The sequence below is a fragment of the Chionomys nivalis genome, chromosome 14 (assembly GCF_950005125.1).
Source record: "Chionomys nivalis chromosome 14, mChiNiv1.1, whole genome shotgun sequence".
Taxonomy (NCBI): domain Eukaryota; kingdom Metazoa; phylum Chordata; class Mammalia; order Rodentia; family Cricetidae; genus Chionomys; species Chionomys nivalis.
Window position 1 is genome coordinate 13,219,176 of NC_080099.1, and position 55,473 is coordinate 13,274,648.

Sequence of the window (55,473 nt, forward strand, 5' to 3'; positions counted from 1 at the left end):
AGAAATGGTGCCTTATGGATACAAAGCGAACTTGAGCTTGTACTCCACTTACCTGCCAGGGCAGGAGCTCTGTGGTAGATGGCTTATCTGGCATGCCTAGAGCTCGGGATTCTGTCCCCAGACTTGGTGTTTCTTCCTCAGTAGGTACAGGGTGGGGCCCAGAAAATTTAATTTCTCTAACAAAGTATAGAACTCTCTGCTGTACTTGTTGAGGATGAACAGGGCTTCCCAGGTAGGGAAGGGGTAACAATACACCAAATGCTCTCTTGAGTTGAACACATGGAATTACATGTTTATTATAAATTACTAAACTAAAACCAATGCTTTACAGTGTAGTTTATGCCCCCTTTTCTCCTATTCATGGTACTCTTCAAGTCTCCAGTTTTCCCATAAGCAAACTACAACGATAGTTATGCCAACCTCATAGTGTACTAAGTCAGTGAACTAATTTTAATATGTAAATGAGATTTAAAAAGCAATGTGTAGCAAAAATTAATTGCCCAATGAAATAACAGTTAGTAATTACTATTTACTGAACATCACCTATGAGTCAGGTAGGGAGCCTAAGTGAGAATTTTGTGCCTGCATTTGTATTTCCGTGCAGGATTTACCCAATTCCTCCTGCCAATGCCCTTTGAGGATACGTAGGAAAGTGTAGCCACATCTACCTCCAAGACAATGAGGTACTCCAGGTGCCAGTTTTAAAAACTACATGGGAGAGAAAGCCTCTGAACTTAAATATTTAAACTCCCAAAGTGTGCTCTTTCCTTCTGTTGCAAACAAGCAAGCAATTAAAAAGAAAACCTCTCAACCAAAGCATTTGCCAGGAAAATTTGCACACGTACCCCAACGTTCAGACACATAGGAATCCAAATGACTCTTTCCTAGGACATGTATGATGGGATCTCCATCTACAATCTGCTTAGAGTTGAACCATGCTTCTTTCTGGTCCAGGGTAAACAGCATCTAGCTCCATTTACAAAGGATTCTCCTCCTTTGGAAAAAATCTTTCATTCTTTTAGGGACCATTCAGAAAGTGATTGAGCCATATGCAGCCTTAAGCCCTACTTCTAAATTTCTTATTTTAAAAAATAATATTCTATTTGTATGAATCAATTATAATAAGATTTTCTGGTTTAAGATCTAAAAAAAAAAACCCATTTCTAACAGTCACTGATCTAATGTACAAAAAAAATCTTGCTTCTATAACCATAATTATCATTCTTTCCATAGAATATATCATAACACTTACTAGATAAAATTGAGGTTATTAGAGTTATTCGTAGCAAGAATATAATGATCATAATAATAATCATACATTGTTCTGTGTGCCTCTGACCCACTGTGCCAGGCAGCAGACTTTTTAATTAATATTTTTAGAATTCTATACTGGCTTCAGGGGGGTATGTATGACACTGTTCCTAGATGTGCACGAATGTCTACTTACTCCAGACAGAGAGCTCACGACTGGCCTAAGTAAGGACCACGAAATCCAAACTTCTGCTTGGTTACTTTTCTATTACTGTGAAGAGACACCATAACCAAGGCAACTTATAAAAGAAAGCCTTTAATTGGAAATTGCTTACAGTTTCAGAGGTTTAGTACATTTTCATCATCGCAGGGACCATGGTACCACGCAGGCAGACATGAGGCTGGAGTTCTACATTTGAATCTAGGGGCAGCAGGTAGAGAGACTCGGTACTTGGAATGGGATTTTAAAATCTCAAAACCCACCCCCAGTGTCACACTTCCTCCAACAAGGCCACATCTCCTAATCCTTTCAAACAGTACTACTCCCCGGTAACCGTGCATTCAGATCTATGAGTCTGTTGGGACGTTTCTCACTCACGCCACCACTGTAAGGAAACTACCAAATCCAACTTGGTGAACCTATGAGTTTTATTAGGGTTACTTACAAGAGTATAAGTGAAGTGTTACTACAGACACAGAATGACTCAGACAGCTGAGTCACCAAAAGCCCAACCAGCAAAAATGACAGGTCATGAAAGTTGGAGACCTGAGGCATACCACAAAGCCCGCAGGTAGCCCAACAGGTTGGAGAGTATTTTTTTGTTTCAGGCAGTTCAGTTGGTCTGAGGCTCTTCTAAGCAGTCGAGTTTATTGGAGAGTTTTCTAGTCAGATGGCTTATCTGAGAGTTTCAGTAGTCTTTACTGCTTATATATACTTGGGGAGGAAGGGACCTAGTGTAGCTATTCTGCTTTAAAGATTTTCTGAGCCTTTTGAGTTGTTATTTCCTGGTTTTAATGAGCTTCCTTGCAGGATAGGATATTTTGCCTCTCTTTAGAACAGCGGTTCTCAACCTTTCTAATGCTAAGACCCTTTAATACATTTTAGGGTGATGCCCAACCCTAAAATTATTTTCATTGCTACTTCATAACTATACTTTTGCTATTGTAAAAATTGTAATACAAGTATTTTTGGAGCTAGAGATTTGTTAAAGGGGTCATGACCCACAGGTTGAGAACCACTGCTTTAGAACAGCATGTTTTGATAGAGCTTCTCTCTAATATGGAAGGTTGTATCTCAGAGGAAATTGCCGCACAACAGTGAGTTCAAGGCCAACCTGAGCATCCTTGTGAGATCCTTATCTTGAATGAAAAGTAAAAGAAGGACTAGGGATGTATGATTCCTTTAGCCTTTTAAATATTAATAGTCTAGTTCTCTCCAGACTGGATAATCTTCTGCCTTTTAAGCATTAACTAACAAGGGCTGGAGAGATGGCTCAGTAGGTAAAGGCACTTGCTGCAAAACCTAACTCCTTGAGTTCAATTCCCCATTGTGGAAGGTAAGAACTGACTCCCCCATGGGTTGCCTTCTGGCTTCCATATGCATGTGTGCCCATGCCTTCCAGATTCACAAATAAATGCAAATATTAAAAAGGTATATTGTTGTCTCTGCTATAACTACTATTGAATCAAAAATAGTACCATTTGAAGACAAAATTGCTTGATCCTAGCAATTCTGAACAGATTAGGAACTTGCTAATCAGTGAATTCAGAAGAGTACAGAATCTTCTAAAGCTTGTGTACTTGTTTCACTCTTGGTCCGTTGCAAAGCAATGACCACCTTACTATTTCAGGAGTTTTAGCCTTTGATGTAATTCTTGACTACAAAAAGCAGAAATGAGGATTTTAAGCATTAAGTCACCATTAATGATTACCCACATTTTGCAGAAACATCGGGCTTTTTCCTATGCTTTCTCAAAAGGAGCACAGCGAGTTGCCATGTTTGCTTTTCCCATATGCATGTGTGTGCGATAGGAGTAAAAGCACAGCTCCTCACACTCTCGGCACTCACGGATCAGCCTTCATCCTCGCCCATCATCTTAGGACACAGAGACAGATGCCATTCATGGAACCATAGGTAGCTGACACACATTTTTAAACCAGGCCTGAAGTATCCACTGGTGACTTTGTGTGTGCGTAGGGTGGGAGGAAGCAGGGGAGAACAACAGTAGGAAGAGGAGGAGCAGCACAAACACGAGCTCGTTTTTCTAATAACGACGCGTTTACTTTTCACTGGGAGAATCTACACATCAGTAATCGGGCAAATGGGTGCCTGTCTTCTTGACATTAGCAGATATTGCATTTAATGAGGACTCGGTTGACCTCAAGCAAACTAAATCCCACCCCTATAGCGCTTTGCAACCCTTCCACCTGGAATAATCCAAACAAAGGGCAGGCTTTCAAGGACAACAGAGCTTCACTGGTGAAGAATCCATGACACCTGCTCTTTTGCAGCGTCTTTCATCCAGCTTGCCACACCTTGAGCTTCTGGCAGGCAGGGTTATGCCAGGCCACACTTATTTATAGTTCCTCTTTACTGTGGTGGTGACTGCAACAGCCATACCTATTATTTGTCCGCAAGTGCCCCACCCTTCAGTGTTCAGGGCAGTGGAACTGCCTGCCTTTGAGGGGAACATACTTTTCTCTCGCTGGCTTCTCTTAAACTTTTCTTATACATTTCCATCATCTTTAAAATTCTTATCTTCTCTTTATGTACTCTTTTATCTTCTAAACATTACTATTTTTATCCCTTAAGCGTATAAAGATTCCATTATAGTGAATAATTTCTAGCGATTATAGCTTCTGAAACAAAAATATCGTCCAAAATTCCTAGCTGTGGGCGGGAACAGATTCAGGAAGGTGTGTGTGTGTTCCTTGCTGCTTTCCAGGATACTAAGAGTTTCAGCGCTTCCCCAAGAACACTGAATTCATGGTGACGGTGGTAGCACTAATGATTAGTAAATTCCCGGTAGGTCAGTAACTGGGCTAGCAGCCATGCAGGATGGCACAGAATTTTGCATTAAGACCTATATACGCCAATAAATACAGCTCAGAAAAATACAACACCAACAAAGCGCCAGCCAGAGCTCGCGTTTCTTGTGCTCCCTACTCGCCATTCTCCTGAATTGCTCATCTCTTCCCTCCTCCACGAGAACCCACATCATAATTTCCTCGTGTCTGGTGGACTAGGAGATTTGATACCCGCAGACCACGCGCCGCGCCTGCGCACAGCGTCTTCTCGCGTGAACGCCCTGCGGTGGCCGCCGACTCCCTGCCCATCCGGAGTGCCTGGCCGGTGGCCGGCATAAGCCACCCTTCGCGTCCTCATGGGACCGGGTACCACCCTGTTCTCCCGAAGCACATCCCTCCTCCCGCCGTCAGGGCCGCACAGGAACTGGTGCGCGCCACCTCACAACAGTTAACACCCAGGAACCCGGCGCAGGAAGGTGCCGCCCCGAGGAGCCGAGCTGGGGGGCGGGACTAGGCCGGAGCCCCGCCCCGCTCCAGATTCAGGCCTCCCATTGGCCTGTGTGCCTGTCCGTCCGCCCGGCACTGGCCCGCGCCTCTTTCTCCGCTACCTCTGCGCGTGTGGGGCGGTCCCCCCGGCAGACCAAGCCGGAGCTGGCGCCGGCTGCCGGGAGCTTACGGGAGGCCGGGAGGGGCGGCGCCAGGGTCGAGCATCACGAGCTGTAGCGCCGCGGCCTCTCTGCCTACAGCACCACCTGGCGCGGGCCAGGGTCCGGTAAGGCGTGGAGCGGGCGGCCTGGTGTGGGGCGGGGTGGGCGCGGGCCTTTCCGCGCCGGGAGCCGCGCGTGCGGCCCGCCTGGCGGGTGGGTAGCCGGGCGGAGGGAGGGGCGCCGCACTCTGTTGGGGTCCGGCTCGCTGGTGCCAGGACACCCCGCTTTCCTCCCAGGAATCCAGCTCTGTGGCTTCTGGATCTCGAGCATCCCGGTGTCTTTTCCTCCTGCGCTGGGGGAAAGACATACTTTGTGGTTCGAAACCCCTTTGGCAAGATTTCTTTCTCAACAGAGCTCGGGGAGGCACATGAGTTAGGCTGTGTGTGTGTTCCTCATTTTAAAAGAAAGAGTTGTTGCAAGCTAGAAAGTTCTAAGATTGGCGTGGTTCCGTCCATTCATCTGCAATGGCACCTGTGCACCGGGGTTGGCCGAGGACTCTGACGCTCTTCACAACCAACCCAAAGTGTGGTGTTGCATTTGTGGCTTTAGGTTCGACCTTATTTTGGAGGGTACTAATGAGCATTCTAGAAAATGTGTGTTGCTTGTGGTGATAAGCATGATCAAAATAACTGACCTCAACAGAAGTGCACCCCTAGTAACGTTGGATCCCTGGAATTATCCTCTTAAATGCTTGTGGCAGTCACTTTAAGCAGAGCAGTTAATAACGTTTTATTTCTGTTGGTGTCGGCATTGTTGGTAACAGTAGCAGCACTGTTGTTAGAAATGGGCTGGGCGCTGTTCTCTGAACACGTTACCCCCGAATAACCCTTTCAGGTTTGTGCTCTTATCTCCCAGTAAATACCTTGGAAGGTTAAGTAACTATTTCAAGACCTGAGTCTTTAAGTAAGCGAGGGAATGGATTCAAACTCAAGCTATAGTCATAGCTCTTCTTCACTTAACGGTGCGTACTCCTTAAGTGTTGTTTATGTTGTTAAGCGATTGCGAAGTAATGCAGAGTTTTATTTGTAGTTTCCAAATATTCTGGAAGTTAGAGAAGAAATTGTTGGTAGCATCCCCTGAATAAATTTAAAAAAATCAATATATCTTGTGTATAACCGCTGCAGTTAACTGGTTATACATCTGCTACACGGTTTCCAAAAATACAACAGTTTAACTTTCTGAATACTGGATTTTACTGAGTCAGCCTGGAGCATTGATTATAAGCTGAAACTGGCTCTTTGGGCGGCTATGAAAGCTTGGAAGTTAGCTGGCCAGGAATTCTGCCATGCTCGTCAGGCTGCTGGACCTTGCTTTAATTAGATCTTCATTCATTCTCCTCAAAAGTTGCTAATGAAGAAGCAACCGAGTCACATCCTTCTAAGGAGTTCAGTGTACTTATGAAAGTACATTTCAGAGTCATGAAGGGCTCACCATTTCAGGGTTGTTGTGCTTTTATTTGGTTGGCTGGTTTTTAGAAAGGGTCAACATAGCCCCAGCAGCTGTGGAATTCGGAATTCACCTGCCTTGACTCCAAATGCACATCTGAGCCTCCATACCCTGCTCATTTTGGAGGTGGTAGTCTTTAAATTAAAAGCTTCCATGATGTTATTATGCCTAATTTACATTTAATTCCATTTTAAAAATTCTTACCTATACTAAATTTTATATTGTGTTAAACAAATTATAACTCATTGAACTTGAAGCAAACTAGTTATATTTTGATACACACACACAAAACTCCACTAAGATTTGTTAATCTTAGGGAACAAAATGTGGGTTCAAAGTTATATTTGGTTTAATAAAATTTAATTATTTTATGGAACGTTAACTAGTTTATTTGGAGGTGATCATTTTGCTTATACAGCTGAAATTGAGCAGTGTTTACAAATTTCAAAGTGAAGAACATATTCTGTAGATATTGTAGAGTATTTTCTGTCGTCTGGATCTCTGTGCTGTTGTTCATAGCCTCCTTCTCGACCTAGAGAAGGAAGTATTTTAAATGTTAATTTCGATCATCCCCATAGCCTCTAAATTTAATCATTAAAAAGTGTTGCAGAAACTCCCTGGTGCTTAGAATGCAGGTTCTGACCATCAGCTTCTGGCTATGGTAGCCAGCAGCAGAAGTGCTGGATCAGGAGTGTTTGTACAGCCTGTAATAAGCATTTGGAGTCTAATTTAAATTTAAGCTGTCTTAATTTAAAGCTTGAGGGAGCGAAGAAAGCCCTCTGAGTAGTTCTTGTTGTGAGCTACGAGAACTGAAACTCAGCGAGGGTGTGACTTAACTATGAATTAGTTGAGCCAGCAAGTGAGGAAACAAGGGTTTAAGGCCAGGCAGTTGGACTGTATAGCTTGCTCTTAGGTCTCTCTTTTGTCTTGGAAAAACCTTCAAGTCAGGCAGTGAAGCCTGTGACGAGATTACTGTGTGTGCACATACGCCATCATATACACCATCATATACGCTATCATTCTGTAAGTTTGTCACTTGGGTTTGCCTTTCCTTTTGTGTGTGCTGTGCTTGTGTGCACTTAATGCAGAAGTCACAGATGTCCTCAGCTGCTCCGTCTTCTTCAGAGACAGGATCTCTCACTAAGCTTAGAGATGACCTTTGTCTAGACTGGCTGGCACCATTTGCCCATCTCAATCCCCCCACCCTCAGCTCTGTGGTTACACCCATGTAACTGGCTTTTTATGTGTGGGTGTTAGAGATTGAAACTCGGGTCCTCATGGTTGTGAAGCAAACACTGTACTCATTGAACCGTCTCCCCAGCCCTTGCTTTCCTGAGAAAAACGAGTGTTCTGGTGGAGTGGTTGGTTCCCAGATTAAACTTCATGAACAGTTTTTGTTTGTTTCGTTTGTTTTTTAAGTATATATGTAGAGAGTATTTGGGACCAGAGAGGAAACTGCCAACTTCTAAGTTAAGAACCTTTTTAAAACCTATTGCCAATGCTGCTGTTTGGAAGGCAGGAGGGCTGCTGTATGTAATCTTGAGGGCAGCCTGTTCTAATTAGTGACTTCAAGACCAGCCTTTGGAGCATAGCAAAATGGTATCTTTAAGACCACATCAGAAGTACCCTCCGAAGCCCACTGTCCCCGTCCTGTCCTAAAAGATAGGATTTAACTGCCAAAGAGGGAAGGTCATAATTAATAACATAAAAATAAATATACATTTACTATTAAGTATTATATTATTACACTGCCCAAGTCTCTCCTTAGGTGGCCACAGGCCAGTGAAAACCTGACTAACCCCTATGCCAATTCAAAGACCATTTGGGATCTCTTCCTAACAGATTCAAGTTCAGGTCTGTAACTGCCAAGAGGACTCATTACTACAAGTCATGACCTCTCCTCTCCTCTGAATAGAGTCGGTGGCGCTGGTCTCCATGGTGCTGTCTCCAGTGGATAACCTTTCCAGATGGTGACCACCTCATTTCTGTCCCCAGGGCATGATGCGACTTTACAGTTGAAGTTCCTGTTGGAAGTACTCTGGAAGCCCTGTTTGTAAACAACACCCAGAGAGTTCCACAGCCTCAGAGTTCAAGAACTCCTTTCTCTTGTTGCTTACTCTTGAAAGAGGACAGGGAGAGTGGCAGTGGCCATGCCAGCAGAGAACCAGGATTCATGAAACTTTGAAGTTTCCTGGAGCATGTCCCAGGATCTGTGAAACTCTGGAGTAGGGCCCACAGAGGAAAGCTGTGGACTTCAGGAACGGTAGAATATAGAGAGTACTGCATGGTGGGGGCTGGGGAGATGGTGCAGCAGTCAAGAGCACTTGTTCTTGCACAGATTGGGGTGTAGTTGCCAGTAGCCACATGGCGGCTCACAGCCATCTGTAACTCTGGTTCCACAGGATCTGACACCCTCGTTTGGCTTCCTTAGGCATGGTACACAGACGTGCATGCAGATAGAAACACCCACCTGAGAGACCCTCCCCTTCCTACACAGTGAGGTTAATGAAGTAGAAACAAACACAGAGGCAAGTTTGAAAGGGAAATCTTCATATGCAGGAATGAAGAAAGACTCTCCCTGCAGTGGCCTGGAGTTGAAGTGGGTAGGCTGCCCTGGGTAGGTCGCCCTGGGTAGGTGGGGAATTAAGGACAAGTGAAGTATTTATTGCTCTGCAGAAACTGGAAATTGATTTCCTAGGCCCCATTTACCCTCAGGAGTCAGAATTTTATGTACTGAGTGAGAAGTAGGAGAGCAATGACCTTCCTGTAGATGGGACTGGAAGTCTGTGCCCTGCCTAGGATGGAGGTAGGTTAAGCTAGTCACCCCACATCGTAAGTATGATCATAGACCTCTCTCACTTGAATCTGGGTTTGGAGATAGGTATCCATTTAGAATATGAACTAATTTAAGAGTTGGTTTTAGGCCATAAACCCTGGATCTCACTGAAGCAAACTCAGAGTGGGCTCCAAAAGTTGGCTTCTAGAGCACATAAAACATGTCAGGCCACTGTCAGAGATCTCTACTGTTTCCTCAGATAAAAATGACACCATGAAAGAAACCAAAATTTATACATGGGTACCAAAGACATTAGAGTGATTTGGAAGGTCTTGGAAAGGTCTTGGAAATATATAATGAAACCAGAATTTTAAATTATATGAACAGGTTCAGATAGAAATATAGACAAATAAAGTGGAAAACAATGCCAATCAGACATAGGTAAGTAGGGCTGGGGATGTGGTTTAGTTGGGAGAGTACTTGCCTAGTGTGCACAATGCCCTGGGTTTGCTGTCTAGCTCTGCAGGAGAACTAGCCAGGCAGTGGCACGTGCCTGCACTGTGGCGCATGCCTGCACCTTGGAGGCAGGAAGATGGGAAGCCCAAGGCCTGAGATACGAGGTTTGTCTCAAAAAGAGAAAGAAAGGGATCATTAAAGAGCTATGAGAATTTAGGATAGAGTTGTTTCATTAGTAGTTTTAGTTGGAAATATGGGATTTAGAGAGAAAAGAAATAACTACATTAAAAAACTGAAGGAAAAACACGAACAAAAGTTTCAAGGGCTATACTTTGAAACATGAAAGGAAGAGCAGAGCAAGAGCCCAAGGAGCAGCTGCTAAGCTGGGTGAAATACCGCATGCATGCCAGTTCCTGTCACTGAGCTTTCATGGCTTTTAACAAATTAAGAAGTTTAAGGTAGGTGGAACTGTAGGTGTGATTCAAGGAAAATCTGCTTAAGTCTAGAAATCCACCAATGAGAGCATAGTTAACGTTAGGGCTATGGAGATAGTCTAAGTAGCTGTAATCTTCTGCTTTACACAGGCATCTCAAGGAGCTAGGTGTGGGGGTTCATTCCTGTAGTCCCATGACTCAGGTGCTGAGGCAGGAAGATTTACTTGATTTGGGGCTATAGAGTGTATTCCTGCCTCCCACCCCCATGGGGAAAAGGATTACCAAACAAAACAAACTCCTATCCAGAAGACTTAATAGTGGGAGGGGGACCCAACAGGTCAAGAGACTGCCACAGGATGGGAGGAGGAAGGAGTGTGTGCATGTGTTATGGGAATGTATTCTATACATATTATATACATGTATAGGATGACAGAGTCTTTTTTTTTTAAAGACCAAAAGTAAGAAAAAAAATAGGCTCATAGTTACATTTTCTATGCATAGGAAATGTATTTGGTCTTCGTCCTGCTCTTTGCTGAGAGCTACAAGTTGCAGAGTTTCCTGCGTGATAGGAATGTCATTTGTTCTTGATAAGGCTTTTTGATCACGCTTTGCTAAGGAGGTAACTGGGTAAAGCTCCTGGAGAGCTGCAGGATGGGGCTGGGCACTGTAGGGACCAGAGGACTGGAGGCTTGGCCTCAGCCATGACCTCTGGGAAGGGTGGGACTGGACATTAAGCTCTATAAAGCCTCCCAAATTAGAGGAGTTCATGTGCTTCTAGGTTGCTAATCACGCGGAAGAGCAGGGGAGGCAGTGTACCCCGTTCCCTGCACTTTGCCCAGCATATCTCTCTATCTGCAGTTTATCTGCGGCCTTTCTATATCTTTTGCAATTGAACAGTAAATACAGTAAATCTTTCTCTGAGTACGGTGACCCATTCTAGCAAACTGTCACGCCCATGAGAAGCTGCTTGATGAGAAGTGTAGGTGACAATCTGTTACTCAGAGTTGGCAGCCAGAGCAAGGCCAGGCCGGTGAGTGTGGGTCCTTAACTGTCCGTGTAATGTCACAGGTGAGGGGTCAGGGCGTCCTTGGTGTCTGCTGTGCCGCTGTGTGGAGGAGTCCGGTATTCTGGTCGGGCGTTTGCTGTAACTCATAGGAGGGAGGCGCTGAGCTAGCAGAATTGGCGACTGAAATGTGGAAGGAGAGTAAAAAGCTTTCTCTTTACACATAAACAGTTTTGTTCCTTCCTTGATCTGTAGGCAGTAGATCACTAACTAGGTCCGGATATAAGTTCTATTACTTGTTTCTAGAGGAATGGGGAGCTGCATGGCCGGGGAAACAGAACCCTCACTAGTCCCTTAACATTGTGTCTTAAGTTTCCAACATGTAAATGGAAGTTAAATGTAAATCTGAAGAAATTAGGCTGTGTGATTTTTAGATCTCCTGGTTTTGTGATCACCAAAGTAAATTTGGGTATCTTTATGGATATTCAGGTTGTATATAAGTAAAACTTCAACGGCAAAAACTGCATGAAGTAAAAATTGAAAGCCAAATTCACTTCTGTCCTTTCGGCTCTCCAGATCTTCATGTATGTGTTTATTTATGAGGGCAAGTTTGTTTATTGTGTTATTTGTGTTTTATGTGTACAATCTTCACTAAACACAAAACATTGCTTCTGTTAAATATTTTTGCCATCTTTTCTCTTAAATCACAGCTGCATTTTAATTGCTGGCTAGAATTGGATCATAGATTTGAACAGGTTGCTGGTGAGGACTTTGTTAGTTTTCCCTTAGTCATCTTTTCCTTCTCACCATTTCCTACTTTTTTTGTCAGCTTTTCTTAAGGCACACACTTACCGCTTAAATTCCTGCTCTAAAATTTTTGGTTAGATTCATCTCTGTCTTGGCCCTTTTTGTACAGTGATTTTTATCCTCCTCAAGAGTAGAAAAGGTTTCATTCCTGTTCCTGTCACTGCGTTGTCCTTTGTGCTTTATTTTAAAGTTACTTGTGTCCATGGCTATCTAAGCTGAGTGGGACATCTGTGACATTGTTGCAAATCTTCAGCTCTGCATTACATCTAGCATCAGCCTCACCCTCCAGAAGTGGGTGTGTTGGTGGGGCTCCAAGCCTTAGGCAAATGCCTTTGAAACAGTGTATCCCATCTTTGTTCTGATGTCTGGTGGGTGACAGAAAACAGCTTCAGTAGATTTACTTGTAGACTGCAGTATTTCAGTGTCTATGACTGTGTGGTCAGCAATACTTGGAAAACTAGCCTTTTTGGGTCATGGCGGCACACACTTTTAATGCCAGCACTGGGAAGACCGAGGCAGGTGGATCTCTGTGAATTCGAGGCCAGCCTGGTCTACAGAACAAGTTCCAGGACAGGCTCCAAAACTACATAAAGAAACCCTGTCTCGAAAAACCAAAAAAAAAAAAAAAAAAAAAAAGAAAGAAAAGAAAACTAGCCTTATTTGAATTTGCTGATCTCTGGATTGAAATATTTGCAGAAAATAATTCAGAAATAGTGCTAACTTCAGGCCTATAGGGTGTGTGTGTGCAAGTGCAGCATGGGTAGGAGATTTTATGCCCTTCAGATGGCAGGGGTTCGTGGCCTCTGCCGCAGAGGCCAGCAGCATTGTTTCAGGTAAAGAACTAATGAATAAATAGTTTAGGCACTCTGAGCCACATGTGTTTCCTTTGTCTTCTGTGTTTTTCACATATGTGTTTTTGTAACCCTATAAAAAATTTGAAAACCACTCTTAGGTCAAGGACCACATACATAAAAAGCAACCATAGCCTGTTGCTTTTAGAAAAACACACCCATTTCTTTGATTGCTAACCTACACTGTCATAAAACAGTATTGCTTGCCCATAAAACAGAGACACTTTGAAACTAGTGTCTTGTTTGATGGTAAAATTTAAAGTGTGGTGCACAGTTTTCTTTTCTAGAGAATACCCATTGTTTCAGTGTTGTCTGCTGGGGGAAGCTGAGGGGAAACTAAAAACTGAGAGGAAGTAAATCTGAGAAGTCCATACTATCTCTGTAACTTCTGTGGAAGCTGGAACAAGCGCTTACTTAAAAGTCATATTTTATGGTTGCTCTTAGGAAGTTTTTAGTTGGTCAATGATAAGAATAGGACAGCTCCGCGGGCACAAAAAATCCAATTAGGTCAAATCAAACCAAATCAAAATGCCGATCGTTTCATTAAGAATGACGCTCTCCGGTGGCTGAGTGCATGGCTGGGAGACAGAACAGCAGGGAGCCCAAGCAGCCCAGGTATTTCTCCTTTGGGAGTTCACATAAATACCCTGTGGGAGTGGTCCTGACCCCCCCCTCCTCTGGGAGGGGTCAGGCCTGGCATGCTAGGATTTCGAGTCCAGAGCAAAGCAACTCCCAGGCCAGAGGCTGGGGCTTTGCTCCCAACTTAACAGTCAAGCTGTGCTCTTGCTTTATTGCTTAGTTAGCATCCTTTAGCTTTGAAATTCTACTTAGCAGAGCTTCTTCCCGCTTACCAGGAAGTTGAAAAAAGAAGTGGAGAAGCCAAAGACTGTCCATAACATCTGCAGGTAGACAACCAAAAGCTGCACATTTCAGCGTTCTAGGTAGCTATATAGTCGAGCTTTATATGGAATGCCATTGCAGTCTTCCGTGAGGTCTTTAATAAATTAAATGGTTGTTGCAGCATTTGCTGGCACACTTAAAACCACTGCATAGATTTCTTTTTAAAATAATTTCAAAAGATGCATTTTACACATATAGCATCCCCTTTCCAGGGCAACTTTGTACATGCGTTCAAAGTGGAATATCTTACCTCTGGATGATATATATTTGCTTTTTGGTTGCTGTGATCTAAACCTGACTCCCCGCCCCCAAAATGGCAGAGTTCATGATAGAAGTAAGAGCTCATAGCTGGGACCAAAGGGGTTAGAGGGACATGGTAGCTCTTTTTTCCCCTTTTCATTCAGTCCAGGACCCCAACCCATGCATGGTGTCACCCACATTCAGGGTAGGCATTTCCCACTAAACTGTTCTGGAAATGTGCTCACCGACACCCGAAGTGTGTCTCCTGGGTGATTCTAGTTCCAGTCTGGTGTAGCTCTGTTGCCAAGGTCAGGAAATGTAACATCAGTAGTGTATCTCTCTCCCTGTCAGCCTCCTCAGTTTAGCCTTTAAACTAAAGCATTTTCCCATGTGCAGTGAGAGTCCATGTCTGCCTTTGAAATAAATGAGGCGATGCTTTTGGTGCAGTGTGTTCTTATGAGTACTTTGTTTTTCCCAGGTGAGAGAAAAGATGTTTTCCCGGGTAAGAGCTGTTGTCACTCCTTGTACTTTGACATGTCGTCATTTGCACCTGAAGGAGAAAGGCAAGCCGCTCATGTTGAACCCACGAACAAACAAGGTCAGTGACATTAATGCCAATGCGATTTATCTTCCTGGTGGAGGTGTGCTGTTAGACCGATAAGGCATTAAAGTTTTGTCTGCTAGCTCTGTTGCTGTAGAACAAAGGTCTTTTGGGGAGAGTTGCTTTTTCTGTACCAGACCTTCTCATTCAGCTGGGTTTTGTTTCTTTGTATGGTTGGTTGATGTTGTGCTTTGAGACAGGGTTTCTCTGTGTAGCCTTGGCTGTCCTAGAACTCACTCTGTAGAACAGACTGGCCTCAAACTCAGAGATCTCCCTGCCTCTGCCTCCTGGGTGCTCCCAAGAAAACATTCAAGTTTTGACTTGTTCTCACCTTTATTTACTGTATGACACTGGCATCTGAGTAAGACCCCTTGGTAACTCACCTGCTGCCATCTGAAAAAAATGGCAGAACAGTAGCCACTGCTTGCTGAAACAGGCTTTGACATGCTTTGCATAGTGCCTGGCATGTGGTTGAGACGCGTCAGTAGCGGTTGGGGATAGTTCCATGGTTGAGCATGTTTACCACGTTCCTAGATTCACACCTCAGCACCATAAAAAGGCATTCATGAAATGTAACTCTGGGTGAATATGTCTGCTGTGTGTCAACTTGACCCAAGCTAGAGTCATCAGAGAGGAAGGAGACTCAGTTAAGGAAATGTCTCTATGAGATCCAGCTAGGTGTTTTCTCAATTAATGATCAGTGGGGGAGGGCCCAGCTTATGGTGGGTGGTGCCACCCCTGGGCTGATGGTCCTGGGTTCTATAAGATAGGAGGCTGAGCAAGCCTTGGGGGATAAGCAGCACCCCTCCATGGCCTCTGCATCAGCTCCTGACTCCAGGTTCCTGCCCTGCTTGAGTTTCTGTCCTGACTTCCTCCAATGATGGACTCCAATCTGGAAGTGTAAACCAGATGAACCCTTTCCTCCCCAGCTTGCTTTTTGGTTATGATGTTTTTTTGCAGCCATAGAAACCCTAACTAAGACAATGAAATATTTTTAAAATGAAGACAGTACTTAGAGAAAGCTTGCCAGAGGATAGATCCATAGAGTTTATGAAGTATGTCTTTTGGGGAATGCTGTGTTGAGATTAAAGATGTGATCTGTTTTTTAAAAGAAACTTGCCATAAGAATTTTGCCAATCTGATTTTTTTTTTTCAATTATAAGAAAAAACTATGAGCTGGTTAGCATGGTAATGTTTACAGGGGTTTGAGACCTGAATAGCAGATGCCCTGAATTTCCCGCATCTCAGCGTGTCAGCTGCGGTTAAAAGATGCTTAAAGAAGACCCCTTCTTGGTTTTCATCTACCTCCAGATCTTATGTGCTCCTTAACCTGTACCTCATTCCTAATCCAGGGCTGGAGACATAGTGTGATGAAAGAGACCACCATGGCGTGTTTGGAGACCGGTTCAAACCCTAGAAACATTACAGAACAAAACAAAGCAGAGCCAGTGGCCTTTCCACACTACCAGAGCAGTGTGGTTGCTCCGCCTCTGAAACTCTGTAGCAGTTAGGCCCCGGCTCTTATGCCATGCCAGCTTTTGTCTCTTTCTGCTGCTTTTCATGTTTTAAGATCATGATTCCCTGAGTTTATCTTTCTGAGTCTATTTCCTGTTTCTTTGGCCAATACTATTCATCAACTTTGTATCTTTTCTAATGTTTCATAGTAGCCATTTTGTAAACATGTTGGATTTTTTTTTTACTTATTTTTTTTCTATAAATTGTGTGTATGTGTGTGTGTGTGTGTGTGTGTGTGCTTGCAGAGGTGTCAGAACCTTCTAGATCCGGAGTTATAAGTGCTCTCAGCACCTGCCAGTTATCTTCTGGTGCTTTCAAGGCTTTTCTGGATGTTGTATTCCCCAAATACCTCAGAGCTTTTCTATGTCTCACTCCTATGGACGCCTTATTCCCTAAGCCTTTTCCTAGACAGCTTTTTGTTCAGCCTGTTGTTTACTGTGGGTGTTATACAATGTTTCAAGCAGCTCTCTGAAGCTAAGCTCAGCTGCTTTTCTAGGACTAATGCTCCCAGATCATTGGTAAGCCTTCAGAACTTTGCAGAACTAAGAAAAAAGTTGATTCTGAATATTTGGCCAGTGCTTTTACCCCTTACCTCTTTTATGGAGGAAAAATACTTAAGCATTTGTGCTGGGCTCATTTTAGTATAATTTATCCCACAGCTAAAAACTGGAAATTAAATATGTTGACATAGATTAATTTTTAGCTCTATTTTGTTGATTTCATTTATACGTTACATGCATCTATATAATAGGAAGTTTTATGTGCATTTTCTAAGCATATATAGGTTAACAGTGTGCTTTGATAGGCAACTGTAGTGTACACTGTATGGATGTACCATAAATTCCTTATAGCACAGATGATGAACTTCAGCTTGTAACAGCCAAGAGATCTAGGAGCACTGTTAGATCTGATCCCTGTTACATTCTCTGGAATGGCTATGTGCAGGTCATAGCGTGTGATTAGAAGATGTGCGCATTAAGGTTTGTGAGTGTAGCGAGGTGTGGCAGCACACACCTTTAATCCCAGCACTAGGGAAGCCAGAGGCCTGCCAGGTCTATAGAGCAAGTTTCAGGACAGCCGGGGCCACACGGAAACCCTGCATCGAAAGAAAAGCAAACCCAAGACGTTTAGGTGTGCATTAGGCTGTCTTCCGTGACCAGCAGCAGCCCCTCTAAGAGTAGCCCTTCCCACACGGTCAGCAATCGTGGTATCATCAGTCTTGAAACATTTTGAAGTTCCTGGAATGTGTATTTTACCCTTTAGAATTTTCACTTAATTTGTATTTTAAAGGACGGTGCTGTTGCTACTGTAGTTGGTACTAATTTTAATTCTTTATTTCTATTTTTTTTTTCTTCAGGGGATGGCGTTTACATTACAAGAACGACAAATGCTTGGTCTTCAAGGACTTTTGCCTCCCAAAATAGAAACACAAGATATTCAAGCCTTACGATTCCATAGAAACTTGAAAAAAATGACTAGCCCTTTAGAAAAGTAAGAGTTGGTTGGGTGTTTAGTTTTTATGTTGGCAATCATTTTTAGAATTACGGTGTGATTATTTATGGCATGAGAACACTCTCAATGATTGTGCCTTCTTCGCTTTAGGGCACACTTGCCAGTGCTCACTGTTGTAGAGTTTGGCAGTGAGGATGACTTGCAGTCACATTCCACATGTGATTAGAGCATTGGTCACAGAGGTGCCGTCTAATTTGCTCATATTCTATCCCGTGCTTTCGCTGCTCTCTCACTTTGTGTGTGACATTCTGCTGCTAGATTTGGAAGTGCAAGAATCCAGTGGAGCCCTTTCATGCTGGTAGAAAATGTAGGTCCTTGCGGTTGCATGGAACATCAAATATTGAGGGAGCTAATTGGCTTTTATAAGTAGGTTGCATGTGCTGCTAGCTAACCTGTTCCCATGATAGCCCAGGGACCAACCCAGGAACATACAGCCCGCCTTCTAGGAGTTTAGCAGCCAATAGCTACACTGTACTGTGACTGTGCTCTGTCTGCTTTGGTGTGTGTTGTGGTAGAAAAATTGCACAGGGGGGGTCTATTCTGAGAGCATCTAGCTCAGCTTAGGGAATCAGATAAAACTTCCTCTCTGAGCTGAAATTTAAAGCAGGTTACAACTAATGAGTTGCAACAGAATGAGAGGAAGTTCTCACAGAGAGTAGTCTGAGTTCAGGATTGGCTGTCTGTTGGGGTAAATAGAAACACGGCTGACCTGTGCAAGCAGTTCCGTGGATGCGATGGGACAGAAAGATAGTTGTATTGGGAAGTGAGTGGGTGGGAAGAAAGTGCAATCTGCTCTGAAGAAGTTCAAGTAAGAGGGGAAGAAAGTCTTTGAGCCATAAATAAAATGGAACTCTGGTTTAAAAATTCTCACTTGGGGAACAAGTTGGGTGTGTTCATAGTTAACAGAGCAGACTCAGGAGAAACCGCTACAGCAGGGTTCCAGAGGAAGGTCTAGGGTCCAGTGCAGAGGTGGAAGACTGTTGATCCAGAGGGCCATAATAATACAGATGTTGGTAAGGGTAGGTGTGGTAGCGATGGCTCTGGACTCATGCCTGGTGACTTGGGTTTTCTTTATGAAACAGGATTTGAATGTCCCAGGTAAAGTATAGAAGGGCTAAGGTCAGACAGAGAACGCCTATTCAGCTAGGAAGAGGCACTCAGTTATGAAGTGAAGCCCCTCAAAGTTAGATGGGCAAAAAAGAGCAACCCTGGCATTGTGATGACGCAGAAGAGGAGCAGGTTCATAACTTGAAGACTAGCCTGGGCTACATGGTAAGACCCTGTCTAAGCACAGCAAACGTATGGGAGCCTTGTGTATGAGCCTTGTGGGATGGTCTCGTGTATAGTGCTGTTCTACACGGACAGTGTTAGTTTCTGCAGAGAAGGAGAGGTGTCGCATCGGTTCAGGATTGGGGGCATTGGTCTAGGCTTCTCACGTTGAAGTTAAGTCCAGCCTGTTTGTCTGCAGTTGACTGTCTGATTGGTGGGCAGGGACATACCCATTTTGGTTGGGTTTTGCAGTGGTAGAGATGTGTGTACCCGTGACTTGGCAAATGGTGGTAGTTAGGGAAGAGGATAGGGTTGTGATCAGTGTGGAATTCAGGGCATTTGTCACCCCTGTGTTTTAAGAGACCTGGGTGAGACTGAGATCAATGTCAAACATAAGTGACCACAGCAAAATGAAGATGGAGTGATGGGGCCGAGGAGCTCCCCGTGCGCATGCCTGAGGGGTCATCTGTTTCTTAACACGCTTGTCGTCTCTTGCCGTTTTATGGCCCTATTGCTTTTGGTTATTTCCCTAGAGTGAGGAGAAATCGTCTCTTTAATTTCTACCAATTGATGTCATTTCTATTCCTGTAGCTATATAGAAAATACATGTTTTCTTACGTATTCACCAAATAAAATACAGAAATAGAGAAGTCTCAGCCTAAGATGGAGCTCTAATAAACCATTTTTACAGTGAAACTATTATAAGGTGAAGGTGTGTTTAGTACATCCAACCTACCAAATACCATAGCAGTCCATTTCAGAGCAAATTACTGAGCTTTGATTGTATGTCTGCCTGGAAGCTGTGGCTCACTGTAACAGCCCAGCACGAGAGTATTTGCATGTAATCTCCACATATACCCTCCCTTTTACAGATGATCACTCCCTTAACAGTGCAAAAGCAATGTGAAGTTGAATACAGAAGAAATAATAGGGTATAGCTGTTGGAGGAGGCCATTTATTCATTTCCCAGACTCTCAAAGTAATCACACAGAAATCTGTATTAATTGCAATACTGGTTGGGCAATAGTGTAAGTGTATTTCTAGCTAGCTCTTATATCTTAAATCAACCCATTTATATTATTTTATATTTTACCACAAGGTTCGAGGCCTACCGGCAAGGTTCTAGCCAACAACTTGCATCTTCCTCCTCTGACGGTTTCATGGAGTCTCACTGACTCCGCCTAATTTTCTCCCAGCATTCTGTTTAGTTTTTCCGCCTAGCTCTAGTCTGTCCTATCATAGTCAAAGCAGCTTCTTTATTCATTAACCAATAAAAGCAACACATATACAGAAGAACTTCCCACACCATATAGTGGGGGCAGAACACAGAAAAGTCGAGTATATGTTTGCACTCAGAGGGGAATGGCCTCAGCTACAGTGGGAGGCCTGAGTAAGGAACTGTCCCTAGCACATAGTGAGATGGGCCATCAGGTGCATCGTGTCTGAGCAGATGAAGTAAGTCAGGATAGAGGAAATGAGGCTGGAAAGTACATGGGGGGTTTGCACCTTACTTTATCGCATTTAGGATCCATTTAAGGACAGTTAGAAATGGTCCCAGATAATGTGTTTTAAAAGAATGGGTTGGAGCAAGAAAGGAAAATTGTATGAAGACTAGTTAGTGATTTAGACCGGATGTGGGGAGGAGAAGTGGACATATTTGAAGGATGCTTGTAGGTGTTCACGTTGGGCCTTGGTGATCTACTAGATTGTCTCAGAGAAAGAAAACAGAAGTTAAGAATGGCCTGTAGTTCGAACCTTGTTTTCTTGGTGTTGTTTCTCTTCTTGTACCTCATAATGCTTAAAACACAACTGGATTATAAACTCTTCAGCATTGGTGGCTTCTTTGTTCCTGGACTTGAGAGCAGTGCTTGGGGCATCTGGCTCAGTGTTTGGTGAGCATTTGGATGCCTACCACTTCCTTCAGCTTCTTCCTTTACATGTGGGTGTCCTGTTGATCCCTTAGCATTTCCAGGCCTTTGTTCAAAGGATTAGCTGTTGTTTCTCTTGTTATCATCTCCCACTTAAGTACATCTGTTTTTTGGCTATAAGGTGTGTGTGTGTGTGAGAGAGAGAGAGAGAGAGAGAGAGAGAGAGAGAGAGAGCGAGAGAGAGAGAGAGAGAGACTGCATGTATGTATGTATGTATGTGAAGGGCCCTGTTTTAGACATTTGAAAAATCAAAAGTTTTTCAGTGTGATGCAAGCTAACTCAAACATTATTTGGTGTGCTTAATTTCAGATACATCTATATAATGGGCATACAAGAAAGAAATGAGAAACTGTTTTATAGAATACTGCAAGATGATATTGAAAGTCTGATGCCAATTGTATATACACCAACAGTTGGTCTTGCCTGCTCCCAGTATGGGCACATTTTTAGAAGACCTAAGTAAGACTTGTTTTTACATACAAATATATAATTGATTATTGTATAAGAAAGTATCATTCTGTAGCATCTAATTAGATTTCTGTGTGTTACTCTGGTCTTATCCCCGTCAGGTTTCTCACCTCACAAAATCCTAATTTGTATTAAAAGCCTAACTGATATTAATACAAGCTCAACATGTTCATATCTTTTGTCCTTATAGAACTAGCTAGCCCCTAATAATTATTGCCATTATTAGAGGAGTTGTGTAGTCACTGTGCCCTTCTCTCCCCCGCCCCAGACCGTAATTTCTATTAAGGCTGTTTGCAGATTGCCAGGTTGGGGTTGGTGTCCTCACTTAACAGCTTTAATTTCTGATACTCGTCTTCCCTTTAAAATGAAAAATTAGCTGTGATGAATTTTAATTTCAGACCATTCTACCACCATCAAACATTTTAGTAGGAAGAGTCAGTCCCTCTATGGGCCATTGCCTCAAGTCCTTGAGTGAGCACATGGTGCCTGTGAGCTAATGGGGAAAGAACCTGTTAAGACTTGCTGAGAGGAGACTGATGTGCTGGATCTGTCTGAGACTATTTTTATTTGAGTTTTTCTGTCCCTTCTGATCCATTTTTTACCTTAATCCTTGTCCCCTCCCCCCAGCTCACATACTGATATCCCTGTAGGCATTTAAACAGGGAATGAGAGCATCTCTCAGCCACTTCCCCACCCCTGCATCTAGTCTGAAGGCTTCTCTCAGACTTGAGTCTACAAGAAGCACCTGTTGAATTATTTAAAAGGTTGAACCATGCCAGCTCTCTCTCTCTCCACAAGCTTCTGATGAGGAAGAAGATCTGGCAGCCTGAACTTAGCGAGCACCCTCTGTGCTTATGTGACAGAAATTCCCTGGCAGACTGAAGCATGATTAATATAAACTCAAAGACAGAAATTGGGGTTCAATCTGAAGATCAGAAAAGAATAGCAGCCAGCCCCTGGCTCTTACCTCAACCTCATTTCAAAGGCAATCCTGCCTCCAGGAATCTCAGAATGAGACTATGACAGAGCTGTCTCCTCCCATATTATAATCCTCTCCAGGGCTGGAATTAAGGCGTGTACCCCTGGGGTTAAAGGCATGCACCACCCAGTTTCTGTGACAACTAGTGTGGCTACAGGGATTAAAGGTGTGTATCACCACTACCTGGTCTGTGAGGCTGACCAGTGGGGTTGTTTTACTCTCTGATCTTCAGGCAAGCTTTATTTACTAAGATACAAATGAAATGCCACTACTGCAGACACTGAAAAGTGCAGTTTAATCTAACCTCTATGGTGCTTTTACCAAAGTGTCTAAAACATTTCTAGGAGATAACCCAGTGGTTGGTCACACGTGTGGTTTCTTATTAGAAGAATGTTTCTCAGCTCAGGTTAAAGGAGAAAAGTTTGGAAGGTGTACTGCCTAGACAGACCTCACCCCGTGTCAGCTAGGTCATAAAAGCTCCTCTGTGCTTGTCATGACAGGAGATGTCACAGCACTGGGCAGGGCTTCTCCATGCTGCTGTATCATTAATTCACTGTAGCCTATGTAGGAATTTTTACTTTATTTTTCACTTTGATGGTTGGACCATGCAATATGGACATGTTTCATTTTGGCGAAAGGATCATATCAGTTAACAATAATCTTTGTTCAGTTATTCTATAAGCATAATTATCATTTGAAAGAGTTGGAATGTTCGTAATAAATCAGCGCTTGGAAATTAAACCATATCTTGGTGCTCTATTAAAATGTCTTTATCCCATGGACAAAACGTAGAAAACTGTCATGTGTTTTCCTATTGCAGGGGGTTGTTTATTTCAATCTCAGACAGAGGTCATGTCAGATCGATTGTGGATAACTGGCCAGAAAACCACGTTAAGGTACTAAGAGCACACCCTCCTTCTCACAATGTCTTCTCTTCCTTGTAAGTTAACTCTAGATTGCCAAAAACAAGTTCCCCTTGTCGCTCTGAGTTGTTTACACACATGTACGTGCAGATGTCTGCTCTGTGTCTGAGGAGGTGCTGGTCATAACCGTCCTGAGATGGGGCACTGAGACAGTGCTTGGCTCTGAGCAAGACATTGGCACCAGTAAGAGCAAGCTTGGTCATAGCTTTAGTTTCTTGGTAGAGAAAGCGAATGCTGACCCAAGTGTGGTGGTGCAGACCTGTAATCCTATAATCCCTACACTAGAAGGAAAAGGCAGGCAGACCCATGAGAGCCTGGCTCAGAAAAGGAAAGGCAACAACAGCATAGGAATGTCGGCTCTGGGAGAGGGGCAGTTGTGTTCTCTCTCTCTATGTATCTGTCTGTCTGTCTGTCTGTCCGTCCGTCCATCTCTTTTTTGACTAAGGTAGATTTAGATCCTTGGCAAATACTGCACTGTCAAAAGAATTTTAAAATGTAGCAAATACGAGCCATGGTCATTGTAACTCTTTCATGAAGCAAATTGAACAGCTTCTTTAAAGACCTATGGGTAGCACTCTGCTTGTCACTGCAGCCATCTCGCTGCCTGCATTGTGAATGTCTCCTTTACCAGAGTAAACGCTGATGAATCGTGAGTTCAGCCTTGCGCAGTCTGCACTTTCAAGGTGAAAGTAGAACTGGATCATCCTTCACTACATAGGGAATTCTAGGCCAGCTTGTGCTAAATTTGACACTGCCCCCCCCCATCCTTCCAAAATCATTAGTTCAGATAATTTAGGAAAAATTTGGTAAAATAACTAAATTTACAATATCATCCTATACACTTATATGTAGGTATATGTATATATATGATTTACATTCATTATATATGTATTTATATATATTATATATACTTTTTAAAATCTAGATTGTTTTCTCCTTTACTTTGCAAAGGCTTTTCTTGATTGCCCTAGGTTGATAGATCATGCTGTTTATTTTTTAAACTTTTTATTTTGGTAATCTTGGACTTTAATTTGCTTTTCCCATGTTTCAGTCTATGGAAAAAAATACTTAATCTATGCAAAGAATACTTGATCCCTCTGTCCCCTCATTCTGGTCCCAGATGGGAAGCATGTCTCAGAACTCTCCTCTAATCCCTCATAACAGGCAGAAGTCCTAGCTCAAGCCTGCTCAATGGGGTCAGGTTTGGAATTAGATAGGATTCTGCTTCTGAAGTGAGAGTGGAATAGAGCAGAAGAGCCCACCCTCTCTGAGGATGAACTTCTTCCGTGCCCTACTTTGGCAGCTTCTGATGCGCTTTTTGTTTTATTTCTAACAAAGGCTGTCGTGGTGACTGACGGAGAGAGAATTCTGGGTCTTGGAGATTTGGGTGTCTATGGGATGGGGATCCCCGTTGGGAAGCTTTGTTTGTACACAGCATGTGCAGGAATACAGCCCGAGAAATGCCTGCCTGTGTGTATCGACGTGGGAACTGATAACAAAGTGAGTGGCACCCCCGTCCATTCTCCCCTGTTCTAAAAGAAACAAAAAACTACAGCTATCTTTGAAGATGGTTTGTTGAAGGGGTGAGATCCTGTCATTTTAGGTGTTAGTCTTTGTCTTAAACTTGACTTTTAATATTTATATAAGAGTAGATCAAGTCTATTAAGCTTCTTAAATGATTAAAGTTTTATATGCTTAATGTAAATAGATATTATAATAGAAGACTTTTTAATCTTCGCTTTCTTATATAGGCACTATTAAAAGATCCCTTTTATATGGGCTTGTATCAGAAACGAGATCGTTCCCAACTGTATGACGACCTGATTGATGAGTTTATGAAGGCGATTACTGACAGGTATCCTATGAAACTGGTGGATATGAAAGAACCTCTTATTGCAGGGTGGGGGGCACCATTCTGCTTTTTCCTTTTATGTCCTGGGAGCTTGTAAGGGAACGGTTAAGTTGTGGGGACTCTTTCATGCCCACTGACATGTGCTGGCACAGATGGGACCTCTGTTCTGCATTGCTGGTTGGGATTATTACCTGACATCTGGAAGGAAGTCTGTCTGCTTCCGCCTCTCCTAAACTCTCACAGCGCATTCCTCCCTCAGCCTTCCGTGGCCGGGCTCATTCCCACCCCTCCGCCAGAGCTCTCCTTCAGCTTTGGCATCTTATTTGGGCTCAGTTGTGGAGTTCGTTTGTTTCTGGGTGTGTGCATATGTGTTTTTGTGTGCATATGGAGGTCAGAGGTCACCTTTGAGGAGTCTCTCATTTACCTTTCTGTGGGCTAAACTCAGGTTGCAGGCCGATTAGCAAGCACTACACCTGAGTGGATCCTCTGTTCACACATATACTTGTGGGCGGCTGTCCTGGGAATGAGTTCAGGGCTTCACAACATACTAGACAAGCACTGTGTGACCAAGCTAGACTCTCAGTTCTTGCATATACAGTAAATTGTGTCCTCCATACATGTGACTCACTAAGCCACCTGTGTGGCCGTGCACCACTGCTGGGGGACCCTGTCTTGAGAAATTCTGTCACTGCATCCTGTTCGACCTCAGATTGAACTCTTTCCCTTTGCAAACAGCCCGCCTTCCCTATTCCTAACGGCTAATAATGGCAGTAACGTTCACCCCGTTGCCAGACCTTTAACCTTGGTGCCGTTTGTGGCTCTCCTCCATCAACCAGCCCTTCCATCAGAGCATGCTCAGATTCACCGTGCCTCATTAGTGTGTCTCTTGTTGCCCCAGCCTTCTTTCGCCTTGCCTGGATTCCTCTAAATCCTTCTCCGGCAGGTTTCTCTCTAGTTCATGCCCATCTAACATTAGGATTAATCTTGTAAAAATGTGTATTGCCTTACATATTTTGTTGGTGAAAATTTCTCAATGTTTTTCTATTACCGCAACTTAAAACCCAAATTCTTCATCTTTGTGGTCTAGCGTGTCCTCCCTCCCTCCCTCCCTCTCTCCCTCCCTCCCTCTCTCCCTCCCTCTCTCTCTCTCTCTCTCTCTTTCTCTCTGTGTATGTGTGTATATACTGGTGCATGTACCATGGCAAGCGTGTGTGGAGATCAGAAGACAACCTTTGGTGTCTGTCTTTACCCTCAGCCTTAAAACAGGGTCTCTTGTTGTTTTTCTACTACACAGTCTCTCATGTGACACCCTTTTTATGCTGTGGCTGGTTCACAGACTCCCAGAGACCCTCCTGCCTCTGCTTTCTGCCTCCCTGTAAAGTATTGGATTATTTATGCTCACACTGAGTCCAACTCTTTTGAGGGTTCTTGGTATTTGAACTCAGGACCTCACACTTGCTGGGCAAGCACTTTTACCCATGGAGCCATCTTCCAAACTCTAGCTAAGCATTTAAAATAACTGGCACATGGAGATACTCGGATTCCTTCCAAGAGGCAAAGATGATGACAGACTTAGAGCTGAACTGATTATCAGCCCACACCCTGCCCTCTGTTCCTTCTTCCTTCACTTTCCTTCCTTGTACAACACTGTGCTACAGTGTCTTCTTAGATATCCAGACTGCCTTGACACTGGGCTGCCTGATACTTTGCAGTTTATTCTAGTTTTCCGTGGCATCTGTTTCATGATTCCTGGGTCTTTGTGAACTCCTAGCTGCTGCTGTCTTTCTCATGTCCCCACACTCAAGCATGCTGCACACCACTGGTAGGTAACCTTTGCTAGCCAGAGGCTTTTGTGAGTTCTTCCTCCTCCAGAGCCTTCAGGGATTCAACATGAGCCAGCTTCTCCTCGTCCTGCAGTGTGAACCCTGAAACATATACCCGGGCCATTGAAAATGCAGGGTCACCAGAATGTACCTTGTTTAACTTTTCTTATTAGTTATTTCTGAGATGAAGACCCAGAGCAGCTCCCTTTCCAGTCTTTTCTGCCTTTTTCTTTCCTTGGTTAATTTGTTTGAGTCTGTCTTCCTGTGTTTTCTAGACTGGCCTTAAACCTGTGATCTCCCTGCCTTAGCTTCTCTGGTGCAGGATACACATGTATCCTGCACGGCCTTCCCTTCTTACTGCTGTTCACCAAAATGAACTCGCCTGACCACAGTGTCCTAGTGCTTACTCAGTGTACCTTCCTGTGCTGTCAGTCATTGCTATTTAAGGAGGTTCATCCATTTCGAAGGTCTACTCTGAAATGCAAGAAAGAATCCCTTTGAGGGGGTCACTTAGTGCTCCTATGCACTGGACACCCTCCTGGGCCTTGGTAAGTATTTACACAGGGAATGGCCATAGGCCCGTTTGTGCCTCTGCGTTCATTAAGTAAAAGATGTCTACAATATGGCTCTAGGCTTTGACAAGCTCTGAAAGTCATGGCCTTGGGCTAGTATAATATCTTCTTTCAGATACTAATTGTAGAACTAGTAAGCAGGAAGTCTTGTCTAATTGTGGTGCTTTTAACACAATTATCAAAGGGTTTACTGTTTCTAGATATGGACGGAACACACTCATCCAGTTTGAAGACTTTGGGAATCATAATGCCTTCAGGTTCTTAAGAAAATATCGAGAAAAATACTGTACTTTCAATGACGACATTCAAGGTAAATCAAAAATGAAATGATTATTCCCCCTACTTTTTAAGTGTTTATAATATGTCTTTTGTTTGTTTCATTGTAAAAATCATGGGTTTTCCCACAGGGACAGCTGCAGTTGCTTTGTCAGGTCTTCTCGCGACCCAAAAAGTTATTAATAAACCAGTCTCAGAACACAAAATCTTATTTCTTGGAGCAGGAGAGGTAAGTTTTTAAAGCCTTTATAATTTAAAACCCAGTACTCTGTTTCCTTCTGTAAAGTAAGACTGACCAGAGGTGGTGGTGCACACCTTTAATCCCATTGCACTTGGGAGGCAGAGGCAGGTGGATCTCTGAGTTTGAGGCTAGCCTGGTCTACAGAGTGTGTTCCAGGAGAGCTAGAACTATAGAGAGAGACGGTCTCAAGGAAAACAGGAAAGTAAGACAGCATGCTGGTGCTTATTGATGGTCACAGCAATCACAGTGAGTTTAGAGCTTGAGGAAATGGTGTGAATCATGAGCTCTCATAAGTCATTTGTTCAGAGAGACTTGTGATTTCTAAGGGAAGGTAGCGCAGATATGGCCAATAATGTGATCCCTACATACAGAGCAGCTGAGCGTCACCTCATTCTCCAGGCTTGACTTTTAAACATGTGCTTCCCGGACAGGCCGCCCTTGGAATTGCAAACCTTATAGTCATGTCTATGGTGGAAAGTGGCCTCTCAGAAGAGGAGGCACGGAGGAAGGTCTGGATGTTCGACAAGAACGGCTTACTAGTTAAGGTAAGGATGCAGAACTTGGGGACCAACAGGGCATCTGACTAGGGTGTTGTCTTGCATCTCTCTACCTACTGCAGTGTGCAGGAGCTGGCCTCTGCTTTGTTGTCCACAGAGACCATCCCATCTGCTGTCCGCCGTGGTCTCATTTTTGTGGCTGTAATAAAATAACCCGATGAAAAGCAACATAGGGGAGCGTTGGCTGACAGCTGCAGGTTAGAATCCATTACTGTGAGGAAGTCAAGGCAGAAATGTCACGTGTCACAGCCACAGTTGAGAGCAGAGAATAAACGCATGCATGCTTGCTTGCTGTCAGCTAGCTTCTCTTACCCTGCACTGTCAAAGCCCAGCCCAGGACATGGACTCATCCACACTCAGGGTAGGTTTCCGTCCTTCTTCAAGGCAGTCCGGACAGTCCATGCAGACACACACCCTTCACACACATCTAACTCCTGCCAAGCATGTCCAAAGGCCAACCAGGTCTTTATACTCTTCACTTAGACTCTTCTTGAGTGATTCTGGGTTGCTGTGCGAAGTTGGCAGTTCCAGCTAACCGGACACTGTCTTCTATAAAGACTCTTACTTCATACTTAAATTATAATCTGTCTGCTGGAACCAGACTTGCTCTCTCTCGCTGTGTTCTCAAGATCTTAAGAGATGGAATAGTTACTATATCTGATTGTATTTGACTCTCCTAAACTAAAATGTTTGTGGTGCTGGGAATTGATCTCAAGGCCTTAAGCATGCCAGGTGAGCATAAGCATTCTGTCACTGGGCTATATCCCTAACAGTAAAGCTCAGTTTTGAGTTGGGATCCAACATTCTGTTTAAACTATTAGCAGTACATCTAATATTTCAGCAGAAACTGTTCTGTTGTAATGTCGTTTAAGTTATAATCCCCTGCGTCAGTTCATGTGTAGTAAGGGTCTTCCCCGTATGTTAGCACCTCTGAGCCTGCTTGCCAGCATTCCTTCACATTGGGTACTGTTTTAATCAGCTATCGATATCGTATGTCTTACATTGTGTGACATATTTTCATCTATTCAGTATGCAATGCTACTTTATTTTCCCATGTTTTCATCATAATCTAGTGACAGGACAGTTCTTTCCCATTTACATGTGCTAAGCATGCTATCTTTACATATATTTACATGTATAGGACATGTGCATGGCTCTATTCCTGGTCCTTTTTCCTTCACTGGTGTCGGTAATCAGATATTGGGGTAACATTGTATTGTGCTGCTGTCATTAGTCCTCTCAAAAATCCTGTCCCTTTTTGGGGAGAGGAAGTTGGTTTGTTTTGTTTTCCTTATGAAATTTTATAATCATAGAAACAAATTTAAAGTGATCATAGAGGGCTCAGCAGTTACGAGCGTATGCTGCTTTGAGAAGACTAATTTTTTTAGTGATCAAAGCTTTTGCTGCCAGACGGTGTTGGTGCATGCTTTAATCCCAGCACTCGGGAGACAGAGGCAGGTGGATCTCTGTGAGTTCGAGGCCAGCCTGGTCTACAAGGGCTAGTTCCAGGACAGGCTCCAAAGCTACAGAGAAACCCTGTCTCGAAAAAAAAATTTAAAAAAAAATAAGATTTTGTTGTTTTTTTAAAGCCATCAGTTTCAAAGAGATAGAGACAGAATCCGTACTGAAGAGTGCTCCCTGAGTATACAGCTCAGACTCTGAATTATTTAACCGTGGTTACAAAGGGGCCGTAGCCACAGTGTTTGCTGGTCCATGTAGAATGGATGTTGTGAACATCACATTTTTATCTGGAACGGAGTACATTTCTATAGGTATACAGTTCAGTGCTTCACTCTGTAGTACTGGTTTTCATCAAGGGACTGAGTCTAAAGTGACCGTAGTGTTGGTAGTACAATGCTCCCTCCACACAGGAGAGACTCCCTGCTCATCTGTACCCTCAAGCGTGTTTTGTTGTTGTTTTGGTTTTGCTTTTAGAATGTATAAAGTAGCTTGACCTGTGGGTCTTGGGTTTTCAGTCTCTTCCAGTGATCCTAACACTGTAATCCATGTGCGTTCCCTGCTAAATGCCACTCTCCAGAGCTGTCGATGCCAAGGCAGTGAAGCCTGTACTCTGGGCTCTTAAACTTTGCTACTTGGAGATGGCTATGTAGTGAGTGAGACCAGCCAAAGCTAGGCCATACAAGACCCTGTCTTAAAGGGGTAGGGGAGTTGGGGAGTTTGCCCCAGCAGTAGAGCACTTGAGTATTGTGTTCAAAGCCCTGGGTTCTGTTCCTACTACCAAAAATAAACTCTTTTGGTGTGATTGTTCATAAATTTGATGGGCTGTGGTGTCCCCTTTTGGTGGGCAAATTTGCAATATTTGCTATATTGCTATATTACATTTCTGAAATACTAAAGATTCCTTATTGTGAATATTGAATTTAGGAGGACCTCACAGAAGGAATGAGGTTTTGAGAGAGACAGCAAAGCTTATGTTCTAATGTAATTTGATGGGCTGTGTGTTTGGACTCTGTGAAGTTAACATTAGAAAATAAAGGTTGAAGAGAAAAATAAATAGAAATGACAAAATTTATCTAATTGATAGCTCATGTTCAGATTATCTTTAATATGCACTTACTGATATTGTATTTTATCTTTTGATTCAGGGGCGGGCTGCTAGCATAGATAGTAACCAGGAACCGTTTGCTCACTGTGTCCCAGGGAACATACCTGGAACTTTTGAAGATGCAGTAAATGAACTTAAGCCTTCAGTTATAATTGGTAAGTGAAGCTGTTGATAAATAATCCTGTTACTTAGCTGCCTGCCATAACTGTCACGTAAGATTGCTAAAGTAAGTCATGTATTTTACTTTGTTTTTAACATATGCAGGTGGTCTCTTAGTGGGTTAGGGAACTGGTGTCAAGGCCCACTGGACAAACCCAAACCTGCTGCACCTACATCCCCCATGTTAAGAGATGCAGGACTTGTTCATAACTTGTACACACCCCACTTAAACCATGTAAATGCCGTGTAAGAGCTCTTCAGCTGTATAGTGAGACACAGAGGTCTGCACATGCTCAGTACATGCTATTTCCTTCGGCATTTCCAGCCTACATTGAAAATGTACCTTAATTGAATCTGTGTATGCAGAACCCTGCACATAAAAAAGGCTGACTCAAAGTAATATTTTTTGTGACTGTGCATAAAAATTTTATTTTACTTTATTATTTTCATTTGAGACAGGGTTTCACTGTGTGGCTTTGGCTGTCTTGGAACTCACTCTAGACCACACTGGCCTTGAACTCACAGAGATCCACTTACCTCTACCTCCCAAGTATTGGGATTAAAGGCATGTGCTACTACTACCCAGGGCATAAAAATTTTAAGAGACACAAGCTCAGGCTAGTTACACATTTGTACTCTCAACACTCTATAGAGACTTAAGATTATGAGTTTAAGGCCAATTTAGGCTGCATATTGAAACATTATCTAAAAATCTGGAAAGGGGGCCAGCAAGGTGACTCAACAGGTAAAGGCTTGCTACACACCTCTTAGTATGTGTTGAGCCCCCAGGATCTATATAGTAGGAGAGGACCATGGCCTGCAGATTGTCCATGGCATGGTGCCCCCTCAATACACATATAGCCACAAAATAGATAAATGTAATCTTAAATTTACATTTTAACTTCAACTGGAAACAAAGCCGAAGCTGTTTTACTCTCCTGTAAGCTGACTTTGAACACATGGGCTTCAGTGATTGTCTTGCCTGAGCCTCCCAAGGCACTGGGTCTGCAGGCCTGGCCCTTTACAGTGTTTTACTTTCAGAGTTGTTGCTGACTGTGAACGCAGCCTTAAAAGGCCAAGGTCATTTCACAGCCTGTACCAGGAAAATCCAGTGCAAAGTGGACATTTCATTGACAACAAAATGAAACTTTGCAGGTGTTTTGTGAGGCCCATGTAGCTGACTCTGTGCTGACACGGCCCGGGGTCCTCAGCACAGACACAGGCTGTTCCCTGTATAGCTGTAGATTGAAGTTCACAATCCTGTATTTTATTAGTTTTCATTTAGGAATTCTGTTTAATGTTGAAAGGTAAAACCTTCACAACGAGTTCCTGTGCTCGGAAAAGTATGTCTGTGCTTTTTTATTAATAAGAACCCTCATTATTTTTTAGATTGAGAAGAAATCTTAAAAGGTTCTCTACTTAACTTCTCTCAAAACCCAATATGGAAGCCAGAATGTATCCACTCATTGTTTCTCTTTAGAGCAGTGGTTCTCAACCTGTGGGTCAGGACCCCTGAAGCTGAAACTATGCCCACTGAATGCCATGGCATTTCCCCAGGCCCAGGCAGCTACTGTCTGACCTCCGACGGTCTGTTTCTGGGCCCTCGGTGGAGTAGACTCTCACAGCACTGTCTCCTGTGCTGTCAGAATGGAGCACACAGTCATACGTTTAACAGTTTTTCCTGGAGCTCACTATGAATGCCAAAGAATAAATATTTAAGTGAAAATTTCAGCCAGCATTTCGTTGTTTTTTCCTATCTGAAACTGTTCCCATAGTATTTTCATCATACAGAATCTATCTCTGTACTGACACCTGCGGTTTTGTTACGGTAAATGTGCTATAGAAACTTAGCAAGGACCGCTTTGCTATGTCTGTGCTGATGGCTCTTTTCCTTTCTTTATTGCAGGAGTGGCAGGTGCTGGCCGTCTTTTTACTCCTGGCGTAATCAGGGCCATGGCCTCTATCAATGAAAGGCCTATAATATTTGCATTAAGTAATCCTACAGCACAGGCTGAGTGCACAGCTGAAGAAGCATATACACTCACAGAGGTATTATCAATGAAAAGCACACAAGTTGCGTATGTGTTTCATTAGCTTGTTATACCTTTGTACACGTGTGGTTCATCAGTATTTAAGGGCAGTTGCAGTGGGTCACCAAGTCTGACATCAGTTCTGAGAGCAGTGACATCATAACCCCACCTACCACTCACTCGCCCACCTGCTGTGTGTCTTGTACTTCTGAATATTCTGAAACCAAATATGCTGCTTTTTTCTTGATTTTTTTCTTTATTCTTTTTATATAGAAACTATCCATTTTGATTTGTGTTCATTTAAAGTTTTTTGCCTTATAGCCATCTTCCTGCCTGTCTGCTTTTATCTGGGATCATGCTCCTCCTCCCAGAAGAACTTTTGAAGGGTATCTTCACCCTACATGGAATTAACAGTTGGTAGTTGCTGCATCTCAGTGCTTTAAAAACAGGTTTTTTCTGTTTTTATTTTGTTATTTTCTGAATTGTTTTTTGACATCATTGCTCTGGGTTTGAACATGGACCCCAGGGTATGGTTTTCTTTTTTACTGGGGCTGGCTTTTACTTTTCTGTAAACTCATGGCTGTCTGGACTGGGTTTTCTTCCTTTCACCCAGACTGACAGTGAGTCTGTACTTTGGGGCCTTTGGCACTGTTGTTTTACTGTGTGTCAGTTACAACGTATGTATGTATGTATGTGTGTGTGTGTGTGTGTGTATGTATGTATGTGTGCATGTATGATGTGTATGTGTGTGCATGTATGGTGTGTGTGTATATATGCATTTATGTAGTGGGCTTCCCCCTAGTGTTCTGTGGGATGGTGTTTTAATCTCCACTGTGTAATCACTTCTTCGATTCTTGTAGATCAACGTGACCAAGGAAGTAGAGCTTTTGTTTTGTTTTGTTTTTCTTTTTGTCCTGTCTTACGAACCTATAGCCTTGCGGATGTGTATATTTAGGTCAGCAAGCTACCACTATGCTGTATTCCTCGGTCCTAGGAGTGCACTTTATAGTTTTCTGTGCCTTGATATGCCGAATTCTTACTTAATTTCTTCAGTATATGACTGTTCATGAATATAATTGTTAGGTAACAGTTTGGTTTTTCATTTGTTTTTTGGGTTTTTTGGTGGTGGTGGTGGTGGTGGTGGTGTTTTTCAAGAAAGGCTTTTCTATGTTGCCTTGGCTATTGTGGAATTTTTGCTGTAGACCAGGCTGGCCTTAAACTCATAGAAACCACCCGCTTCTCCCTCCTAAGTGCTGAGATTAAAGGCTTGTACCACCACTACCTGGCTTGGTTATATACTTAAGAATAAAGACTGTAATACGTCTTTATCATTCTCATTGTTAATAACTCACTGGTGATTTTGTTTCTTTGATATCTCCCCAGATGATTTTAAAGATCTTAAATATCAATTGTAAGCAGCATATCTGTTGGAAGTAGAATCTTTAAAAAATAATGATACAGGGGTGCTGGTTAAGATGGCTCAGTAGGTGAAGGCTTTGCTACTGGCCCTGACCTCCTGAGTTTGGTGTTCAGACCACAAGTGGAAAAAGAGAACTGACTCCCACAAGTGGTCCTCTGACCTCTCTATGTGAGCCCAGGCAGGGGCTAGCACACCCCTCGAGTAAACAAATAAATGTTCCATATTATAAATAGTACTGTGCCATCTCAAAAATTTAAAAACATAATTATTTGTGTTTATATATGTGGACACACACATGCCACATCGTATGTGTTGGTCAGAGGACAGCTTGGTGGTCAGTTTCCAGTATCATGCGGGTCCTGGGGATCATCCAGTCTCAAGTGGTCAGGGCCGTCTCACTGGCCCTCAGTAGTCATCTTAATACTTACTTTATCCTCTGGCATCTTTCAGCTTTCTACTGAATATCTTCTCCCTTTGTGATTTTTGTTTCTTTTTGTTATTTTTAAAGCAAGTTCTGGCTTATGTAGCTCAGGCTTGAAACTTAATATCCCAGTGCCTGGATTACAGGACTGTACAGCCACATCTAACTGATGAAGTTTCTGTCTTTGCATTTAATTTCTTGAATTTGTAAATTATAGTTAAAGTTTCTGATTGTAACAAAATCTCCCTTTCTATAAATTCATTTTTATTAGCCCTTCTCCCCCTTGGTAACTAGTTTTTAATTCTCTTGTGAGCTTAACTGCTTGTGTGTCTGATGCTGGGTAGCGTGGATGACAGGCTGTGACAGTCACTTGAGGTTTGGGGCACCTTTAACTCTCCTCTAGTGGCTGTTAGGTTGGGCTTCGTGATGGTAATCATTGGCTAATCACAGTCAGGTCTAGGTCTCCATCCCTACCTCACTCCTTCCTGGGCCCTGAGGTGTTTGCTTAGAGCCTTTGTCTTTGTGCCCACTGATGTGGTGCATTGTCCCCAGAGCTGCTCAGGAGCTCAGCCACAGCTCTGCTGTTGAGTTCAGCAGTCACCTTGAAGGCGAAGCTGTGAATGCTGGGAGCCTTCTTCCTCCCACACACTGATGGCTGTGGTTACTCTGCTTCTTTTAAAACTCTATAAGACGTTCTTCTTAGCTGTCACTCTACTGTAACCAGAGGGGACATGACCGTGGGATGACCTGGAATATCACTGACAAAGCAGAAGTTACAGAGTTGTTTGGACTTAGTTTCATTGCAGATGGACTTAGCATTTCTTCTTCTCGCTGTTCCAGTGGTTGTCCTCCCAGCTCCTTCTGCTGGCGTCATTACTTGGTTAGAAGAAATAAAAATAAATAGTTCTTGTGACATCAGTTTCTAGTATTTAGAATGATTTTAAGCCTGATTGAATCCTTTCTTTTCAAATCAGTCACAAATCAATGTATAGAGGGGTTTTTTGTTTTTTGTTTTAATGGTCTCCCTTTTCTGTCCTCCACAAGCACCAGGCATGCACATGGTACACAGACATACATGCAGGCAAAACACCTATACACATAAAATTTTAAATTTTTAAAGAAATTATTCTCCTTAATCTTTTACCAAACTATAGTACTATTGTTAGCCTGTTTGCTTATCTTATCTATCAGTTTTGAGTAAAATTGATGACTGTTGTTCCCCAAATTAAGCCATTCTTACACAATGAATATTAGGCTCAGATCTAATATATCATTAGCTCTTACATTTTCAAAATAAAGAAATATACAACATTATATATATGTGTGTGTGTTGTGTACACGTACATATATATAATGTTTTACAAAGTACCAAATTAATAAAATTTGAGAATTTTATCTTTGAATAATATTATTAAACTTAATACACATTTTTGGAAAGGACCAAAATTCTCCAACGAGAATAGTTTGATAAACTATAATCAGTCAGTTTTAAGATGCAGATTTTAGGTCAGGGAGATGGCTTAGCAGGTAAAGGCACTTACCACCAAGACTAGTGTTTCGAACTCAGTTCGCATGTCCTGTGTGGAAGGGGAGAACAAAGTTTCACACATCGCCCGTTTACCTTAGCATGTAAACAAGCACCACCACACACATGTGAAAAAACTTGACATTCTCTTCTGGGAAAAGAATGAGTCGTAGCTTATGTAAATTCTTTTTCATTGTCAAACAAAACAGTGGTGTTAAGTTTCGTATTTGCCTCTTAAGTTTTTAATGCTCCTCCTCTTAGGGGAGAAAGACTTTTGCTCTAACGCCCTCTGCAGCTCAGAGAGAAGAATCCTTCTTTTCCGTGCAGATGGGGCTTCAGTGTTGTCTGGGCTGCCTGCCAGCGCTAGTCACCTTCTCATCTGCCTCGTCTGAACGGTGTCTTCATGCTTTAATAGCTAGTTAAAACTGGACCGCGGCTGTCATGAAATCTGATCATGTTATGCTGTGAATGAGGAGCGTCTGTAACTGTGAATAAGTGGAAATTACTTAGCATATGAAATTGAACATCTGAGATGCTTACCTGTGAGCTTGCTCTCACACTTAAACTTTGTATCATGTAATGAAATTTTGAATTTATACCATTTTGAAATTGTGTCACTAAAGTAAAACAATATAACATAGCCCTTCATATTGACCAACATTTACTATAAAGACTTAGTATTAGGGCTTGGGAGCATAGCCCCATTGGTACAGTGCTTACCTAACATGCATGAAACCGCTGATTAGATCCCCAGTATTGCCTTAGCCAGGGGTTGTGATATGTGCCTATAATCCTACCACTCTAGAGATGGAGACAGCTGTTGAATACTATTTCAGTTTTCTGTGGATCGTGCTTTAATCTAACCTAGCTGGGTGTTTAAACATGATAACCTTGACTGTTCTTGAACATTCCAAGATAGGTTGCCCTGTTTGAGTGCTATTGTGCGGCTTTTGCTCTTTGATTTTGGTGGGACAAAGGGAATAATACTGTAAACAATTTTTGTGAATTAAATGTATAGCCCCTTTCAATCATATGAACATCTGGTTTATCTTGGAGATGCAGAGAGTTCCACTAGCATCACTTGTCTTCTATAGACATGGTACTAACATCAGATAAAGAAAGAGAAGGTGGAGGCTTACTTTTCCTTAACGAGGCAGCATGCAAGTTTGTTCTCTTACAGTAGCGCGGTTATATCATTCGCCTACATTATAAATTTGGAGGGGGGTATCATGCCATAATAGAAAAAACAATGGATTTAGATTTATTAAAATTTGGATTCAAGTTTAATTACTACAAATTTTATACACACTCTTTACAAAGTCTTGAAAATGGCAAATCCTTCATTTCTGCTTTGCTTGTTTGTTCTTTTGATCAATGAGTGGAAGATGGTAACAAGCAAACCGGGTTTTCAGGGAAAGGTAAACAAACTGAGTGGTGCATAGGGCACCAAGCTCAGAGCTAACTGAACTGATGGGCCGCGAGTGGTAGCAAATTCTGCTGTTTCCCACTTCATTATGAGGAGCACTTCAGTCTTTATTCTCTGAGATGCTGTTTATTACCAGTTTTAATTTTATAAAGGAAGTAGAGTGTTAGGGTTTAAAGAGTTAAATGAATATTTTTGACTTTATTTGCCTATATGCTATGTACAAAACAAGTCTCGTTCTAATTAAAGAATTTAGGTTAAAGGATTATATTATGTAGTAAATGATTTCTTGTTTCCAGGTAATTTAGTAGTCTAACTTCACTGTAAGACTTAATCTTCCATGAATTTGCCTGAACAAGTGGCCAGAAAAATTGAGATTATTTCATCTTAACAGGGCAGGTGTTTGTTTGCCAGTGGCAGCCCGTTTGAGCCAGTGCGGCTCCAGGATGGACGAGTCTTCACCCCGGGCCAAGGAAACAACGCGTATATTTTCCCAGGTAAATGCTCTCATGACTGTTGTTATAGATACATCGTTAATTTCATAAAACAAATTTCAGGGAGCTGGCTAATAGTACTGACTGCTTTTTCAGAGAACCCTAGTTCGGTTCCCAGCACCCATATAGAAGCTCAAGGCTATCTGCAGCTCCAGCTCCGGGCTTCTGATGGCCTTACCCGACTTCTGCCAGCATTGCTTGAAAGTGGTGCCGAGACATACATGCAGGCAAAATGTCCAGACACTCGAAATGATAATCATGATGATGATGATGATGATGATGATGATGATGAACATTTTCATGGAATTCTTTAGAATTTAAGATTAACATAACCAATAGTATTCACAGAAATATATTTACCGGGAAACAAGGAATTCACTAATTCTAACTTGCTCTGTTTTCTGTGATTCCTCCAGTTAGACTTTATGACAGAGATGATGTAGTACATGTGTCAGGAAAGCACAGAGGAGCAGAGGTTGCTGTGTTCAGCTCTGTTGGTACTTTCAGCACACTCTGATTGTTGGGTTTGTCCTTTTTCTGGTGGATACAATCAAGTGTTTCTCTTTAGCGTGGTTCTCCTAAACCCTCTGTAGATGTGAACTTCCTCTGCAAGCCATCAGCAATACCGCACACATAAAATAAAAATAAGTCTTTAAGAAAAGACAGATAAAGATAGTAAGTAGACAGCCTTCCAAGATCAGAAGCCAATAATGTATTGACTGATAGATAAGATGTGAGATTCTGGGTCAAGATTAAAGAGAAGAGAGCTTGGTGAGGTGGCCAGAATTCGTAGCCCCCTTAGCACTAGAAACCCTTCCTGATCAGGAAATAAACAACCAAGGGGTAAGTTGTGCTTGTCCTTGAGTGTTGTTATATCTTCAGCAATTACAACTCCGCAGTTAGCAGCCTGCTTCTGTGACTGCAGCCTGGCGGGAATTCTGTCCTAAGCTCCAGCTCTGTCACTGCCGTTAAAGGTAGCTGTTACTAAATCTCTATCGTTCTATTTATAAATAAATTAGAGATTCAAAGCTGTAGTGAAAACCTGGGAGCTCAGAGAGGCTGAGTATCAACTAAGTAACCCCCTGTCCTTGTGGAATATCCAGAAGACCTGTGCACAGGAAAAGGCTGCACCACTCCAAATCCTTCCCTGTTACTTCCTGTGTGTCTCTGATGCTCTGTGATTACTTCCTGTCAACTATTGATAATGCAGCCTTCTGACCCAAGGTTAATATTTAATTAACACAAGTTTAGACTTCGGGTTTACAGTGTGATCAGATATCCCCCAACACTAGAGAAAGGACAATAATGACATCTTGTCCAGGTATGACTCCTCCCCTACTGAATGGCCACCCACACTGGGATGAAACCCTACATACAGGACCGCCCCTGGGAGTCGACTGTGGTTTATTACCGTGGGTGGCCTAGAAGACTTCAGCCTTTGCTCTGCACTGTCAGTGCCTGGCAGAAGCAAACAGATGTCTCTGGAAACACATCAGTCCTCAAATTGTTTTTCTAAGGAAATGTACAAACGCAGCTCTTGTTCGGAAGGAAAAAAGAGACCTGTGCAAATACCTGAAACACCAGCAGATGCCACAGGACAAGGTGACATGTTCGGGCCCACAGGGAGACAAGTGCTAAACACAAACATGCATGTTACTTTATAGCAATAAAGGCAAAGCTTCCGAATTTAGTCAAAATCATTCACTTCTCGAATTGAGTGACAGTAATAATCTAATGGATGAATGAAGATTAGACCAAAGCAAATAACTGGAGGGCACCGCAGAAGAAACTATAAATGAAGCAGGCAAAAGGGAAAATATGGAAAAGTAAGGACTAGGCCTTTGTCGTTATTAAACCCTGGAAGACAGTGAGAATGGAATGAAGCAGAAGCAGCATTTCAGGCTGCATGGCCAAGGATGCCTTCCAGCGCAGCTCCGGAAAGCCTCCGTGGGGTAGACAAGACATCCATATCTAAGACCCTCACTGTAAGGGGTCGGAAAGGCCCAAGAAAGAGAAATCGTGACACAGCTGGCGCAGCTGTGGGAGCAACATCTGATTTCTCATTATCGCCGAGGGCCAGGAGGAGAGGAGTGATCTCTTCTTGTTGCTTGTTGGAAATACTTGCTAGCCTAGAATTCATTACACGGTGACAGTTTCTCACAAGAATTAGGGCAAAATGGAGACATCACAGTGGTACAGAGAACTCACTGCCTGCTTATTCGTATGAAATGAAAGGACAGAAAGTCGTGTTCCTTAGACCAATGGGGAACTGTCCCAGGAGCTCAGAGATATAGGAAGAAGAAGGAGAACAAAGCCTGCTGTGGACAGGCAGACAGACAACAGGACAGGGACGCAGTATTCCAGAAAATGTGTTGAGACACAGTGGACAACGATGCTTTTTCAGTTAAATAGACCTGACCTGTGGGAAGGGATTTCCCTTGTCTGTCAGGAAGATAAATTTTAAACTAATGGAAACTTGTGGCGAGAACACATGCTGTGAATTTGAGGGTGGTCACCAGGATACTAGGAAACTTGCCATTTCCAGACAGGAAATAGTGGGGGATAAAATGCAGCAGTTAAAGAACAGAACCAAAACACGCAAAAGTAGTGGGGAAAAAGGAATCATAGACTGAGCAAGACAAATACAAGACAAAGCACTAGCTTTAGCCTCAGACGCTTAAATGTCTACATTACAGTGAGCTGGACCTCTAACAGAGGGAAGGGGGAGAGAAGGGCGTTCAACTTTGGGGCCTAGAGATGGCTCAGCAGTTAAGAGCACCGGCTGCTCTTCCAGAGTTATCTAAGAAAAGTCTCTCGTAAAAAAAATTTTTAAAAAATGATTGCTGTCATAAGAGACCAAAGCAGTGTTTAAACAAAAACGGACATCTTGGAAGAAAACAGGTCTGTGGGGAAAGTTTTGAAAGAACTATAAATATCCTCATAGAGAGACTTATTGAAAGAACTATAAATATCCTCATAGAGAGACTTATTTCAAAACAAGATAGAATTTCAAATTAGAAAACAACAAATTCTTGAAAATAAGTTGGTAGCAGAAAGATTATAATAAAAAACAGTTGAGGGAGCCAGTTTAAAATTAATTTGGAACAGGAGATAGCAAATAAAGAATAAAGTTAGGTGTCATCTCTAGAGGTATGAGTTCAGAAAATAGAAATTTCAGAACGAAAGGAAAAAAGCCCCCAGGGTAGGGGCGGGGAGTGTGGCATCAAAGACAAACATTTCTCCAAGTGGAAAGGTGTGGCCTCAGAGGGGCTCACCAATGAGTGCCAGACACAGTGGGTTTGGAAACATACCTAAGACACAGTTACAAAATCAAAATCAAAGATCTCCATGCTTCCAGAGATGAAAAGACAGTGCCCAAACAGACAGACCCTGGGCCAAAGCTGGAAGCCAGGAGATGCTGTGCTGTTTTCAAACCGAGCCCAGAGGAGTGGAAATAGGTAAACATATTCAGTAATGTGGAGTTTCAACAACAACAACAAAAATGTATTTCCCATCAGTTGTTTCTCAGAACAACTGGGGGAAAATCTGTCCTGCTCAAAGAAAGAGTAACAAAAGACTAGGAAAGGGGGTTTTGTAAATGAACTCAAAGAAACACAGCCCTTAAATGATGGGGTGAAGAATCAGCTGCGCTAAGAGGGCTGCTGCGAAGATTTGTGCAGAAAATAAATGGGATGCTAGAATACAAGATCAGACAATTAAGAGGTCCAAGGTGAAATAATGTTAATTACTAAAGATCACAGTAACGGGACAAACAGAACGGTAAACTTGGGGAAAGGGAAATTTATACCAAGAGGAAGTAGCTCCAGTATGACATGAACTCGACCGGTACTGAGCGACACTTATAAAATCACAGTGTAGACTGCGAGTGTAGACCAGACCCAGAGAGAGAAGCCTGGAAATAGGAGAGGGCAGGATGCTTGTGTTTGGTCAGGAGGAATCACGGCTCTCTGAAAGCCTGTTTTTAAAGCCCAGGAATAGTGAGGTGATTGGCTGAAGGAGCTGGCAGCAGCTGCTCCTGTGGAGTCAGGGCCGAGGTGGCCTGGGCCTGCCTTGTCGTTTGCTGCCTTCCTTAAAGGTTAGAGAGTGCGCAGTTTTGTGTGACATTGGTGTTTCTTCTGGGCTTGTCTGCCCAGTCCCCCGGCCCTCCTCCCCCGTGTGTCTGCTTCCCTGCCTCTCTTTTGCTTGCTCTCATTTTTTGGCACTAGGATTTGAGGTAGGCCCTGACTCAAACCTGGAAGTATTTGCTATGTTGATAAAGGGTAAAAAAATTGAGAAGGCCACTTAATTCTAAGGTGATTTTGTTAACGAATAAGAAGTAGACATTAGCAAAGATCATTTACTTCCATTTTAGTTTGGTTTTGCTTTCTCTTGGACTGTTTCGGTGGGAGTTTATTACTGTTTATTTTTCTCAGTTTAGGAATTGAACCCTTCATAATTTGAAAAGTGACCTTATTAAATCAACTATTTAATGTATATTCTAGGTGTGGCCTTAGCTGTTATTCTCTGTCAGACCCGGCACATCAGTGACAGTGTTTTCTTGGAAGCTGCAAAGGTAATGTTTTAAATATTGCTGATGTATAAAGTATGGGTTATAGAGGTGAATGGATCTTAGAACCAGAGTGGATTAAATATCCTTATGGATGAAAAGGAAGTTAGCAATCCATTACTTTTGTATTATGTTTACTTGTTAAAATCATAACTGTTCAAATGTCTGATCATAGCTGTGAATCAGCTCATATTTATAATACTTGTGCCTGTGTCTCATGTGGTCTGGCATCTGAAGGTGATGCTGTGACAGCAGAGACAAAATGTAACTCCTTCCGCATTCTTCATGGAGCACCACATTCGAGCGGGAATTCTGAAGACCTCGCGTTAATGCTCGTGCTGGCATCTTTTCTGCCTAGCTGTTACTGCGTGCAGCTTTGTGTGCAGAAGCAGAGTATACCATGAAGTCTTTAGGTCTGGTTATTTATTGATTCCTTAGTGGTGAAGAGAGTTGTTTCGGTTCTGTTGTGTTTGAATGGGGCTTTTTGACTTTAATTTTTAAGACAGGCTCTCACCGTGTAGTCCTGGCTAGCCTAGAACTCACAGTGTAGACAAGGCTGGCCTCCAACTCACAGGTCACTTACTTCTGCCTCTGGGTGTTGAGATTAGTGTGTCCCACCATACGCAGCTGTGATGAGCAGTTTTAATTTCTACATTGGTTTAGTATAATCTTGCGAGAAATAAAAATTCTGTTGTCTATAATATTTTGGTTTTCCAATGTTTTTTTCATTTTACTAGATTCTTCTGTTTAAACAAAAATATAATACTGGTTTTTCTTTCAGGCACTGACAAGTCAGTTGACCGATGCAGAGTTAGCCCAAGGGAGGTTGTACCCATCACTTGCTAACATCCAGGAAGTTTCTGTTAACATTGCTATTAAAGTAAGTCATCTGTCCATCTTACATAAACTTACAAAACTACATTTTCTTGTCCAAGTCATACAAGTGTATAAGTTCCTAATATTTAGAAGGAAATTTTATGTGATCCGTGTTCTGATGTTTTTGTTTAAGAAGAGGTGTTGTAGCCTCATCTGCTGTGTCCAGTATGACAGTGAAGGAGACCGCTATGAGTTACTGTAAGACTGAGCCCAGGCTGGTTGCAGCCCTGGGAAGGAAGGGAATCTGCTGCCACTTCAGAGGTTGTTGACTTTCCTTTTTAAGAGAAAAAAATCAGGAAAATATGCATGGCTTTGTAGCCACAGGAGCCTGTAACCCCTGACCATCTCCTTATATCCCAGTGGCGGGAGAGTTCTGTATCAGGTCAGGGCTATTGCGTGTTCCCCAGTTTGCCACCAGTAACCCCTGCGTCTGTGCATGACCAGCTGGGGCTCTTATCTAAAGACTGACTTTTAGTCATTTTGTCAGCAGGATGTGGGAAATGCCAGTGTGAACTCCTCTGCCCAGGCCTTGTAGCTCAGGGTAAAGCATAAGCTTACGTTCCCTTTGGCAGCACCCTGCACGCTGTTCCCTGCACTCTAGAAACCGTCCCACTTTCCCTTAAGGCTTTAGCTGCCCGTTTGTTAGCCTGAGACAGCGTCCCGCCTTCCCTTCAAGAGTCTTGTCCCCTGTTGATGGGAGTTTTTCTTTTTCTTTTCTTTCTTTCTTTCTTTCTTTCTTTCTTTCTTTCTTTCTTTCTTTCTTTCTTTCTTTCTTTGTTTTTTAAGTTACTTTTATGGGTATGGGTGTATTGTCTATGTGTATATTAAATGTACCACATGATCGTGGTGCCCAAGAAGGCCAGAAGAAGGGTATCAGATGTCCTAGAACTGAAATTACGGGCAGTCACGAGTCACTGTATGGGTGCTGGGAACTGAAGTTCTCCTAACTACTGAACCCCAGAATTTCTTTGTTTCTTTGTGGTCTTATATTGTTATCTCAGTGGATGGGCCTTTATTCAACTATTGTTAGGATTTTTTTTTTGCACAGTTTTACGTTTTAATCAAAAGTGAACATTTTTGTCCCTTTAAGAGAACGGCATTAAAAATACAAGATAGAAATTTAGAGTTTACAAGGAACCGGCTTATTGGACTGAACAGCATGTCTTGAATGGGAAAACGCTTGTTGACAGAGTCCAGGCTGTAGGACCAGGCTGTGGTCATACGAGGCTTTATAGATTTGGGGTGGAGCCCAGGATTTGCATTTCCAAGTTCACCTACGATGCTGATGCTCCCGGTCTGAAGATTGTGATTAGCATTGACCCTGTGTATCCCATCAATATCTCATGTGGTATAGGAAGGAGGAACTGTCCAAAACCAAGAACAGGAAGCTAAAGCAGGGCGACTTGCACCACAGAGATTTGCAGAAAAGCATGGTGGGGGTCAGGATTCTCTCTGAAGGCAGCAGACAGCCACTGAAGGTGGAGTCGGAACGTGGTGGGGGTCGGGATTCACTCGAAGGCAGCAGACAGCCACTGAAGATGGAGGCGGCCTCACATGCTTGAGGACAGTAGCTGATGCAGCTGTGCAGGGTGTGTCTGCTTTGTCAGTTCAATTCTTTTTTGGCACATACGTATTTAAGGTTGTGATTGCTCTTTGAGGCCGTTCTGATTAGGAGGTAGAGTCACCTAAACAACACAGCCTTTCAGCAGGGCTGTGGGAATGGTGACTGGAACATCACCTGCATGGAGATTAACCACCTAGACTTCTATTCGCGTATTGAATTTAAAAAAATAATCATAATTCTTTTCTACATAAAGAAAGGTGACCAGAGGGCTGGAGAGATGGCTCAGTGGTTAAGAGCGCTGGCTACTCTTCCAGAGGTCCTAAGTTCAATTCCCAGCAACCACATGGTGGCTCACAACCATCTGTAATGAGATCTGTCACCCTCTTTTGGCCTGCAGGCATACATGGAGGCAGAATGTTGTATACATAATAAATAAATAAATAAATAAATACATAATAAATAAATAAATCTCTTTTTTTTAAAAAAAAGTGATCAGAACATATGAGTTATCTTGAGATGACAGATAATTTTTATTATATATTTCAAACTTAGTTTTAAAATAATTTGAAACAGATCAAAGTAATATTATTTTATATTTTGGGAAAAGAAAAGTGCCATTTTTCTGTATTTGTGTCTGTGTGTTCTAATGCTATTTATTTCTCTGATAGGTTAACATTCAGAGCCTAAGCGGTAATGCTATTTATTTTCCAGGTTGCAGAATACCTGTATGCTAACAAAATGGCTTTCCGATATCCAGAGCCTGAGGACAAGGCCAAGTACATTAAAGAAAGAATATGGCGGAGTGATTATGTTTCCCTGCTCCCGGACGTGTACGATTGGCCGGAGTCTTCACTGAAGCCTCCTCAGATGTCCGAATAGAAACTGCCCCATTAAGACATTCCATGCTTCAGAGAACCACTATTTTTAGACAAAAAGATAATCTTCTCAGAGTTGCGGTGTCGCCTGTGCTTTATTCCTCCACACCACTTGCTTGGCATCTCTTTCTGTGAATCTCTCTCCTTGGGGACACACGTGTTGACTATACTGCTAATGCCCACCAGTGCCCACAGTCCAGTACTGAGACCGCGTCAGTCCTGACGGTTGTCGCCATTGTGCCCTTGTTGGAGCTGGCCACGGTCATCTTGCTGTTACATGAATGTATCCTCCACCTCCACTCAGCTCTTCCAGGGCTGTGGATCTGGGTACAGAGTATTGAGAAGAAGCCAAAATTTACCTAATTCCAAAGAAAACTTGTCAGTACTTAGAACTTTCTTTTATATGTACTTCATTTTACTTTTGTGCTCTGAAATCCATTTGTAGTATACAGATCTGGGGAAATAAGAAGCAAACTCCCGAATTTTCTGGAACTAAATCAAGGCTAACTAACATTATAGACGAGGGGGAGGAGCCAGTGCTGCCTTTAGACAAGCTGAAGAGTCACTTGCAACACTGTACAAAAATAAATACTACTTATTTAATAAAAGTAATAGCTTACATTTAATTGTTTCAGTTACATTATCTTATTGATCAAACAGAAACCTAGGTTTGTTGATGCTGAAAACAGTTTCATTGTCTTCACGTCTACTTGAGGGAGTGTCACCGACTAGCAGCTTATGTCATGTGACTTGGAAATCGTATCTGAAGGACTTGACTACATACAACCTATACCTTTTTTCTTTCTGCCATGTTCTTTGTAGTCATTTGGGATTCTCCTGTGACTCATTCCTGTGAGTATTGGTAGTGACATCTTTCTCTGCTGAGAATGAATAATAGGTTTCCAAACTCAGTGGATATAAATAAAGTAGAATTAGACCAGGAAATGCCTTTTGTTTTCTCGAGGCAGGGTCTCATTGTGTAGCCCTGGCTGTCCTAGAACTAACTCTAGACCAGGCTGGCCTAGAACTCACAGAGATCCACCTGCAGAGTGCTAGGATTAAAGGTGTGCACCACTCCACCTGGCGGAAAATACTGCTTTTATCCCAGGAAGATAGCAAACGCTATGTAAAGACATCAGTGTTCACAGGTCACATATCGGGGATGCTGAAGGACCTCTCTGAAGTATTTTGAGAAGTAGTAGTGTGGCGGTGATGTTTGCCTGTCTAGATGCTTTGAGGGACAAAGCTCGTTTTTGTTATGAGACTGTAGCAAGGTGGCCTGGAACTCACTGTGTGTCCCTGGCTTGCTTCTAGCTGCTGAGATCATAGTTACAAACCACCATGCCCTGCTCAGGACCAGAACTTAAGGATGCTCACCCTGCAATGGTAGCAGTACAAAGCAGTTCATAATTACATATCACAGGACATACTTTATGCTCTCTGTCGGTGAAAAGGATCTTTTCAGCTTCACTTAAAGAAATTGATTTAAAATTCGGATACCAAGACTGCTTAGTGTATACCAGACCTTGGGGTCAGTCCACAGGACCACCCCAAAAAGAAACAGACTTGAAATGGCTTTGGCATTTTAAGTATGGTTAGATATGGTGGCTAATTTAACATATGCATAGTCAGAAGAATGTTTAGCAAAATACGGCATAGTTTGATGCCTTTGAAGATGAAAGCTTATACAACCCTGGATCCAGCACTGAGGCAGGAGGACCTCAAGTTCAAAGCCAGACTGGACGGCATAGTATCTATCTTCTGGTTTGCAGAAATGAGCCCACAAAGTGAAAGCAAGATGATCCTGTGGTTGTTAAGGCCCTTGTCTCCAAGCCTTGACATTTAAATATAGTTCCAGGACTCATATGGTGGAAAGAGCCAACTTCCAGAAATTGTCGTCTAACACACATACACACCATAAATAAATGTAACAAAAATTAAGAGGTTTTATGTTTTGTTAACATGTATGTGAAATCTTAATTTTAATATTACAAGTATAAAAATTGCCAGTTTTTTGCTTAGTTTGAATTAAAGTAGTCTTAACTAAGATGTAGCTTATTAAGTGTTTAGTACAATTCACAGCAGCCTTTTTTATTTTGTTTTTTTGTTTTTGTTTGTTTGTTTGTTTTTCGAGACAGGGTTTGTCTGGAGCTTTGGAGCCTGTCCTGAAACTCACTCTGTAGACCAGGCTGACCTCAAACTCAGAGATCTGCCTGCCTCTGCCTCCTGAGTTCTGGGATTAAAGGTGTGTGTCACCACCGCTGGGCTACAGCAACCATTTTTAAGGAAATGGCAAAATGAAATACAGCCTGCTTATAAAAATCAATTATTGGATGTTAATTTAGATGTTTTTATCTAAGAATAGGAGGCCATGATGACCTCAAATTGAGGAGGAAGAAGTATTTGGGCCTTCCATGGGGAATTTTGCCAAGCAAGAAGGTAATTGCTTGGAAGAGTGATAACATGGTTCCCTGTTTTCTCTCTTTCCATTGTGAATTAAAGTAACTTGGTGAGGGAAACTGATGCATAAATATTAAATTCTAAGGGTCGCATTAAACCCATTTTCCAAGGGTGGCTTCTAAACTACAAGTTTGCCTTAGAACCAATGGGACTCTTTTCAGTGGAGACGGTCCCCCCCCCCCCGCCCTCACAGTGACCTCCGAGGGAGGGAGCCCTAGCAGGTGTCTTGTCAGCTGCACCCCAGGGTTCTCACAGTCACCACCTCACTGTGGGGCATCAGGATCCTTAGGATGGTTGACCCCCTGCCGCTGTTGCTGCTGGTGCTGTTTCGGGGTGGCATTCACAACCTTGCATTTCTTTTTTCAACTTATTTTTTATTAAATTAGTTTCCATACAACATATTTTGATCTTATTTCTCCTCCCCCAGATTCTCCCAGATTCCACCTCCTTACCTGCTTCTTCCTGGACAACAGAAACAAGCAGTGGGTGTCACCGGTGTGTCAACACACTCCAGGGCAGTCCCCAGGCCTAGGACTCATCGTCTAACACAAAACAGACTCATGGTTTTTGGTTTGGGGTTTTTGTTTTGTTTTGTCTTACTCTTTGGCTGTTGAGATCTCATGTTTCTAATGATCTCACTGGTGGTGCCCATGCTGTTGGTCCAGAGAACTGGCTGGGTGGTTTTGCGTCTGAGTACTGTGTGTTGCACGCGCTTTAGTGCCCAGACACTGTGTGCTTCATATATCTGAAAAGAGTCAACTGAAATTCTTAAACAGAATAGCCTTCATCTAACTTTATTTATTTGGTACAGGATATTTTTTAAGTTAATAAGGAAACTTTAGGTATAATTTGTTCTGTAAACATATAATCTAGAATACTTTATTAAGCTCATAAAATCTAGTGGCCAGTTTGTATCTGTGGAACAGCAACTGTCCAGTGGTTACTTGGGCAGTTTTCTTTATTCTCTTGTCGAAGGACTGACTTTTCTCTAAGTTACAGGCTTCTGGAGAAGAGGTTTTACAAAGAATTTTGTTTGTTTGTTTGTTTTGTTTTGTTTTTTCGAGACAGGGTTTCTCTGTAGCTTTAGAACCTGTCTTGGAACTAGCTCTTGTAGACCAGGCTGGCCTCGAACTCACAGAGATGCGCCTGCCTCTGCCTCCCGAGTGCTGGGATTAAAGGCGTGTGCCACCACCGCCCGGCTAGGTTTTACAAAGTTACTGATGGATTCGGACTGATGTGTTCAGGAGTTCAGAGCAGAGGATTCATCATTGCACCTACGGGGGATGGTAGCCTTGCCTTTAGGGGAAGTACAGATGTCTCTGTAGCTTTGTGTTTGGGGCTTTATTGTGTTCTGCAGTTCGTCTAAACAGAATCAACCCTGGAGAGCATATGCCATACTTGAGAACATCAATCCAAATAGAACACCCTACTGGGGTCGCATTCCCAGAGAAGTCCTGCGGGGAACAGCAGCAGCAACCCATTCCCACTCAAGATGTACTCCAGTTGCTGACTGCACACATGGGATGTGTTTGTTAGCAACCAATATGACTTGCACTTTGTCCGTGACGTTAAAATGAGACTCACTAGCCAGGTGTGCTGCGAGTCTCTAATCCCCGCGCTTAAAGGGCCAGCTTCAACAACAACAACTGGATGTCAAGACCAGCCTGGGTTCCACGAGACCCTGCCTCAAAAGCCAAAACCTATAAAGATGAGCTAACGAGGAGATGCACTAAATATTCAAGATAATTCAGCTATAGAAAACCACCCCATCTGAAGTCAGATATCTTAATATGGCGTAGAAGAAAGACAGTGGATGGGTTTTTGTTTTTCCTTTCAAATTTCAAGGCATTCAGATAGTCCAAAGGAGGACATGCCTTGTGGAACTCTCAAATCTTTCCTGGGACTTAAAGTAGTGCTTAGGTTTTAAAGCAATTTCTTAAAATTGTGTCCTTCAGAGAGAAAAGAAAATGGCATATGTAGTTGATTTTTGTTGCATGCATGTTTAATTTTATATTCTATGTTTCCAAGAAGGCCCGGGCTAGCACATATGTCAAGTAAGTGTATCTTTGGCTAAGTGATATTTCCCCCAATAACTGAACTCTTTTTTTCTTCAATTAAAAATGTATGTGCAGTTTTGCTGCTTTAGACATTATTCCTACATTCCATACCCTATTTAGTCTTAGACTTGGAGACATGTTTCTATATCCCTCTGTTTTCAAGACCTTTGTCTGCTTTCACTTGACTTTTTTATTTCCGTTTTTATTTGTTCTAGGGGCTGAGCCATTGTAGCCTAGTCAAACCTTAAACTTGTGACTGAGCCGCCCCCGTGCATGCCTGAAGAAACATTATCTTCCCTTTCCTGAGTATATTAAGGTTTTTAAATTTTGTTTTGCTTTGAATTTGATGAGTTACACAAAAGATTCTCCATCGCTAGTTCACTGGCAGCCCTTGATTTGGTAATACTCATAGACCCATCAGCTGCAAACCAGAGTCAGTAGCACCTGTCATTCACTCTGCAAATCTATTCCTATCAGTGTGCACCTGAAACGTATGCTCTGTGACGCCTGCTGTATCATGTGCTCACACTCAGCTTTCATAAAGGAGGGATCCGTGTGGAGGAAGGGATTTCTGGAAAACCATATTTGCTCAACATCTGACAGCATTTCGACCCAGTGTTTTTATTGTACTTTGCCTGATACTCTTTAAGATCAGCAGGAAGTAAAGTGTGATGTTGCGTCCCCTTCAGTACTATCCGTCGCTGACTGGGAGAAACCACACATTGCACATCATCACTTAGCCTTTTTCACCATGGTGTTACGGTAAAATAATGGGCTAAGGCTTGTGGTAATTCCCCGGCGGGAAGACCAAGGGGATGCTCTGTGGAGAGTGTATCATACACAGTCCTGAGACTGATATAAAAACTCGATAATTATGTGAACTATTTTTCCCTTTTTGTGACATATTATTACTTGTAATGAGATGTGTTCTTATATTTTCTTATAAAATTTTTCTTATGCATAAAAATGGCTGGTGACCTTTTTATTAATTAAATTTATTCATTTCTTTTATATTCTAACTGCAGTTTCCCCTCCCTCCTCTCCTCCCATTCCCTCACACACATTGCCCCCACCACCTCTCCCTGTTTCTGTTCAGGCTTCCCATGGGTATCAGCAAACCATGGCCTATCGAGTTGTAGGACTAAGCTCCTCCCATTGTTTATAGCTGGATGGGCAACCCAGTATGTGGAATAGATTCCCAGAAGCCAGCCAGAGCATTGGGGACAGCCCCTGCTCCAGCTGCTGGGAGTCCCACAAGTAACCCGAGCTACACAACTGGGTACCTTGTTTTTAAAGAGCACAGGATACATTTAAAACTTGGTATTATTGTGAGTCCCTCCACTCCTCCCCCTCTTCCCAAATGCTTGACCCCTTGGGCATTGTTAGATTTAAACTCACATATAGAACATTACTTAGGTTCCTCGTCTTTGCCCTTTATTTTCTCATGTTCTGTGTCCTGCTCTTTGTACCTTCCCATTTAGCCAAATTGCAATGGTAAAAGGGAACCGAACCCCATGCCAACATTTTCAGAAGAGACTGCGGATGTGATGATGAGCAGGTGTGTACTGTAATAGGCATCACCCACTGAGTGTTCATCCTATTCAGCACTGTTCTAGGTGTCTGGCAAAATAACTCACTTAGACTTACAGAACACTTAGGGGATGTCGATACTAACAATTTCCCTATTACAGATGCAAAATGTGAGGCACAGTGGTGTCAAGTATCTGAGATGGCAAAGGCAAGACTCAGACCCCCCCATCACAGTCTGATGGAACCTCAGTCCTCTTTAAGCCGAACTCTCAAGGGCCAGCGCACCAAAGCGTGACTACAGAACCTATCGCTGTCAGTTGGTCAAAATCACCAACTTCAAGAAGTACTTCCTGTTGTCTGGCGTGTCCCTGTCCAGTGAATTTCTGGCACCCGTTCTCTCCAGTCTCTGACATCCTCCTGCATCTTCGTGCTCTGCAGATGCCTGGCGTCCATCTCACAGAGAAGGACCAGAAGAGGGCACCCAGGGGCTCTCCTGCCATTATTCTCACTGCTAACAACTCATCTAGGCTTGTGTTCTGTTGCATAGAAATCATTACACAGAACATCAACCCTAGACAAGGCCACGCTGGTCAGGATGGAACCAGGTAAAAACAGAAGCACTTTGTAACCTTGTCTGTACGAGATAAAACACAGGCATTGATTTCTGAGACCATAAAAAACAAAAAACGATCAATCCCCCCCACCCCACCCCTACCCGGCACTCCTAGTCAGGATGGTCAAGTCTGATTCTTGGCAGATGTGTTGAGACTAGCTGTCCTAGAAATATCACTGCTTTCTGAAACCTCCAATCCTGAGTGAACCCCAACTTCAGTGGTCCTGCAAGTTCACCTAACCGGATCCACAGCTCGCAAGAGGTATAGTTACTCATTTTTAAAACTTTGTTTATGGAGTCTGGGGATCAAACCCTCATGCATGTGAGGTAAGCATTCTGAGTTCAGCTCGGAGCGATAACTTATTAAGACAGCCTCTATTTTCCGGCAGCATGCACACTCCTTCACAAGAGTAAGCAATGGCCCAACGTAGTGAGCTACATATGCATCCTAGGGGCCTTTGACTAGAAGACACTGACAACCTACACACACACACACACACACCTAAAAACAAACAACACCACCAGGACCATGTGCTCTTTGGGCTCTGAGCTCATTTCTGCTCAGTTCAAGAGTTCGGTGCCGTTGGGTCTACTGTCTTGCTGGCCCTCAGTTCTCCCTCCACAGCTCACTAGTACCCGGATGCAAACTCGCTTCTACTGCCCTCATCCTGAAAGTAGTGTTGGGAGGGCTCTTGGATCCTCTCCCTCTCAGGCCGTTGCCCCCAAACAAAAGCTAGCAGAGAAATTTTGAACAAACTTCTTCCTGGCCTCAGTTCTCACCTTCCAGGCTCTGGCAGTCCTAACCTCACGCATGCTAAGCAAATGCTTTGCCACCCAGCTACAGCGCCAGTCTTTGCTGCTGTCTTGGCTCCCCCCATCCAGGCCCTCACACCCATCCCACGCTCAGAGATCCTTCCGCTGCTAATTAAAGGCCAAATTTAAATTCTCATAATCCCATATGCATGCCTACAGGTAATTTCTTCTGGCTTTTCTATTTGTCTTGGCCGGGAGGGGGGCGCAGGAAAATGGTTAAGTCCAAGTGACAGAGCAGGTGCAGAAAGAACGCCAAGGACTGCCAGCCTTGCCCCAGGGGCACATTTGTTTACATTTGGCCTCGTCGTTCCTTCTCTCCTCCTCCTCTGTCGCTCTGTACACAGAAAGGTTATTTTGTGAATGACTGAGAGTGGGTTGCAGGCATGATGTTGGATCTCCAGAGCGGCCTCCGCGCTCCCTGCACCTTCTGCCTGGAACTTCTGAGTTCACAGCATCTGCACCTCCTTCGGTTTTCGCCCACATCACTTCACAAAGACTTTCTCTGACTCACCCTCTAATAACTGCAGCTGAGACTCCCCAGAACCCCTCTCTAATTTTCTCCGCTATCTGATACAGTGATAATACTTATTTTATGTCTTTGTCTCTCCCCTCTTGAGTAAGAATGCTATGAAAACCGGGCTTTTTTTCTTTCATGTTTTTCAAAAAACACCCGAGTTTCTCCCATAGCACTCGCAGGGCAGTCTCCTGACCTCTGGTGTGTGTGTGCATTTCCCTTCACCCCCGAGCAAGCGATGGCGCAGCCCTCAGGATCAGTTTCAATTCTTGCACTGTCTATCTGGAGACTTGGGTGTGGCAACCACGAGAATGCTTTCATCAGGCCGGATTATGAGCCACAAGCGCTACACTTTGAAATCGTGTTCCCTTTGAACTTGGAAGATGGGCTACCTTTGGACTCTCTCAGCCAACAACTTACAGCAGCACGCAGCGTTTGGACGGCAGGCCCTTTCCTGGGAGTCGAGGACCGGCTCTTTCTTCTAGAGGGCAATATCAGTTCATGGCCTCCCTTCCCAGTGGTCTTGCAGAACAAAACTGTTTTTCCACCTAATGTGCTTTCTTATTGAAACCTGTCTTCCCTACCTGTCTCCTTCACGTTGGATCACATCTCCTTCATGTTTTGAAGGCTCTCACAGCCTTGCTGGCTCCCTCCCCACTTTGAACAAACATTTCTCCTAATATGTTACTTGCATGTTTAATTTTTTTTTTTTTTTTTTTTTTTTGGTTTTTCGAGACAGGGTTTCTCTGTGGTTTTGGAGCCTGTCCTGGCACTAGCTCTTGTAGACCAGGCTGGTCTCGAACTCACAGAGATCCGCCTGCCTCTGCCTCCCAAGTGCTGGGATTAAAGGCGTGCGCCACCACCGCCCGGCTGTTACTTGCATGTTTAATTTTATCTTGCGTGTTTCTTGGAAGACCAAGGCTAGCACAAGAGATGATTCTGGAAATGTGTTTGCTGATAAGAAATACTAAAATGATGGAAACGATTGATGAGGTAATTAGAATTTCTGCATTCTGAATACATACCATTTTCCCCAGATTTAGTGTCCCAACTTTAGCCTATACCATGAAATAACCTCGGCCAGTCTGCAAACATGCTCTTAATTAGGCCCTTAAAATTTAATGACAATACCAAAAAAATACTGTAGATGAG

General features: G+C 42.9%; 1 protein-coding gene across 2 annotated transcripts; it reads left to right on the forward strand.

Annotated features, from left to right (window-relative positions):
- The first annotated feature begins 4,895 nt into the window (after positions 1-4,895).
- Me2 (malic enzyme 2) lies at positions 4,896-48,331 on the forward strand. Of its 2 annotated transcripts, none has more exons than XM_057789171.1 (16): positions 4,896-5,050; positions 14,377-14,496; positions 17,372-17,505; positions 21,033-21,182; positions 22,991-23,066; positions 24,432-24,593; positions 24,845-24,948; positions 27,541-27,650; positions 27,748-27,845; positions 28,289-28,402; positions 31,021-31,135; positions 33,046-33,188; positions 38,353-38,455; positions 42,955-43,025; positions 43,801-43,899; positions 46,171-48,330. In XM_057789171.1, exons 2-16 carry the CDS (start codon positions 14,389-14,391, stop codon positions 46,336-46,338), a joined length of 1,755 nt encoding a protein of 584 aa, XP_057645154.1. In that variant the 5' UTR covers positions 4,896-5,050; positions 14,377-14,388; the 3' UTR covers positions 46,339-48,330. The 2 variants fall into 2 exon arrangements, with proteins under 2 accessions (XP_057645154.1, XP_057645153.1); XM_057789170.1 differs by lacking the exon at positions 4,896-5,050 and adding an exon at positions 8,887-9,034 and having other exon boundaries at positions 46,171-48,331.
- Positions 48,332-55,473: the final 7,142 nt, after the last annotated feature.

What these genes read in the sequence shown, in the direction of transcription:
- Me2 (XM_057789170.1), top strand. Translation starts at nt 8,993, where the DNA reads ATGAAGAAAGACTCTCCCTGCAGTGGCCTGGAGTTGAAGTGG. An exon ending in ATGACTAGCCCTTTAGAAAA is followed by an intron (nt 17,506 to 21,032) that starts GTAAGAGTTGGT and finishes GCTTAATTTCAG; the next exon opens with ATACATCTATATAATGGGCA. An exon ending in AAGCATATACACTCACAGAG is followed by an intron (nt 33,189 to 38,352) that starts GTATTATCAATG and finishes TCATCTTAACAG; the next exon opens with GGCAGGTGTTTGTTTGCCAG.